The 70,488-nt window shown below is 35.5% G+C and overlaps 8 protein-coding genes and 2 pseudogenes across 10 annotated transcripts in view; 5 read left to right on the top strand and 5 right to left on the bottom strand.

The window, feature by feature from the left end:
• Positions 1-14,114: 14,114 nt before the first annotated feature.
• Positions 14,115-18,702, top strand: LOC143584530 (NADH dehydrogenase [ubiquinone] flavoprotein 1, mitochondrial-like). Of its 2 annotated transcripts, none has more exons than XM_077066561.1 (3): positions 14,115-14,220; positions 14,697-16,159; positions 18,013-18,702. In XM_077066561.1, the coding sequence occupies exon 2, from the start codon at positions 14,703-14,705 to the stop codon at positions 16,152-16,154; it is 1,452 nt and encodes a 483-aa protein (XP_076922676.1). In that variant the 5' UTR covers positions 14,115-14,220; positions 14,697-14,702; the 3' UTR covers positions 16,155-16,159; positions 18,013-18,702. The 2 variants fall into 2 exon arrangements, with proteins under 2 accessions (XP_076922676.1, XP_076922674.1); XM_077066559.1 differs by having other exon boundaries at positions 14,115-14,225; positions 18,013-18,701.
• A 2,479-nt stretch (positions 18,703-21,181) lies between these two features.
• On the bottom strand, positions 21,182-22,788 carry LOC143584535 (chaperone protein ClpB1 pseudogene; annotated as a pseudogene).
• An 800-nt stretch (positions 22,789-23,588) lies between these two features.
• On the top strand, positions 23,589-24,856 carry LOC143584539 (SAGA-associated factor 29 homolog A-like; annotated as a pseudogene).
• A 548-nt stretch (positions 24,857-25,404) lies between these two features.
• LOC143584540 (mitochondrial inner membrane protease ATP23-like) lies at positions 25,405-26,644 on the bottom strand. The gene is made up of 5 exons (XM_077066569.1): positions 26,533-26,644; positions 26,321-26,442; positions 25,944-26,081; positions 25,716-25,799; positions 25,405-25,581 (listed from the first exon to the last, which is right to left on the bottom strand). The coding sequence occupies exons 1-5, from the start codon at positions 26,642-26,644 to the stop codon at positions 25,447-25,449; spliced, it is 591 nt and encodes a 196-aa protein (XP_076922684.1). The 3' UTR covers positions 25,405-25,446.
• A 3,576-nt stretch (positions 26,645-30,220) lies between these two features.
• LOC143584541 (pentatricopeptide repeat-containing protein At4g35850, mitochondrial-like) lies at positions 30,221-33,671 on the top strand. The gene is made up of 13 exons (XM_077066570.1): positions 30,221-30,307; positions 30,399-30,534; positions 30,617-30,779; positions 31,108-31,173; positions 31,268-31,365; positions 31,445-31,562; positions 31,649-31,858; positions 31,943-32,019; positions 32,106-32,199; positions 32,294-32,359; positions 33,027-33,104; positions 33,214-33,315; positions 33,427-33,671. The coding sequence occupies exons 1-13, from the start codon at positions 30,283-30,285 to the stop codon at positions 33,535-33,537; spliced, it is 1,344 nt and encodes a 447-aa protein (XP_076922685.1). The 5' UTR covers positions 30,221-30,282; the 3' UTR covers positions 33,538-33,671.
• A 554-nt stretch (positions 33,672-34,225) lies between these two features.
• On the bottom strand, positions 34,226-37,866 carry LOC143584542 (ras-related protein RABB1b). Its single transcript, XM_077066571.1, has 6 exons — positions 37,717-37,866; positions 37,429-37,568; positions 35,804-35,886; positions 35,513-35,717; positions 34,583-34,651; positions 34,226-34,471 (listed from the first exon to the last, which is right to left on the bottom strand). Exons 1-6 carry the CDS (start codon positions 37,760-37,762, stop codon positions 34,382-34,384), a joined length of 633 nt encoding a protein of 210 aa, XP_076922686.1. The 5' UTR covers positions 37,763-37,866; the 3' UTR covers positions 34,226-34,381.
• Positions 37,867-40,799: 2,933 nt separating this feature from the next.
• On the top strand, positions 40,800-46,729 carry LOC143584537 (protein FAR1-RELATED SEQUENCE 5-like). The gene is made up of 3 exons (XM_077066566.1): positions 40,800-41,055; positions 44,353-45,051; positions 45,155-46,729. Exons 1-3 carry the CDS (start codon positions 40,800-40,802, stop codon positions 45,598-45,600), a joined length of 1,401 nt encoding a protein of 466 aa, XP_076922681.1. The 3' UTR covers positions 45,601-46,729.
• Positions 46,730-49,580: 2,851 nt separating this feature from the next.
• On the bottom strand, positions 49,581-52,035 carry LOC143584543 (uncharacterized). Its single transcript, XM_077066572.1, has 6 exons — positions 51,871-52,035; positions 51,519-51,833; positions 51,219-51,447; positions 51,046-51,141; positions 50,347-50,969; positions 49,581-49,770 (listed from the first exon to the last, which is right to left on the bottom strand). The coding sequence occupies exons 1-5, from the start codon at positions 51,910-51,912 to the stop codon at positions 50,818-50,820; spliced, it is 834 nt and encodes a 277-aa protein (XP_076922687.1). The 5' UTR covers positions 51,913-52,035; the 3' UTR covers positions 49,581-49,770; positions 50,347-50,817.
• A 7,978-nt stretch (positions 52,036-60,013) lies between these two features.
• Positions 60,014-62,327, bottom strand: LOC143584538 (mitochondrial inner membrane protease ATP23-like; the record flags this gene model as incomplete). Its single annotated transcript, XM_077066567.1, has 5 exons — positions 60,014-60,388; positions 60,483-60,566; positions 60,668-60,805; positions 61,989-62,110; positions 62,192-62,327. Coding segments are annotated over 5 exons (615 nt in total), but the record flags the coding sequence as incomplete, so codon positions are not given.
• A 1,411-nt stretch (positions 62,328-63,738) lies between these two features.
• Positions 63,739-70,488, top strand: part of LOC143584531 (protein BREAST CANCER SUSCEPTIBILITY 2 homolog B-like) — a 10,186-nt gene continuing 3,436 nt past the window's right edge. The window contains exons 1-15 of one of the 2 annotated variants that reach the window (XM_077066562.1): positions 63,739-63,942; positions 64,089-64,229; positions 64,947-65,102; positions 65,335-65,490; positions 65,574-65,732; positions 66,406-66,555; positions 66,832-66,981; positions 68,132-68,929; positions 69,007-69,131; positions 69,228-69,376; positions 69,525-69,647; positions 69,767-69,949; positions 70,013-70,094; positions 70,187-70,237; positions 70,314-70,392. In XM_077066562.1, coding sequence (XP_076922677.1) covers positions 63,807-63,942; positions 64,089-64,229; positions 64,947-65,102; positions 65,335-65,490; positions 65,574-65,732; positions 66,406-66,555; positions 66,832-66,981; positions 68,132-68,929; positions 69,007-69,131; positions 69,228-69,376; positions 69,525-69,647; positions 69,767-69,949; positions 70,013-70,094; positions 70,187-70,237; positions 70,314-70,392 — 2,638 coding nt within the window. In that variant the 5' untranslated portion in view covers positions 63,739-63,806. The remainder of the gene's footprint in view (positions 63,943-64,088; positions 64,230-64,946; positions 65,103-65,334; positions 65,491-65,573; positions 65,733-66,405; positions 66,556-66,831; positions 66,982-68,131; positions 68,930-69,006; positions 69,132-69,227; positions 69,377-69,524; positions 69,648-69,766; positions 69,950-70,012; positions 70,095-70,186; positions 70,238-70,313; positions 70,393-70,488) is intronic. The other variant, XM_077066563.1, reaches the window with a different exon arrangement.

Here is a 70,488-nt window from a genome sequence, read left to right on the forward strand (position 1 = left end):
TCGATGTAAATTAAATCTGTGATAGTGAACATTTTATACTTAAATTTTAAAAACTTGTATTGATGGAAGTTAAAATTTATAGCAGATCAATTTTAACTAACTATGACAAGCCCGAATTTGTGTCCGTTCTTTAACCTTTTCTTTACCATGTGGAAAATCGAAAAACGTTCACTAACAAAAAAAATGTGTTAACTGAAACAAGAGTTGCAAATATTAAGTATTGTATCGTTAGTTGAACACCCAAGTGTTAACTAAAACATGTAAACAAATAGTTGAATCTTGCATAAGTGTTGAAATGAGATGTGAGATATAGAGATCATGATCGCAAATAATCTTTTATCAATTTTGGGACGTTTGATTCGTAAGAATCCAATAAAAACTAATTCATTTTTTGTTTTTGTTTTGAATCTCCAATTAATTGATACAAGCCGTGACAAAAACAATGCATGTGATGAATACATTCAATCCATACTCTTTGGTTAATAGTTTAAACAACTTAACCACTTCACATATTATATGTCCCCCATATGGTTTATTATTCCATCACAATCCATGTTTACCTCAAATAGATGTGAATACATATACGTATCTACATGTGTGTGGACGGTTCCAGTATAATATAGATGTTAGCAAAGAAACTTAGAAAACGACTAGAATGCGTCATGTGTATGTTGTTGATTCTACATGTAAGGGTTTTTATGTCACTTAAAATACAACACATTTATATGATACAGATATGTTGGTCTATCAGTTATAATTGTGCTATATGGTATTGTTGGGTTCCAGTGGTGATCAGTCGACGGTTTAACTTTTAAACCCGGTTTAATAAAATTAGTTTCATAATTATTAATCACATTAATAACAGAATACGCAGCGGAATATAAAACGATAAATCACCATTTAACGGAACTGTACAGGATCCGGTTACATACGATACGAGTACGAGTCAAAACAACCAAAGTAAATACCGGAAATATTTAATTTTACCTCGGTTAATAGATAACCGGTTGAGGCACCGAGGTTCAACGAACGTTGCTAATTGACGAACTGTAACGAAACAGAGTTTGTGGCGGTGCACTATGGCAGCGACAGCGGAGGACGGCGTGGGATGGTACGACGTCCGTTAGTGGCAGTAACCGGCTAACGGTTATAGTGGTGCAACAGAAGATGTGGCGGCTCCTTTGGAGTATTCTCCAAGCCTTTTTCACGTACTGTTTTATTTTCCTCTTTTATTATTATGTCCCTCTAATGATTAACTCAAATCATATATATAATAATAATAATAACCTAAATACGTAAAATAGGGCTTAGGCCCATGTTGCATGAAAGCCACCATTTAGTTTAATTGAATAAACTATAAATATTATTAATTATTTATATTTAGTATAAATAATTAATCTTGTTAATTATTCGTCATTCACCGGTTAAACTGTTTAAGCGGATTTTGGTTCGTTGTTCAAGGTGTAACTCTCACGGGTCACAACCCGGTTGGCCACGTTGACTTACCCGAACCGGTCCATAATTCTAACAGTCTCCCACTTGGACGGTCTCTGGTTAAGTTGATCAACGCTGACAGCCAGCGGTGCTCTAGCTACACATAGCTACCCCCAACAGGTTATGACATTTTAAATTCATTAACCAAAAGATCTTGGAATACACTATTGCAAGATAATGAACTTATAGTAATCGTTGTCATCTATCCTTTCCGTATAAGACACCAATTGAACAATGAGACATGGATAAGATCAATCTCATATGGCGTTCAATCATTATCGTTTTCGTTCTCGAGTCAAAGCGGTCCAATCAAACACACAGTAAGTTTGGGTGAGGCCTCACACTTTACCAGTTTGAATCAACGAAGGCGCCAAGATGTCTAACTGTTACATATCATGTAAGAGTACAGAATCCCATCTTGATTACATACAACTCCCACTGAACTTCAGAATATTCCCAACCAATGCCTTTATTATTGGCAGTTACGCGACAGCGGTTGACATTGATCAAAGAATACCTTCAGTAAACGAAAGTTCTAATATGCATCTCAGGTCTAAGGATACTAAACGAGTATACCAATATCAAATGCATCTTATGACTAAGATCCATGAAGATGATTTGATGCGATTTACATCCAACGTCATTCATAATGAGGTCTGTGAGTTTGGAAGTCAACCACTTGAGTCCAAAGTTATAATATTCTTAATTCAGAATCACTCCCACGAGTCTGACCGACTACGGATAATTTAGAGTACAATATTCGTGGATTAAACGTATTAAAATGAACAAAGTTATAACATTCAATGTTTGCATTTAACCATTAAATCAAAAGTGAACTCAAAAGTATAACTGTTTAAATGTTCATACATCCAAATACTAAATCAAAAAAAATTACTAGCTAATCTAAGACCGATAGCATCCCTATGTTGGTCATGCTTGTCCTGAGTCATCGGCTTAGTGAACGGGTCTGCTAGGTTTTGATCTGTGTCTACTTTGCTTATTGTGATGTCACCTCGTTCCAGTATCTCCCGTATGAGGTGGAACTTCCTTAAAATGTGATTGGCTCTGTGATGAGATCTGGGCTCTTTGGCCTAAGCAATAACACCTGTGTTATCACAGAACACCTCGATTGGTTTGCGAATACTCAGAACCACATCGAGATCGGTGATGAACTTCTTCATCCAAGCAGCCTCTTTAGCAGCATCCGATGCAGCTATATATTCGGATTCGGTGGTAGAATCCACCACTACACTCTGCTTGGAGTTCTTCCAATAAATGGCTCCTCCATTTAGAGTGAAAACGAAACCTGACTGTGAGCGAGAATCATCTCGGTCAGTCTGGAAGCTAGCATTAGTGTAACATCTTACAGTGAGCTCCTCTTCCACTCCCCCCAAAAACCAAGAACATATCTTTGGTCCTATTCAAGTACCTTAGAATATTCTTTACAGCAGTCTAATGGGCCATGCCAGGACTCTGTTGAAAACGACTGGTCATGCTCAATGCATACGAGACGTCTGGTCTAGTACATAACATAGCATACATGATAGAACCAACCGTTGAAGCATATGGAATTGCTTGCATATGCTTAGATTCAATGTCCGTTGCCGGAGATTGCGATTTGCTCAACACGGTTCCTTTATTCATTGGAACAGCTCCTTTCTTGGAGTTTTCCATTGAGAAGCGTGCCATTACTTTGTCTATCTAAGTACTTTGACTTAGCCTTAGAATCTGCTTAGATATATCTCTATAGATCTTTATTCCCAGAATATATGCGGCTTCTCCAAGATCTTTCATTGCAAAACAAGATTCCAACCAGTGCTTAACTTCTTTAAGCATAAAAATGTTGTTTCCAATGATCAGTAGATCATCCACATACAAGATGAGGAATGATATAGTGCTCCCACTAGCCTTTCTGTAAACACAAGGCTCATCTTCATTTTTGACAAAACCAAACTCCTTGATTTTCTCAACAAAGTGAAGATTCCAGCTTCGAGATGCTTGCTTAAGTCCATAAATGGATTTATTCAATTTGCGAACCCTATTAGGATATTTAGGATCGACAAAAATTCAGGCTAAACCATATAGACATCTTCAGAAAGATGTCCATTAAGAAAAGTTGTTTTGACATCCATTTGTCATATCTCGTAGTCATAGTACGCGGTTATGGCAAGTAATATCCTTATTGACTTAGTCATAGCAACGGGAGAGAAGGTTTCATCATAGTCAACACCTTGAGTTTGAGTAAAACATTTCGCAACTAGCCGTGCCTCGGTTTTTCTCTTGAAAATCCATTTGCCCCCTACTGCCCGACTATCGGGGGGTAGCTCAACCAAGTTCCAAACTTGGTTATCCTGCATGGATTGCATCTCGGCCATGGCATCTTGCCATTTCTCGGATTCCGGATCCAAGATAGCAGATTTGTAGTTAGTAGGCTCGTCGCCAGACTCGGCTACTAATAAGACTTCGGGACCATCTAGATGCCATAAGTATCTAGAATTTGGTACGGGGGTCCTACTACTTCTGCGAATGCTCGTGTTCACGTCTGATGTATCAGCAACAACAACTTGTTGATCAGACGCTCCAACTTTCTCAGCGGTTGTTTGTGGTTCTTGAATTTCTTCAAGATCGACAATGTTATCTCCAGTTCCTCGATTGAGAAATTTCTTCTCAAGGAAGTGGCATTTCCTCTTGATAGAAATCGTATTTGTATCAGGATGAAAGAAATAATAACCGTTTTGGTTATAGTATCAGACGAAAACAACTTTTACCCCGCGGAGATCAAGTTTGTCATCAGACTCACTTGAGATGTAAGCATCAAATCCCCATACTCTAAGGTAAGATAATTTGGGCTTCTTTCCCTTATGTCATATCTCATATGGGGTTTTGTCTATCTTCTTAGTTGGAGCTAGATTGACAATGCGGGCGGAGGTCATAAGGGCATAACCTCAAAAGGAGTGAGACAAGTTAGTTCTACACATCATCGATCGAACCATGTTTAGCAAAGTTTGATTTCTCCCCTCGCTCACGCCATTATGTTGGGGTGTGCCAGGTGGAGTGAGCTGTGAAATAATTCCATGCTCTTTTAGATGAGTGATGAACTCTGAGCTGAGATATTCTCCACCTCGATCTGATCGAAGCATTTTAATGGTTTTACCAAGTTGTTTTTCCACTTCGTTTTGAAACTCTTTGAACCTTTCAAAAGTTTCGTGCTTGTGTTTCATAAGATACACATAAGCATATCGACTATAAAGTCGATAAAAGAAACGAAGTATCTTTCATGGTTTCTAGTCATGGTTCTGAAGGGTCCACATACATCAGTATGTATGAGTCCTAACAGATCCCTTGCTCGTTCACTTTTATGAGTGAAGGAGTCTTTGGCGAGTTTGCCAGCTAAGCAAGATTCACAATCATCAAATGAGTTGGGTCCTGTGGATTCAATAATCCCTTCGGATTTGAGTCTTTTAACTCTTGCCTTGCCTATGTGGCCAAGTCGGCAATGCCATAGAAAAGTATCATTGATGCTAGTCTTGATACGTTTTGAAAGATGATATACGTTATTATCAGTTTGAACATCGATTTCATAAATACCATTTCGATGTTTAGCCTCAAAATAAAAGATATCATTTAAGTAAGCAAAAATAGCCATGCCATTAAAAACGTACTTAAAACCTTCTTCAAGCAACAATGAAAATGAAATGATGTTTCTGGCCAAACCAGGAGCATACTAACAATTATTCAAAGGAAAAACTATGCCAGATGGACAAGTAAAATGAGAAACTCCAGTTGCCAGAACTGGTACTCTCTTCCCATCTCCAACGATGAGTTTCATGCTGCCTTTATTCAGTTTCTTCCACTTCTCAGGCTCCTGCAAGACATTAACAATGTGGAAACCACATCCGGTATCAAATACCCATGTGTTGCTAAAGACAGTGAAAAGTTCAATAACGTATATGGAAATACCTCGAGAAGAGCCTTCACCATTGGCCTTCCTCTTTGCTAGCTCAGCTAGATGCTCGGGGCAGTTACGCATCCAGTGCCCCATCCTGTTGCACTTGTAGCACTGGCGCTCCTCAAGAGGCGGCGGTGGTGCCTTTGCAACTTTCTTGTTAGTGTTGGTGGCAGATTTGGCAGCAACAGTAACTTTCTTCTTGCATTTTCCCTTATAACCCTGATTCTTGGGTTTAGGCTTCTTTATACCAGCAGATCGGATCATCAGAACTTGATTGGTCCTAGAAGGAATGTTCATCTCAGCCATTTTGAGCATGTTGTGCAGCTCCGGCACTGTCTTTACCCAGTCGTTCATGTTGAAATTCATTACGAACTGGTCGTAAGAGCTGGGGAGAGAGTTGAGGATGAAATCCGCTGTCATCTCATCGGACAGAGGATAATCAAGTTTCTTAAGCTGATCTATGTGTCCCTTCATCTTTAGGACATGCGCACTGACGGGAGACCCTTCTGCCATCTTGCAGCTAATGAGCTGTTTCATGGTGTCGAAGCGTTCCTGACGGGCTTGTTTCTGGAACATGCCCTTGAGTTGTTCCAGCATCTCATAGGCACCAAAGTCTTCTAAGCCTTTAGCAAGCTCAGAAGTCATGGTGGCTAGCATAATACAGGAGATCTCAGCCGAGTCATCCCTATGCTTGTCAAGAGTTTTTCGAGCAGCGGCTGCGTTGTTTTCAGGCTCAGTTGGAACAGGTCCATCGAGAACATACAGGCGCTTTGCCATTGTGAGAACAAGTTTCAAGTTGCGGTGCCATTCGATGAAGTTGGTACCGTTCAGTTTATCCTTCTCAAGGATAGTCTTAAGGGCCTAGGGTGTGATTTTATTTGACGACATCTGATTAAAAAAGCAAAAGTAAATTTAATTAGTATTTTCGATGTTGTAGTCCTATTATTAATGACCCAATAACATTAATGAAATAGGAGTATGAGAATCTGGCTTCCAGTTATTAAAGGCAGATGTAGCACACAACATTAATAAGTGGTTAGGCAGACTGACAACGATTGTCAATTGTGAATAGAGCACAACTCTCGGTTATGAGGCCTATAGAGACAACGATTGTCTATATAGATGCGTTTAGCCTCATCTTTTCCCACATTAAGTCTCCAGACAGCTTTAGCACGTAACAGGAGAGTAAAGTAATAGTTGTCCTAGTACAGTGACGTGTGAAAGGGCCAGATGTGTCAACGAAACGCTTTCACCTTGATGGGATAGGCTAGAAAAAAAGTGCGGTGCTCTAGCTCCAAACACTCGAAATTTCGCAGTATGCCTCAAGTGTGACTTGTAGTGGGATTGGCATAAACTATTGGTTTTAAATTGGGATTAATTTTATAATTACCGAATAGAGTAAAAGTCAAATTTTTCTGTATATGTAATCGGGACAAAATGATGAACTCTTTCATCTCTCAGGACACTCAGTTTTAAATAACATATTAAAACTAAGTTTGTCACGATATCACTAACCAATTTTAAGTTAATAGTTAAACTGTTAAGTTATAAGGTTTTGGAAAATCAAATTTAGTTTAATTTTGCAAAAACTCAATTGGTTGATTAAAAATTTATTATGATATATTTGGTATTAGGTTGGTGGTATTATAACCTATTATAATCAAGCAAGCAACCACAATAGCAAACAAGAATATGTAAATCTTAAATGGCCAAAAGGTGATTGGTCTTGCTTGATCCTATTAGCAAGACCAATCGGGTCAAGGGGTCACAACACAAATAACCACAAGGATGGACTCCTTGTGCATCCGGTCATCTTTGCTAACTCCCACTGACTTTAAGAACTCCACGAGCTCGTCCTCGGTTTTCCTTCGGGTCTTCTTCATTACAATACTAAAAATACATATAATGAAAAACCAAACCCTATCTATTACAATATTGAACCATCAAAGTGGCCAAAAACCATAAAATAAAACCGAAAAATAAATACAACTTTTGAACCATCCATATGGCCAAAACCAAAAACCATTCAACCAAACAAACAAGGTCGGACCAGATTTACAGATTCAATAAAAATAAAATTGAGCAATACTTTGGTCAAATAAAATAAATAAAATTTGACCAAACCAAGATTGCTCAAAAAAACATATCTAGATCAAAAACTTCAACTAGCTTGAAGTTTATGATGTAGATCCGGTGAAAAGACCGGATTCGACTCGTATGTTGTAACCTGGCTCTGATACCACTGTTGGGTTCTAGTGGTGATCAGTCGACGGTTTAACTTTTAAACCCGGTTTAATAAAATTAGTTTCATAATTATTAATCACATTAATAACAGAATACGCAGCGAAATATAAAAATGAGTAATCACCATTTAACAGAACCGTACAGGATCCGGTTACATACGATATGAGTACGAGTCAAAACAACCAAAGTAAATACCGGCAATATTTAATTTTACCTCGGTTAATAGATAACCGGTTGAGGCACCGAGGTTCAACGAACGTTGCTAATTGACGAACTGTAACGAAACAGAGTTGTGGCGGTGCACTATGGCAGCGACAGCGGAGGACGGCGTGGGATGGTACGACGTCCGTTAGTGGCAGTAACCGGCTAACGGTTATAGTGGTGCAACAGAAGATGTGGCGGCTCCTTTGGAGTATTCTCCAAGCCTTTTTCACGTACTGTTTTATTTTCCTCTTTTATTATTATGTCCCTCTAATGATTAACTCAAATCATATAATAATAATAATAATAATAATAATACGTAAAACAGGGCTTAGGCCCATGTTGCATGAAAGCCACCATTTAGTTTAATTGAATAAACTATAAATAATTAATCTCGTTAATTATTCGTCATTCGCCGGTTAAACTGTTTAAGCGGATTTTGATTCGTTGTTTAAGGTGTAACTCTCACGTGTCACAACCCGATTGACCACGTTGACTTACTCGACCCGGTCCATAATTCCAACAGGTATAACGTATAAGTGTGTTGTTTTATTATATAATTATATTGTTTTATTAGTGCAACTAACCATTGTAATTGCAAATAACATAGTTAAAACTATATAATATACAATTCCATTATTTGTATTTACTTTTTCTTTCTTTAGCATGTGACATGGTTAGTTATTGTTACCTATATGTTAATCTGATCTAATAATTGTCAGATTATGCTTAATAACGTTTTTCGTTAAAAAACTGTATAACAATCAAGTCGTAAGAAAAGGTCATGTCATGTCTTAATAAACTGGATACGAGGCCAGACCGGGAACTCGGCATTGGAGATGTTTGGTTAAGGGTGAACTGTCTTTTTTTTTTAAAAAACTAATTATTAGTTCATTTATTGTTTTAGCCTACACATTCATTTATTTATTCATTTCGTTAGGATTTACTAGAGATGCATAAACCGGATCTTTTTTTGTTTTTTTCTAGAATCGAAACTAGTTAGGAACCAGTTTTTGGTTTGGTCAACAAAGACAAGAATTGGGTCACGCAGAAACCAGTCTCGTGTATGTTTGGGTTTTTAACCATTTTTGCCAGGTTTTGACCGGGTAGAGGTCGAACCGATTTTGGTTTTCCTGAGAAACCGAAACTTGGTTCGTACCCACGGGTCATACACACCGGGTCCTCTGAAACCGAATTTTATACCCAAGTCTATGAGCTTAGATCACAAATGAAAAACGAACTTGTTCTACTTGGCCTAATCCTCAACACATTTTACAGCCCAACCCAACTAACTACAAGTACATAAGAAAAGTACTAACTAATGAGGGTAAAACCGTAAATACACAAATCCCAAAACCTCAACCGCGGGAAAGTGAGCCGTTACATAAATTTAGCGCGTAACCCCAATTTTTGACTCAAATTTCCATCCTGCCCCCCTGCCCGACACGAAACGGGCAGGGTCCTCAATGATTAACCAAAAAGAATCCAAAGCAAATTATTATAAATAAATCCACCATATTTCTCTCTCTTTCTATATATCTTTTACCGCCCCAATTCAAAGCACCAGTTATACGAATATCCCATTATACCAAACCCTTTCAAAAGCTCATCACCTGAGAATGAGAATCTCGAAGAAGAATCAAGCAGACGAAGGAGATTCTAAAGAAGGAAAGCGGTGGATGATTTCCGGAATCAGCTTACGTGCTCCTCTCAAACCTCTAACAACAAAACACTCAAAAGATGATGATAATAATATTGATGAAGAAGAAGAAGAAAAGTATGAGTCTGCTTCAATTACTCCGACGTCGAGTCAGTTGAGGGTGGCGGTGTGTCCGCCGGCGCCGAGGAAGCGGCGGCCGGAGAGTACGTGTTGTAATAATGAAAGAGAGTTTTATAGGTCACCGGAGATTGATTCGTTTTTTAAACTTGTTTTGAATAGTGGTAGAGCTAAATGTTAACTCATGGATTAATTAATATCTGTATTTCTATTATTTTGTTGTTATTTAGGTTTTGGGATATTAATACCTTAGGTTAGACATGTATAAATGCGTATATGATTGATTAATCAACAAGTGCCTATGTTAGATTATTGGTGTTCTTATTGTTGTGTGTTTAATAATGCATTTGTTACGAGCTCAACTGTTGTGTTTAGGTAAATTTACCTGGCAAGTCAAGAATGAATACCAAATAACATAAATCAGTTTATGTATCATAGTTAAGTATTATGGGATCAAGATTTAAGTTTAGGAAATGAAGATTATTATTATTATTATTATTATTATTATTATTATTATTATTATTATTATTATTATTATTATTATTATTTTTTGAATAAGATACATATTTACAAACAAATTTTGTGTTACTACCAAAAGAAGTGTTGCTTTCAAATATACAGTAATATTTTGTTTTTATATTCTTTCATATTTTACTTTTAAATTATTTAAAAATATTCTTTATAAATCTCTCTCCCTCTATCTCATTTTTTTGTTTTAATAAAACTCGAGAACACACTTAAGGGGTGTTTGGATAAGCTTTTGAGAATTGCTTGTTTGCTTAGTGAAAAACAAAAAATTGTTTGGTAACATAACTTGACGTGTGTTGAAAAGTTTCAAAATGTAGTTTTTTCAAACTGCTTTTGCTTTTCAGAAAGCAATTAAGTAGTTTTTAAAAGTTCACCAAAATACCCTCTTATTATTTTTTTATTTTTTTTTCTTACTATCATTAGATGAAACTTGGGAACACAACCATCTCAATCTTTCAATCCATTTCCTTTTCATCTCTAACTTAAGTGAAACTTTGGAACATAGTGTTCAAGTTGGAAAGAAAGTATGGGAAAAAAGGAAAGGAAAAACCTTCATTTCCGTTCCTTTCTCTTATTGATGAGACTTGGAAATAAAGCGTAACTGAAGTTGAATCCAGGACTTCTACAAAAGAAAAACAATCTTACAACCTCTTATATTTGATTTTATTGTTTACAAATTATTTATGAGTCAATGACCGAAAATATATTTGCATTATAAGTAACAAAAATCCTTTTAATAAGTGACCCTGATACTATATGTATGGGCAGGGCCGTCCCCGAGAATGTATCGGTCTTCATGGGCCCCGTGCGTTTAAAAAAAATGGGCCCTCATATAAACTTCTATACACACACAATCAGTGATTGAATGTTAAGAGTAATACCATTAACAAAACAATACTATTGTAGATTTATAAACGAATAACCCTAATTAATCAATTTCAACTTTCAAGACATAATCTCATACCAATAACTCATGATTGACCTTCACGGAATCAAAGTTTGATACAATTTCAATTGACCAGAGTTCATATAACAGCCAATTTCGTGTGCGTAGTTCGGTATAATATATAAAATGGGAGTAATGGAAACTGTTAATAATTTAATAGTTTTGATCAAGATTCAACAAGACTTAATCAAACGGGGTGTTTTGGAAATTTTATTTTTATAGTTTGGAAACAAATAAATTAGGAAGCAAATTAGAAGGACCAATTGAAACTTTGTCAATTAATTCCACCCTTTCCACCCTAGTCGTAACCACCTTCTCCATTCTCCATTTTTGTCGACCTGCAAGGTTTTAGGCGAGGTTGTTCGCAGCTTGTACCGACTCGACGATTTCAAAGCCTTTCTCCGTCAATCTTCGTCCACATTAGTTCTAATTAATCTACTGTACATGCTAAAACCATTTTGGGCCCCCAGGTTCACGGGGCCCGTGCGGCTGCACGGCTTGCACAGTCCTAGTCATCCGGCCCTGTGTATGGGTGGTAGACATAACATAAATATTTTAGATTTTTTTTCATAACAAAATATTATTTACTAATTCATTTACTCGGACTTCATATACTTATTTTTTTTAAAAAAATTAAAACTCCAACCATCACTAATAGATGGTGTTTTGTGGGTGTTTTTGAGTGCCTACATGGCATTTCTCTCACAAAAACTGTCTTTCTCCTCTCTTCTCTCTCCTCATTCATCTCTCTCACAAACATATATTTAATACATCCTTTAAAAGAATCTCTAACACTATTTTAAAAGAATCTCTCAACACTATGTCTCCTCCAACATGAAAGATTTAAGAACCACATGAACATTTTACATGACTTGAAGACTTGTAAAAAGCTTAAAATCATTTATTTAATTACTAAAATGCCTCATTTGATATCTATCATCGATTAATCAAGATCAAATGCCAAGATGTGTTTCTTGGTTTTTTTTATAAATAAAAACTTACTCATAAACCATCTTTAACTCACACACACACATGTAAATGTTTTTTAAATTTATTATAACATTTGGCTTGTAATTTAGTAAGAACTTGGAAGTATCTTAAGAGTAATGATTGATTTGTAGAAAAAAAGTGAACTTGTAACTTGGACATTGTCGTTTTGCTATCTTAGCTTCAGCCGTGTAAATTATTTTTCCTTACAAAATGTTAAAAGTTAAGAATTTTAAACACAAAAGATATATAACGGGACCTACACAACCACTTGGTGTGCGATGAAACAGTGAAAGAAAAGAAGTTCCTTTGATTGCATATGTAATTTAAGGTCACAAAAAAGGACAAAACGCAATTAGGATTAAGGATAAGATAAGAATCATGATCACAACTATTTTTGTTTTTAGCCCATTCTTAATTTATTAGTTTTATTTTTTTTTTTGGAACAATTTTAAGGTTATGCTATTCCTAAACCATCAAAAATCTTAAATATATCATCTTTTTTTCAAACGGTCGGTTGTAAACTAGAAAGCTATGATTTTACATCCTACCTTTCAACCGACCATTTATGTCATTTGAAATGTAAAGGGCTATAATTAGACATCCTACATTCCTACCTTTCAAATAGTCATTAGAAATATACTCAAATGTCGTTTGGAAACGTATTTTACAATGAAACCAAGGTCTGGAATTGCTATGTTTCGTGACCATGAAGGTTCTCATGGATGTTGTGGTGGCGCGAGGTCTTCTAAGGAGGTCAACAAGGAAGCAATGGCAGTGCTTGCGGTTTTCAGTAGGGGTGTGCACTATTCGATTTGGGTTGGTTTTGGGCTAAAATTGAATAAAAAAACAAAATTTCGGTTTTTGAACCTTTTAAAACCGTTCGGTTTTTTAGTTTCTGGTTAGGGTTAGGGTTAGGTTCGGTTTTGAATTTTTCAGCTTTGCTATTTGAACTTTAAATTTTTAGCCGAAAAAAATATGGGCCAAAATAATGAATTTGGTCCTAAATGCCTCAAAGGCCAAGAACAAGAGTGGATATTTTTGTTTAATTATATTAAAAATAGTTCCAATTACAATAAAGAGGCAGGTAAGCGGGCAACAAGCTGCGCCGTCACCCCTTTTTGAATGGCAAAATCGATCCTACTGAAAACAAAGTTATCGTTCTTCGGCGTCGATGAGTTACTGTGCACGACCCGCTGAACTCTTTTTTGAAACGCAACAGTATCGGGGGCAAGAGACCCAAATGTGTCAAAAGCAAAAGGAATGAAAGCGTGTTGATTCTCCACACACGCCTTCTCGTGCCTAGCAATTTTTCCTGCTTCTGCCTTTAGCACGGCATGCCTAGCAACAAACCTGGTGTCCCTAAGCCCGACAAGAGGGGACACCCCAGTAAGGTCCACACAAGCATGTTCCCCCCCCCCCCCCCCCCGCCCATCCAAACACAAGAATGTCCGCTGGTCGGAGAGTAGACCTTCCTTCACGTGGATCCGACAAGAGTGTTTTTACCCTTATGAGTGTTTTTAACGGCTATATAGCCGCTTCTAGCCATTAGATATTGACCATTTAAACCCCCCGAACATAGCATAAATAGGCATTGCCGTATTAAATGTTTAGGTTTAATTGCAACACTTGTATAGGCTAACATGTTAGGTTTGTAACCGAAACCGATTAGATAGCATAGTGTTTGCCCATAAACTAATTAGTAACCGTAACCGGTTATGACCAATAACTGATTTTAACCATTTTATCAATAACCAGTTACTGTTAGTAACCGAAATTTAAATAACCGGATCACGAGAGACACACCCAAACATCACAGATAAGTCCACGTTGCAGTCCTATTGGGCCGGTTGGTCAACTAAAACTCACGGCCCATTCGCCATCCACGCGTCCTGTAAAACCAACACAAACCAAACCAAACCAAACCGTTCCATCTGAACCGTTCACTCTCCCGGTTCATATAAAAGCCATTTGACGCCGTTGGATTCGACCCATCGGGAGTCAAGTTCATTCTCACTGTAGTAGTTGAAAATCATCAGTCCTCACCAAACTTGAAACTCAATTAAGAAGCTTTTGATTACTACATTTCGTGTGGTATGGTACCAATTTGTTTCCTTATTATTATTATTATTATTATTATTATTATTATTATTATTATTATTATTATTATTATTATTATTATCCTTTGATTAAGCTCCAGTTAATACCACCTAGGCATTTGATTGATTCGATTTGAGCTTGTTGGTTATGGATCCAATTTAGTTTAGTTATTACTGTATTCCGATTAGATTCGACTTTAATTCTATGATCTACGAATTAATTGGATAAGTTGAAGTAATAGAGGTAAGATTTTTGGAAACCCTAGAGTTGTGCGTAATTTGGGTATTTTTCATGCTTTTGTGTTTTGTTGAGTGTGATGGATGCATTTGATATATCATGCAACTGTTTTTAACAACTTTTATAATTTGATGGTTAAATTTGTGTCTTATTATTATCAGTTGTTCTAGTTATTATTTATAATGTTGATAGTCGGTAATTATTAATAGCATTACACTGCAACTTTGTGTTAGGTACCCATGAAGGGCATTCTATCTATTCACCGGGCTGCTTTATTGAGGCACCGAAATGTGAACCAGGGGCTTGTTTCTAGATTATTCAGCACCCAATCTGCAACAACCGCTAACACTCCACAGCCGCCACCACCGCCCCCTCCACCCGAGAAAACTCACTTTGGTGGCTTGAAAGACGAAGACCGGATATTCACCAATCTTTATGGTATCCATGACCCCTTTCTTAAAGGCGCCATGAAGCGTGGTGATTGGCACAGAACCAAAGATTTAGTGATCAAGGGATCTGATTGGATAGTAAACGAAATGAAAAAGTCAGGCCTACGTGGACGCGGTGGTGCTGGATTTCCATCTGGTCTCAAATGGTCATTTATGCCGAAAGTATCTGATGGCCGTCCATCTTATCTTGTTGTTAATGCTGATGAGAGTGAACCCGGAACATGTAAAGATAGAGAGATTATGAGAAACGACCCACATAAACTTCTAGAAGGATGCTTGATTGCTGGAGTGGGTATGCGGGCAACTGCTGCTTATATTTACATTAGAGGCGAGTATGTGAACGAGCGGCTTAACCTTGAAAAAGCTAGAAAAGAAGCCTATGCAGCTGGGTTACTTGGGAAAAACGCGTGTGGTTCAGGTTATGATTTTGATGTGCATATACACTTTGGTGCCGGTGCTTACATATGTGGTGAAGAAACCGCACTTTTGGAGAGCCTTGAGGGTAAGCAAGGAAAACCTAGATTGAAACCTCCTTTCCCAGCTAACGCGGGTCTATACGGGTGTCCAACAACTGTTACAAATGTGGAAACAGTAGCTGTCTCACCTACTATTCTAAGACGTGGGCCCGAGTGGTTTTCTAGTTTCGGGAGAAAGAACAATTCTGGGACGAAACTGTTTTGCATATCAGGTCATGTGAACAAGCCATGCACGGTTGAAGAGGAGATGAGTATATCATTGAAGGAGTTGCTAGAGCGGCATTGTGGTGGTGTTAGAGGTGGATGGGACAATTTACTAGCGGTGATTCCTGGTGGTTCGTCTGTACCGTTGCTGCCTAAACACATATGTGAGGATGTTCTGATGGATTTTGATGCACTCAAGGCTGTCCAGTCTGGATTAGGTACTGCTGCTGTTATTGTGATGGATAAGTCAACGGATGTTGTGGATGCGATTGCACGTCTCTCTTATTTTTATAAGCATGAGAGCTGTGGTCAGTGTACACCATGTAGAGAGGGTACTGGATGGCTTTGGATGATAATGGAAAGGATGAAAACTGGGAATGCAAAGTTGGAGGAAATTGATATGCTTCAAGAAGTGACTAAGCAGATTGAAGGACATACAATTTGTGCATTGGGTGATGCAGCTGCGTGGCCCGTTCAAGGGCTTATTAGGCATTTTAGGCCCGAGCTTGAGAGGAGGATCAAGGAACATGCTGAAAGAGAGTTGCTTCAGGCAGCTGCTTGAATAAGGTTTGCATATGCAACATGCTTATTGTTTGAATAGTTTGACTTTTACACACACGTTATTTAAAATACAATGGGGTCATTATATTGTAATGTCGCCTAGAATGTACTTAAAAGTGCTTACAGCTTTTTAAATTGTGTTTTTTATTCAATAAAATTGGATTATCATCAGCCTTCTCTGCCTCAGCTTGTCTCGTATCTTAGAGCCAATAAGCTACACATCACTAGCCAAGTAGGCTAAATGCAATCATTTCTTGTGGTTTTCCCTCTGTAATTTCATGTACACCTGTGTCCTGAAATGTAGATCAATGGACAGGTTTTATAAGAAACCAAGAGGAATAGAAGTCAAGCAATTTTAGAATTAAGGATCAGATATAATTCTTTTAAGTAAGAATGATCTCAAAAAGATCCAATTCATACGTGGATTGAAATGAAGATAGTTGATATAATAAATAAACTATCATAATAGCTAATAAATAAGTAAACTCAATATGTTGCCATATTGGTATATATGATGGAAGTAAAAGCTGGTGTATAGCATAAGATCTGTAGAACTGAAAGGATAGTTGACTTTCATGTCTTTAGGTTAGTCTATTATTGAATGGCAAAGGATCATTCTCCCTATAGGATTTGACAAGAGTATAAGACATCCTCTTTTCATGACATAAAGCCATACTCGATGAACAGAAATGCTTAAAATAATGTTCTCTTGTTCCAAGTTTCGAACATTCCCATCAATCTCATCAATAAACCATACAAGGGCTCAAGGAAATAAATAAGATCATTGGTTACTAGGATTTTCGAAAATATCTGCTGTAGACTGTAGTTGTATAAGATAGGGATCAAATAACGTTCTCTTTGGTTGATAAGGCAATACGATAGTTGCCAGAAAAATCTGATAGCAATCAGACAAAATAGAGGGTTGGCCAGGTTGGGTAACTGGTTAAAAATTTTAAAGCTCATCATCATCGTCCTCGTCCTCGTCCTCGTCCTCCTCGTCGGTGGCGGCGGCGGTAAATCCCATCAATAGCAAAGCTATGGTAGGTTCTGAGGAGGGTAAGATGTAGACAGCCTTACCTCTACCTCCTAGGAATAGAGAGGCTGCTTCCGGTGAGACCCCCGGCTCGATAGTAGTTTTGCATCAAGCCTTGGACATAAGGCACATAACACGCAATCATTCGGACACCAGCTGATTGGTGCATGTACCTTTGTTAAAAATAAATCGGGTCAAGTCAAAACGATCAGACAAGGTCAACTTGTAGCACATTTTATCTATTTTTTCTATTTATTTATAATTAATTAGCATGTCTAAATGGTTACGGGAGTTTATGTTATTTTAATAATAATATAACTTTCTAAAAAGGATTTAAGAGGTTTATGCATTAAAGTACATTTTAGGTGACTTTTGATATTTGACCTTCGTTTAAATCTGTTCTTTTAAATCTACCATTTTGACCCTTTAGAAATTAAAAAAAAAACCCTGATTAAAAACGTTTCTAACTAAAGGGATCAAAGTTTCCACCTCAAATGACAATCTATATTAAAAAATAGGCCAACAATAATACCAGAAACTTAAATCTTCAGCTGATATATCTTTTCAGTTTTCACCATGTAACAAGGTTGATCATTATTAGATTCATGTTAAAACGAGTCAATTTTGGTTGTATACTTGTACTATATGGTTAGAGCATGGAACAAGTAAAACTTAAAAAGATTAGCTAAAACTGAAACGGGTCAAATGGTTTGACCGTTTTTTATACGAAAAGGTAGGTTTTTTGTTTGATGAGTTTGTAGAAAATATGATGTTTACAAACTCTTAATCTCTATCAATTCTGTTAGACTTTACATTTGTTTTGTAGGCCAAAGAATCCAGCACTGCAGTTGGTTGAATCGAATCATCAATATGCAGAGATAGTTGTGGACTAAATAACGTTATTAGTATCTCGGTTCCATTTTAAGGTTTGTGTTGAATCACAATGCGATTAAAAATAGTACCCTTAAAAACCGGGGTAGATTTTGTTGTTTTGGTGTGCTTAAGGATAGAAAGACATCCTTAACTTCAGTTGGCCATGTTTTTGGACATGTTTATTTTATGTTAATAAGCTGAACGCAATGTTGTAATGGTACAATATCAAGCTTTTGAAAGCTCAAGTCTTTCTCGTTACAAGCATACAAATTATAATGGTTTTACTTTTTAGACAGTTCATCTTCATTTGTTTTATTGTTGCATCAAAAGCTGGTTCTTTTAGCATTCATCAAATGTATCTTTAATGTCAGACTTGTTATGCGAGCTTCATGAAGTCCTTAATCCTTGTAATTGTGGATTATGGCTTCGTATGGACTCGTTATGGAGTTTGGCAACTGTTTGGTTGACCATCAAAGGGTATACAACTTTCATTGATACGTTTTAAAGCACGATTTTGAGTAAATATGATATTCAAACATTTGGAGTGTTAAAAGTTTTTCACCACCAACGGATGCATGTCATCATGTGTCATTGCTCTTCTGTGATAGCACCTATAATTTTGGCATCACACTGGCTCAAGGAACGCACGGCAAACACTTGCTTCCAACGTGCAATGACCAGTTTCTCTCTCGTAGCTCAAATACCCTTTTTGGGTGAACCTCACTTCAACCACCACATTCGAACAGGAGCCCTCCTTTGTGTTACTCTGGCACCCTTTTTTGGCTATCCTTTCCCGGAAGGAATAGATCTTGAGTGTGCTATAGATCTCGAGTGAGCACACGACTCCCTACAACTTAATATTATCTTTGCCCACAATCTTGACTCAACGAGTCAACGCAATGGGTCTCAAGTGATCTTCTCTCACCATCAATGCTTGATCACCGTTCTAAGAACCTTTTGAAGAGGTAGGCTTCATACATTTGGAAGTTGGGATTTTGAAGGAGGTTTTCAAGGGAAGACTTTTTCAATGCCCCTCACTCTTAGAATGCCGTCCATTTTATAGCCAACGCTAAACCCGTTGATGATTGTAAAGATAGGTAGGGGTGTTCTTCAGGTAATTTTCTTAGGTTTCGGGTTATTCGGAGTCTGAGTTTAAAGGAAACTGACTCAAGAACCAACCCGAGTGAGATTGGGTTGTTTGGGTTTCGGGTTAACAAGAACAAAACAAGTAGTTAAAACTCCGACTAATTTAGACTTATCGTGTTGTCAATCAACTCTAGAATACATGTTAAACTCAACGAACTATTAGTTCGGGTTATTGGGATCTACCCGAATTTGGGGATTTCAACCCAAATACCGACCCAAATGTTGTGAATAATTAACATCATACTGAACATGTTAAAACACACACACACCCCCCCCGAAGATAGGGTACTGAACATGCCACCATGTGCTACCTAAAGATTTAACATATTCCACGATGAATGACAACTGTTTGGATCCTTCTTATGATGGCATTGAAATAATAAATAACTAGTAGTTAAGACCTGCGCTTTGCAGCAGGTCATTAGATTACGATAGCCCTAATTTTTTTAAGTTGTGGATAATTAACATGATACCATAGTTGCAGGATTGATATTATCATGCCATTCATAAGTATGTCATTCACATTACATAACCATGTACCTTTTTTCAGACTAATTAATATATATTGTCAAGATTGCATTCTACCCATCTAATATGCTTGTTTGCAGCATATGTTGCATGTTACAAAATGCTATCAATATGTGCATGTCTACCATATAACAAACTGCTCTCGTCTAGTCTGGATTCTACCAAAATGTTGTGGTTAGCAAGTGGTCTCCATAGAGGTTCAAAAAAACCTAACTGGATATTAGTAGTTGTATTTTATAAGAGACGTTATATACTTATATGGCATGTACCTGCGATTAGCAATAACTAAAGTAGGCTAATTTTTGATATGTTCAAATTTTAGTATAGTTCATGTAAAACTTGGTGCAATACCAACTTGAAGGACCTGAACGGTTAATGTGGAAAGTATAAGGGTGGTTCGGTTGTGGTCTCTTGAGGTGGCTTGGAGGAGATCAAGATAATAGTTAAATTAATTATCATTATCTTTTATTTGAAGTTTGAGTTATGTTTTGTTTATTTATTTGTTTACTATTTTAGTTGGAGTCAAATTAGTATTTTGAGTTTGAGTAGGATGCACTTTGTGAGGCCTATATAAGCCATTAGTTTTCTTTTGTTTTTGCGGCATGAGTTATGTTTTTGTTTCTTATTAATAAAAAAGAGCTGCATAAACGTTTTATGCAATATTTGGTTTGGTGTACATGATTCACTTGTCTAAGGTTTAACAGTTGAGGTATTACCTTCATATTATATTTTACCAAAAAAAAGGGTGGCTGCCATACACGTATTTGCTGCCTTATTCCTTGAGCTTTTTGTTGGTAACATATGTTGTTTGTAAATTAATCGGTTATTTACTTGTTAAATGTTGATATGTTAATACGGTTACCTGGTGACAGTTCTTGGGGGCCTCTTTGAAGTACCTGACTTCGGATCTGAAGTCTCGGGGTATGTGACTTGTTATGCATCAGTGTTGACAGCCTGTGTTGGAGCTGTCATAGCCGTGCTCGTAGTGTTGCTGACATTGATAGATATGGCATGTCTATTTGTCAGCTCGAAGGTGTATGGTACATATATCTTTGAGAGCATCTCTGATGGTATTACTTTGGGGTCGGTGTACCTCGTGTAACAACCAAACGTTCCTTCCTCTGGGTACATTTGTTTGTGTGCAGCTAGAGCACCATACATAGAACCATTTGCGATAACCATATATTTCTTTGATGCATGACAGGTTTGGCTGTGGACAATCAATTATATGTTATTTGTAACAAGTAACATGATCCCTACCGAACAATCACAATGGTTCGTTAGTAACTATTATTTGAATCAACATGTTCCTATGAATAAACAGTACTCATGATAGTTCGATCTAACCAAAAGGTCACAACGTCCCTTTAAACCTTCACCATTTAATAATCATGACTCTCCATGAAACCAATTCAGTCAGTAAGATGCATGTACATATATCATAATAATTAACAAGATTTTTTGATGCTTACCGGATCATAACTCTCATTTAGTATAACACTTAAAGCTGATTCTGTAACACCTAAAGCAACGCCCCTGTCAGCGAGACGAGCAGCCACGTCTTTTAATTGAAGTCTGGCCACTTTTCTTACCTGATCCTTTGATAGTGGATGGAACACCACTAGCTGATCAAGCCTGTTCAACAGCTCGGGTTTAAAGTGCTTCTTCACCTCCTGCATCACCATTTCACGAGCATCGACCATTGTGGTCTTCCCTGACAGCCCGTTTAACATATGTTGAGCACCGAGATTGGAAGTCATGATAATTACCGTGTTAGTGAAGTCAACGGTGTGGCCTTGACCGTCGGTCAACCTTCCATCATCCAACATTTGAAGTAAAATGTCGAGAACCGATTCATGAGCTTTCTCTACATCGAATAATATTACACTATAAGGTTTTCTCCTCACGGCTTCTGTAAGTTGGCCCCCTTGATGATAACCAACATACCCGGGTGGAGAACCAATTAGCCGGGACACAGAGTATTGCAGCATGTATTCAGACATATCAATCCTGATCAAAAGTTTCTCATCGTCAAATAATTGCTCTGCAAGAGCCTTAGCAAGCTCGGTTTTCCCGACACCAGTGGGGCCCAAGAAGAGAAACGAACCATTTGGTTGTTGTGCCCGACCCAAACCAGCACCTGACCTTAAAATTGCCTCGGCTACAACATTTACAGCTTGATCTTGGCCTACAACTCGTTGATGCAACCGATCGGCTAGACCAATAAGCCTATTTTTCTCATTGGTCCCCAGCTTGGTGACTGGTATACCAGTCCACCTACTCACCACCTCAGCAATCTGGTCTGGTCCCACAGTCTCTGTCAGCATTACATTTTCAAGGTTATCGATTTCTGCAGGCTGACTATCTAATTGCACCCTCACATTTGCACATGCTTCATCCATAAGGTCAATAGCCTTATCCGGCAAGAAACGTGCTGCATACAATTTTCAACAAGTTTATGTAAATGACTACATCTTGACTAAATTTTGTAATTACGAGAGAGCGGGAACCCTCAATATATAAGAAACTTGAAACCTGAATAATCTCATATTTTTTTTAATTATTAAAGCCTACATTTAACAACTACTAAATATTTTTTTTAGAAATTAGTTATACCAGTTATGTAACGGCTTGAAAGTTGAGCTGCAGCCACAAGAGCAGAATCATGAATCCGAACACCATGGTGGCCTTCATATCTCACTTTCAAGCCTCTAAGAATGCTTATGGTGTCGGGAACAGTCGGTTCAGCCACCAAGACCTTTTGAAAACGTCTCTCAAAGGCTGCATCCTTCTCCACATGTTTCATGTACTCTTCCAAAGTTGTTGCTCCAATGCACCTAAGCTGACCCCTGGCCAGCATAGGCTTGAAAAGATTTGCCGCATCCATGGACCCACTGCACCGACCCGCTCCAAGAACAAGATGCATCTCGTCAATGAATAATATCACCTTCCCTTTTGATTCTTCCGCTTCTTTCAAAACCCTCGTAAACCTCTCCTCAAAGTCACCTCTGTGTCTGGTTCCAGCAACCAACGCCCCCATATCTAACGCCACAACACGTACATTGTTGAGATTATTTGGCACGTCACCTGTTAGAATCCTCCGTGCTAATCCCTCAACAACAGCAGTCTTGCCTACACCGGGCTCTCCGATAAGAACAGGGTTGTTCTTTGTTCTTCTTGATAGAACACTAATCACTCTCCTAACTTCCTCATCTCTCCCAATAACAGGATCAAACTTTCCAGCTTGCTCGGCAAGATCACGACCGTAGGTTTTAAGAGCCTGGAAACTATTACTTTCCAGTGCTTTCTTATTGCCATTATTAATATGAACTTTCAACATTTAATTTGAATCTTATCTGGTCATCTGTTTATAATATAATATGACAACCGTGAGGGATCATTCTAATACAAGTTTTTTTACAAACATCCTAATTATATCTAATGAACTTTACACGCCAAGACTTGAATTTTGAGTATTCAGATGTTGGTCATCATCAAATCTTCAATGACTCATTTATTATTATGTTCTTGGGCTATATTTGAGTTAGGATTAAGAAATTGATGGCTGCTTAAGCAAATGACTCACATGATGAGTTTAGTTTAAACTTGGATATTATAATTACTACCCAGGTGTCAACTGTTAATGTTGGCTCCAAATTGATAACCTTTTTTTCTACAAATTATAACTTTTTGCATGCCCTCTATCCATTTTCTTTGCAGTTCCTAAAATTATGAAATTTTACCCTTTGCACGTCCAATCACTTTTCCTATGATAGTTGTACCTTTTAATCAGCATCTAATTTATTACTTGTATTGTTTGTAAAACAATTGCTTCGTTGTTTCAGCAAATTAAGAAAAGCTCTGTAATTTTTTGAAACTAGAAGAAAAAATGTCCTCTCCAGATCTTTCCGGAATCTTAGATCAGTCAAATGAGCTCGATCGTTTAAGGAAATATCAGGAAGAAATACTCCTTGAAATAACAAGATGCATAAAAACCTTTTTTAGTATATTTTATACTGCAGAAGGTAATGAACAGAAGAAGAAAAGAATGAAAGCTGATCCAGATGTACCGGGGCTTTCTGCTTCTCTTCGTAACCACCTTGATCTTCTTGCAAACTTAAAGGGCGAACAGGTAATTTCACATGTTTTGCATTCTATCTTTCCAGTTTATTAATAATGAGTAAATACTCAAGTGCGATCGATGTAACATGTTAATGTAACTTTGTCAGGTTGCTGCTAGGGTAACAAATTAACTCAAGAGGATGCTGACAAAGATGAGTGGTTTATTGTTAAAGTAATTCACTTTGATCGGGAAACACGAGAGTAAGTATTATGTGATTATTGATGTTTTCTATAATCTATAGTATTTGTTTATATGACTTGTGAGTTTAAGTATATTTGAAGTTCTTGATGAGGAACCAGGTGATTATGAAGAACCAGCTAGCCAGATATGCCTTCAACTAGAGCTAGCATAAATTGATTCAATATTTCAGTTGGTAATTACTTTACTCTTTTTATGTTATTAGAAAATACAAGCTGCCAATGTCACATATTATACCATTTCCAAAGCGCAATGATCCGTCTACTGCTCAAGATTTTGCTCCTGGAAAAACACGTGTTGGCGGTTTATCCTGGAACAACTGCTTTGTATAAAGCAACCGTTGTGAATACTCGCAAGGTATTTGTTTTTTTAATATACGTTTTGTGTTGACAGCTGACACTTAGAATTTGAGCTTTATTCAGTATGCCAATTAACATGTAACTAATATCTTTAATATGTTTGCTGCGGTTTTTTGTGGGCCCAATGCAAAAATCTACAGAGGAAAACTGATGAGTAAGTTTAACTAAATCCCGGATGACACTGGAATCGCCAACCAGACATGACTTGTTTTTAATGTTAAGTTGACTCTTAATTTTTTTTTGTTTTTTATTTGGCAGTTATGTTCTTGAATTTTCTGATGACGAGGAAGACGGATCCTTGCCTCAGAGGCACGTGCCCTTACACAAAGTTGTTACCCTTCCTGAAGGGCATCGCCAGTGAATTAAGCAAAATGTTTGATCCCCTAAGCATGAAGTTATCACACGGTTGTATTTAAACTCTTGTGTCTTGTAATATAATCTATAACCAAATTAGTTTCATTTCTTTATGTATTTAAGAATGAAATAATCTGCTTTAGGTTTATAGTTAAAACTTTTGTTTCAAAAGAAATCAAAGTGAGTTTCTTGTGGAAAACAAGTTGGCGTGTCCCGTAACTCATTTATTAAACAAATCGTGTCAACTCTTGCAAACGATGATCATTAGTATGATTTATTTTGTTTTGTACAAAGTTTATCAAGAAATTGAAGACTCTGAGTTTCATTTTTAAACTGATGTGAATAATACTTTTAACATGTAAAAGTAAAACTAAGATCAGAGCCATGATGGAGATAAATGGTACTCGTTGTAAGTCTGGCAAATGCTTGGCAGACATATTTATTGATTTAAAAGTCATATTATGATAGAAGGTTATCGAGATTAATATTAAAAGAAAGATTTGTATAACAGTATTATTGATCATATCTCTATGCAGATCAAAGATAAATATTTCACATTAATGAAACCATTCCGGAGATACAGTTACACTTCTTGTAAAAGAACTCGAATACCATCAGATAGGTTGGGGGTTACTTAGAAGAACTAAGTTGTTAATAGTGAATAGTGAAAAGCGTAACGTTAAGGGGCTCTGTCGAATGGTTTTGTATCGTTATAACACGTGTCCCAAACGACTTCCATTGCATCTTTAGCTGCTGCTTTTGAACAGTAAGGATTGCTTGCCAATGCCTTCATTACTCTTCTTCTCACACACTCCTTTATAAAGAAATAACACAAGTAGTGAGAACTTAAAAAGATAACACTGATTATCATCATCATCATTATTATTATTATTATTATTATTATTATTATTATTATTATTATTATGCCTTAAAAACAAACAAACTTACTTGTTCATGGCCTCTTATTTTGAAATAACCTCGCAGCAGTTCCCTCTTATAATGGCAGTCGCCACTAAGATGGTTAGCACGAATCTGTTTCAGACATAAACTGCCACGAAATATCAATTTAGACTGTCCTTTATATGTGCATGAGTAGTTTTGTATATTTGTATAAGTGTTTGTGATGGAGTTTGTTTGAGAGTTTATTAGTGATATTGTTAAATAATTCAGACAGACCTCACTACAAGCGTGATGAGCACAATCCGCCCAATCCAGGTTTGCAGCTCGACAGTCATCGTATGCCTTAATCAGTGCTTGGATAACCACTTGAGTCACCTCATCTTGAATGGTCAAATGATTACTGCATACTACAATCTACAATTCAAACAATTCTGATAAATACAAACAGAAAATATGTTATTTTTATATGTCATAATGAATTAAATGTGACAAATTCAAATAATATAAGATAGCTATTAAATAAAAAAATATTAGTAGAATTAAACACATACAACTTATTAACATTATCAACTAAAGATAATTTTTTTATCTTAATCAACAACTTATGAATAGGTAGGAACAATCAAAAGATCCATTAGCTAACAAGAAATCACCCCTTTTCCACGAACATAGCCACCAGATATCTGCTGCTTGCAATTAATGGCCTTGATGAAATTGGGCGCAATTTTGCATCCACTTTTCTCCAAATGTTCACGTAAAAACTTCACGGTTGGATCTGATTTTAAATAATATAATCATTAAGGTGAAAGTTTATAAACATATAAACTATAAACTCTATGTACATTAAAAGGTTGAAGGCAGTAACTCCTAAGGCTTCGCTGGATCATATTTTCACACTCCTCCACCGTCATGCCACGCTTAGTGGCGGACCAGAAGTTATTGCCTTGGGCAGGTACAGAATCGGATCCGGCTGACATTTTGTTAATTGCTTCTTGGCCCTTCTCTCCCTTAAAAAGGATACAAAAAGAGAATGTACATGCTCTAACAAACTATTAAACATACAATGTATCAAGGGCAAAAATATTCCATGTATAACAAACTATGTAACAACCACATGTATAAAAGGCCAAAATACCCTTTGCATACATATAGATATAATAGTTGTCTAAGAGTAGGTGAGTAGTAGGTTTAGAAACTATGTGAAGAATTAAAGTAGGTGTTTGATAATTGAGTATGTGTAGTAATATGGAATAGTAGCACCATCAAAGGTAGCCGAAACCGATATGCCTTCGGCTACACATTCGATCAAGGTTGCCGCCTGCATAGATATGCCCTCGAATTCTCATTGCATCCTTTAAACACACATTTTTTGAACTAAACACACACCCTGTTTATTATATCACCTTGCTCCGGTTTAAACCTAGGTCTCCACCAAAGAAGCTTTGCTTCTTACCACTAGGCTACAACCCAAGTGGCGAACACACATTTTTTGATTTATTATCTAACTTGCTTCCAACAACATGAATGTGCATAGGCAATGCATCCAAATGTTATTGTGTAATGTTGGGTTTCTATCCCAAGAAATCTTACAAAATGTAACAATCAAAAGAGTGAATCTTTGAGCATTATAATGGATTAGGAATAACAATTCAAATCCTTTAAAATCTTACAAAATGTAACAATCAAAACTTGACAAATACTTACAATATGTACAAATTAAAACACGACTCCTCCTTATGCAGCACACCCTAGGGGTATGTTTGGTTGAAAGGAATGGAATGAACAGGGAATGGAATGGGAGAAGGAATGGAAGGGACAAAGTAATGAAATGGATCATTACCATTCCTTTATCTTGTTTGGTTAACATATGAGAATGAAATGAATAATTAATTTATGTTGTTTGGTATCCGAAAAAATTTAGGAATGAAATAAAAATAATAAAAATATTCATATCCCAAAATATATATGTTTTTACAAAAAAAAAAACAACTGATATGGTGACGGTGGTGGTAGCTCTGGAGATGAAAATGGTGGTGGCGGCGGTGGCGACGGTAGTGGTGGTGGCGGTCAGGCCACGGGGGGTGGTGGTTGTGGTGGTGGTGGTCAAGTGAGGGTAGCATTAGTAGTGATGGCGGTGGTAGGGTGGTGATGATAGTGGTGGTGGCCTGGCAGTGATTGTGGTGGTGGCGGTTATGGTCGGGTGGCGACGGTGACAATGGTTGTCGTGGTTATGGGGCCGATGGTGGCGGTGGTAGCTTTGGTGGTAAGGTGGTGGTGGTGGAGGTGTTGATGGCGACAGTGGCGGTCAGGTGGTGGCAGCGGCGACGATGGTGGCGACGGAGGTGGTGGTGGTGACGGTGGCGGTGGTGGTCAGATGATGGTGGTGGCTATGGTAGTGGTGGTGGTGGTGGTAGTGGTGGTGGTGGTGGTGGTGGTGGTTGTTAGATGATGGTGTTGTTGAGAAAGTAGGTTGATGGAGGAATGCAATGAAAAAAAAGAAGGGGGTGGGAATGAATGGTTTTGATGGAATGGGATTCTTTATGTAATGGATGATTCCATTCAATTGTGCAACCAAACATCTCTTATTTCATTCCCACGTAATGAATCATTCCATTCCGCCTGTCATTACTGCATAACAAACGCTACCTAGATCTCTAGTGTAGTAAAAAACGAACTACGAGGGTGTTTGGGTGAGCTTTTCAAACTTGCTTATTTGCTTATTTGATTTTTGAAAAACAATATGTGTTTGGCAAAGCAAAGATCATCCTGAAGCTTTTCAAAAGTGTTTTTGTTTTTCAAAAATCAAATAAGCAAAATCTAAAAGCTCACCTATACACCCCCTAAGTACAAATTATGGTAGAATGGAGCACAAATGCAAAGTGTCCTATTGAAGCAAAATTATTACCATAGAATAATTTGAAAGTTTGGTGCCGCTAGACCTTTTATTGGTCCAAGTGGCACCAAATCGTTGGCTACATCTATTTTTATGTTTTTTATTATTATTTAGTTCCAATATCGTAACGAACGTTACCGAAATCGATCAAATTCACGACGACTTGCTGCTACAACGTCTGGGACCGAAAACGCTCGGGTTTTATTGATATTTTTTACGTAACGAACGTAATCTAAACCAACTGAATGTACATCGACTTACTGCTGCGACGTCTAGAACTGACAACGTTTGTGTTATCCAACGCCCGCCTTTTACCAACTCATCGTCGCAACACCCGGGGCTGCAACGCTGTGGTTTTAGCAACCGAATAAAGTTATTTTAATTATTTTTTATATGTTAATTTGACGAATTTATTTTTTTATATGTTCACGATTGAGTTTTACCAAGGTTGTTTATACTGTAATTAACAAACGCAACCGATAGTAACCGAATTCGCGTAGACTCGCCATCATGACGCTCGGGTTTTACCAACCCTGGTGTTTTATTGACCAAACAAACATCATTATAAATATTTTTATTTTTTATATGTTTATTTGACAAGTTTATTTTTTTGTTTTTAATTCTGGTATCGTTATGAACGTAATCGATGCCTGCCAAACTTTTTAACATCTTAATTATTAGTTATACGAGCGTCGCTACTGTTTCTGTGCTAACGTGCACATTTTTTTTTAATTTAGTGTCGGTATCTTAACGAACCTAACCCATACGAACCAAATCCGCATTTCAAAACGCGACAGGACGGGATGGGTATATAAGCATATCCCAATTGCTCCGACGCATTGCGTCGGATAAAAACTAGTTATTCTACAATTGAAGACCATACTTTCGCGATTTGCATTGGGTTCTCACGAATGGTTGAAGGTGAGTCAGCATTCACGTAAATGAGCGCAATAGGTGACAGGTGTCTCCTATGTTGTGTTCTCGAGCTGTCCTTCTAACCGTTTATATCATAAGCTTAAAACGGCAATCCTCTAACCATAGCCTTAATTTACCATTAAAAAATCTCAGTAAAGTAATTCATATAAATTATTAACGAAGTAATATTTTATAATAAAGATAAAAAAACATCTTTGAAATTGAACTTTTAAGTAATAACTAGGAATAAGTTGGTTGTGGTTCAATGGTAGAGCACTTACTTTACAAGTGAGAGGTATGAGGATCAAACCTCACTACCACCAATTTATATGGGAGATATGAGGGATAACCATGGCTTGCCAGGGTTCGAGTCCTGATCTCACCCGGTTTTACCGGCTCCTCGCTGTCGTGCCGTTTTGGCGGGCGTGGGGTCGGGTTTTATCCGGTGAATCCTTCAACAGGTGGACCGCTAGGGGCTCCGTCCGTCCGGACTGGTGGCCGGCTCGAGCTACCTTTAGCTAATGGGGGCCGCGTACGAGGTACCCGGCGTTACTTAGTTGGCCGTTCAAAAAAAGTAATAACTAGGAATTAAACATTTTGGAGGTAGCTTGGTGTTGTTGTAGGTGTTTTTTGTTTGTTTATAAAAGTTCACAGTTCGGAAAAAAAAAACTAGAAATTAAATATCATAAGTATGAAAATCCAACACAAAATAATAATAGTAATAATATTGTTATTTACTTTGTCCAACAAATTAATTTCTCCTCTTAATATTTTGAGTTGTTACTTCCCAAACCTCCCAAGAACCCTATGAAGCTCCTCCGTTCAATCTCCGGTAGGTTTCCGTCAGTCTATTTTCATTTACTATATTATATTCATTACATTGATCCAATCCAATAAACATTCATTTTCATTTTGATTATCAGCCAATCGGCAGTCACTGCTGGCAGCAGTCGGCCGTCGTCAGTTCGCCGTATCCGCGGACGATTACGCGAAGAGAAACTACGCCAACAATGTCTCCGAATACAACACTGTTATAGGATCCATCACCTCTCAACGAAGGTATATCCTATTTCAATGCTTATTATTATTATTATTATTATTGGAATTGGTAATTGCAAACCCTAATTAATTAATTACGTAGGAACTGGTTGTTGAGAGATGTTTATGATGATATGATGCTCGATGGAGTTCAACCCGAAAAGGATACCTTTCGGGCCTTGATTGCTGGTGCTATGAAAGGCGTCCGCCTGCAGGACTGTTTCTTTTTTCGTGATCAGATGAAATCTATGGGTCTCATACCTGATGTAAGTAACCTTACATGTCATGGTTTCGTTTGGGTCGGCTTTGAGATAAAACCGGAACTTTGGTTTTTAAGTTTTTAAAAAGCGTTTGTTTCGGTTTTGCCATTTGAGCATGCAAAAAAATGGCTCAAAGTTATGATTTGGGTCTAAATTCTTCATTTTGACAATTAATAACTAAATGATAATTATACTTGGGCTGAAATATTTGAGTTACATATTTATTAATTTCTTTTAAATTACTTGATTTTTGTACATAGTTTGTGATTCATCTTTTGGGCTTTAGGTTATTTATTATTCATCTGTATTGCTCATATCTGTTAATCTGCTATAGGTTGTTTTGTACAACTTCATGATCTCAACATGCGGGAAGTGTAAGAACTCTGCTGAGGCAACACGGGTAGCGTCTTCTTGTATCTATATCATATTTTGGTATGTAATAGCATATGTTACTGTTATGCACTTTTAATCATTTGTTGTTTTTATAAGTGAAGATTTTTGAAGAAATGAAGAAGCTTGAAGTAAAGCCTAATGGACAGACATTCATCTGTTTGATTAATGCATGTGCAGCCTCTGGTCGAGTAGATCAAGTGTATGCATCTCAGTGTCCCTTTTCTTGTTAATTTGGTTAGTTGATAACTTAGTATTGGACTATTGGTTTGTCATTTCAGATACGCTATTATTCGTGACATGACTGCCGCCGGTCTTGGTTTAAACAAGTTTTGCTATGCGGGGCTCATAGCTGCACATAAAAACAAGACACCATTGGCTAATGACACATCTGCAAAGGTAAAGTTAAAGAAACTACGTGTTATATTCTGTGTGTTTAAAATTTACAATTTAATAAAGTTGAGTGTTTTCATTTGTTTGAAAAGATTCTGGAGCTTGTGGAACAGTCGAAAGGGTGGTCTTCAATAGAACAAACAAGGGACAGTGCTGAAAATGTCATGATGGGCATTACTGAGGAAGAGTTGTATAATATCCCGACCGCTAATTATGTTCACAGAAGGGGTGGTTTTGTGCAAAGGTTCTTCACAGTATATCATGTTGCTTTTCACGCTTGTGCTGACCTTAAAGATGTTCAGGTACTGTAAAAAAAACTTAAAATTTGTGATGATCGTCGATTGCGACATTGTGACTATTAATCTTTGTCATTTTTAATGTTGCAGGCGGTGGATACTCTTCAGGAGATGCTAAAGAATGAGAATAAGAGTCCTGATGTCTTCATATTGATGCAAATTATGAGGTAATAAGTTACAGAATAAACTGCTTAATTAGTTTCATATCTTACCTGAACTGTTTAATTAGTTTTCCGTTGTAATTAACATTTAGGTGTTACTTAAATTCTGGAGATATTGATCGCGGGCTTAAAGTATTTGAAGATTACATGAGCTCAAACAGCCCACCTATGCCAGAGCTATATACTGTAAGTTTAGAATAATGTTATGTAGTGACGTGTAAACAACATATACAATTAGTTTGCTGCTATTTTTAACCAATCGAGTACTTTCTTACCGTAGACGCTTATAGAGGGAGCAATGACTGGATACACTCCCAAGGGTATGGAAATAGCTCTAGAAAAAGTGGTAAGCTACTGATTCATCTATCTATACACATACACACATTTATATTTTAGGGTTCGATGCAGAACACAGTTTTTTGCGAGAACAGAAAGAAGAAACCATTTTTCAATCTTAAAAGCTTTTAAAATACAAGAAAAAGGCTGATTTACAATGTTTATTTATGTATCCTAAAATTAAAAACAGAATATGAATAAGTTTGTATATTTATAAAACCTACACATGTGTAGTTAACATTTAAAAATTAGAAAAACGTGAAAACTTAGTTTTATGGTTTTTTTGTGTACATAACATAGACATTTGTATGTAAGAAATAAAAATTTTTAAAATATATGAACCATTAATAGAAAAAATAAGTGACTTAGGTTTGTTCTTTTTGTTCTTGCATTTATTTACTGTTTGTAATGAACCTCTGTTTGTATATGTGTGTGTGTAAAATCAGGACCACTTCAGAACTTCCAAATAATTTAAAAACTTCAAGAACTATATGTAATCACAAAATTGCACATTGTTAATGACAAAAGTATCCTCAAATAATATTAAATTCATAAAATAAATAACTAAACTGATTGGTTATTAAGAGTTCTTGAGTTTTCTGGAAGTTCTGAAATAATCCTGGCACACACACACATGTATGTGTATTATGTAATTGATGTCTGTTTTGTTGATTCAGAAAGAGATGAATGATAGGCGTTTTAACCTGCTTCCCTCAACGGGGAATGCCCTCCTCCTTAAAGCTTCTGGTGAAAAGGTAGCAGGCTTCTAATTTATTATTATCATTATTATTTTGCCAACTTTTTTTAATCTATTGGTAAGTGTTAAAACTATTTTTTTTATTAAATTTAATTCTTTCTTTGCAGACTGGTGGCTACACAATCGCTAATATGGTATGGGATCTAATGCAAGCACGTAATATTGTCCCATCGCTTCCTGCTGTTCAAGCATATTACAATGGCTTAAAGGTGAACCTCAATTCTTTTAATCTCGGTGATGGTTAGTTTGTTAATGGGCAAAATGGTAGCTGGCAATTTCAAAAGTTATAGTCATTGAGTTTTTCTTTAATCGCGATTTAGGATCGAGAGATACCTGAAGACGATCCAAGATTGTTGGTGGTGGCTCGTACTGTGGACAATTTGCATGGAAGATTTGGAAGGAGTCTGGGACAATCTGGAGACAGAAGATAATGATTATGTGGTTTATCGAAGTATTTGGTTTTGTTGTACTCTAGGCAGAAGTTTTGATTTTTTTTTTGTTTTCTCATATGATTTTGACACAAAACAATTTCCGTTTTGCTAATAAGTGGTAATAGAAGTCTTCGTTGCCGTTCTAAAGTTTGTGCTTCTGATAGTAGAATTTTGGATTCAGTGTCGTTTCTTTTTTCCATCATGGAGATATGAATTTTTTCATCTTATATCTTATTATTATTACCATAAGTTGCTAATGTTTCACCCCCTCTTCAAATAGCAGCAGTTTGACTTATGAGCTCAATATTGTGACTTTTCAAGCTTACAAGTTACAACTCTCTTGGACTTTACAAACAAATGATCACCAAATATCAGTTGTGTTTGGATTTATAAAGGCTTGAATTCATTATGCATAAGATTCCAATGAAATAATAGCAGTTCGGAAATAAAACCAAGCAAGTTTAATTATTACAGTTATAACCATCAACGGAAAATTAACACTGAATCAAACGATTTAATTCATTTCCATTTTGACCAGGGTGTAAAATTTTGCATTAGTCAGGTGTCTGTATCAAAGGCGGATATTATCAGTCAACAAATACATGATCACAAAACCGGGATGGCTAGGTTTTACGGGGGACCTATCAATTGTCTTTCAAGGTAACACAAAATGCGATTAGTAGGTTGGCAAACCTTATGTAGTTATGTACACATGAAAACCATTTTCATGTCATTCACACATCATAACCGAGCCCATCCACAATAGCAAGAAACCAGTTATACTAGTATATTACATGTTCCAACATTCGGAAACGATAACATGTTAATATTTTACCATCTAAAATCAACCACAACACCCGCCACTCTGAGCAACTGTCCCCTCTCTTGCCCCAGTGCCTTGAGGACGCCCATATCCCACCTTGATCCCAGATGACTAATCATTTCATATCACCCAAAAACAAATTAAATTAATAAAAAGGTCCCATTAAATTATAACCCAAAGTATATCAAATCAAGCTGAAAAATGAACAGTTTATAGATTTACCTCATTGGACACATCAAACACACCTTCCTGAATCTTCTGAAGTATCTTCTCAGCCGTCTTCAGAAAAGCCTGCATATAATCCAATTTGCTTTAGTTATAAATGGGTTGATTCGGGTTGTGTTTTTATCTTAAACGGGTTTAACAGAAAATGTTGATAACTTTCCAAGTCTTTTATTGGAAGACTTAATTAACGTCGTAGTTAACTATTTACAACTTGTTTTAGAAAATGGAGAAAAGTGTTTGTAGATCAACCGAACCCTGATATATTTAAACCCATACCAAAAACAAAAATGACCTGTTTTAAACCGACCCGATTACACACGTTACTAGGCATGTAAATGAACCGAATGTTCAGTAAACCGTTGCGAGGAAGTTCGTTTATGTTTCCTTTAATTCAATAAACGAAGAACGATGAATAGAAACTTTGTTCATTAGTTAAGCGAACTAACATGAACACATGTCTCATTCGTTCACTTATGTTCGTTTATGTCTGTTCGCTTATGTTTGTCCGCTAATGTTTGTTTAAGCTTGTCCGTTGACGTTCGTTAATAATATATTCATTTAACTATTTTTTGGTCCATTACAGCTTGGTTTAGTTTTATTAGCGTTCTAGGGCTCTAGGCCGCCCAACACACTGTTCTTCGCATTACTTTAGTTGTTTTTTAGTTCAGTTATGCTCATTCATCTGTGTTAAGTTATGTTCGTTAAATTGTTAACGAATGAACATAAATGAGCGTGAGCAAGTTCATTTTCTTAAGAACAAATACGAACAAGAAAACCCCATTTGTTTATATGTTTGTGTTCAGTCATTTGTCCAGTTAAAGTTAAAAGAACGAACGGACACGAACATACTCTGTTCATGCTCCTTCAGTTTGTTTACAAGCCTAGTAGTTACCAAACCAGCCCAACTCATATCTTTGTTTTCAGTACCTCTTCAACGTTTTGTGATGTTCTCGCCGATGCTTCTAGAAACAAAAGCCCGTTTTCCTTTGCAAACTGTTCTCCTTCCTCTTTGCTGACAGCCCTTCGGTGAGAAAGATCACTTTTATTCCCGACAAGCATGATTGTCATGTTGGGATTGGCGTGCTGGCGTGCATCTTCAAGCCATCCAGCTAGATGGTTGAATGTTTCTCTCCTAAAAAGTCGACCATAGTCAAACAACACTCGTTATGGATCATGAATGATATCCTAATAAAAATTACCTATGATAGTTATATGTACCTGGTAATGTCATAAACCAGAAGTGCCCCAGCTGCTCCTCTGTAATATGATCTAGTGATTGATCTAAATGATTCTTGTCCAGCCTAACAGTTAATAAAAACAGATGATGTAACAATCATGTATTCTGTAAGTAAATACAATGATATATCTTTTGGTCTAAAATTTAAGATAAATCACATCAGAAACAAGTGATATATGAACAATAATTTCAAGCTTCAAACTTCTATTCTTGAACTTTGCCCCAACAATCAAAGTATAGAATCAAGCTTCAAATTTCTTAACCCTTTTCAACCATGATCTATAATATTCTATTAGTAGTATTTTCATGGTTGACCTTCTGTCACTTTTTGCAATACATTTTCCATTTTTATCATTTGTCATATCTTCACTTTTCTGTGTCTAATTTTTTTTTTAAGTCATCAATATCTTTTCTCTGTTTTCCACTTGACTCAAACATAGCCAACCATCGGCTAGCTGTAGCATCATACATTATACAGTATCAAAATTACTAATATCACCAAACGCCCTGACACGAGTGACGAATACACTTTACATTTACAGTTTCTAATGTTCAAGGGTATCGAATCAATGATGAATATATAATGTATAACCAGTTACAATATAGATATTTTTTTAATCAATATAAACACTTAGCACCAGATGAATAGTCGTTAACTAGGTTAATCACATTGTCATTCAAGTCAGCATTAAGCTTTCTTCATTCATGTCTTACATTTGTAGTCCGACTTTCCTTCTATCAAGAAAGTACTAACACACTCAACTTTCTTCATTCATGTCTTGTATTCCTTCACTTTTACGTATAATATTATCTTGAAACCATCGGGTGCATTATCACCCTTGGTCATTCTTCAATATAACTAATGTCATCTAGTCACCTATGACCTATCTCTTAGTTTGTCAGATCAGTTTGTTACTATTGAGTCTATTCAGTATTCACAAACAGAACCAAAATCTTTTACAGTTTTTAACCATTACTTCAGTACATAAAAGAACAGAAAATCCCTAGTGATATCCATTTTAAAATAATTATAAAACATATTGCCTGCTAAAGGTAATATTCTACTCTATGATAACAACAATGAAACAATATTATACCTTAAAAAAGTTACTAATGCTATTTACAAAGTAATACAGTTCAAAACCCTAGATATCATCAAAAGCAATCATCACCAACATTTTGCACTAATCCATTAATTAACAGATTCCTATGCAGTCAATATCGGTGCTCTAGCAGTGCTATAGCGTTTATCGGACCTCTAGCAGAATATCGGTACCGATAATATCAATATTGACCGACATATCACCGATTTTCCTGATATCAGTTTTTTAAGTCTTAATTGTCAATTTTTAGTGTTTAATGTTAGTGTTTTAAGTCTTAATCAGTTCCTACTTGCAACAATTGTTAGTATTTTGCAAGTTAGAAAAGGTTACTTTGTTAATGATAGGAGAGTATAGTGAATTGCCAATGTTTAGTTGCTATACATATAAATTCTGCATGATATTAAAATTACCGATATCTCAAATAATTTTTCGGCATTAACTGCATAGACAAATTCACAGCAAAAGGAGTGCTAGCAACGGAATCGGTGGCGTAAAACACTTACAGTATCCCAAATCTGAAGCTTGACAGGCCTGCCATCAATGGAGACCATACGAGCACCGAATTCGACTCCAATAGTCAAATCATGAACCGGTTGAAACCTCTTGTCAGTGAATTGCAACAACAAACACGATTTGCCTACACCTGAGTAGAAAATAACCAGTAATCATTAACTTAGATCGGTTTGATTTAAAATTAGGTTTGTTAACGTGAAAACTGAACGTAAGTGTGTTAGGGTTTACATGCTGATGAATAATAATAATAATAATAATAATAATAATAATTTTAGTACCTGTATCACCGATGATTATGTATTTGTAGAGGTAATCGTACGACATTGTATTGTATTGTATGATTGTTTAACCCTAACAGTAAGTAAGTAACAAATGAAGAAAGAAGAAGAAGAAGATGAATGCTTCTTGTGTTGGGGGTTTATGATGGTTTGGTTTGGCGATGAAAACTTGACGTGGCGGACACCCTTTAATTTGATAAGATCAAGTTTAGAATCAACTTTACACGTGATTATTATCAAAAATTAATCAACTAATTGTTATTATTATTATTATTATTAAAAATAATAAACAATTGAATAAACTTTAATCTTTTTCTATTATTGTTATATTTATGATTAAGATGTCCAATTATTAATTATACTCTTAAATAATAAACATTTGCTCCATTCTCTAGAGAATTCCATTCAAGGTGCAAGGTTACAAGCAGGTAACCCTGCTTTGGAGCTAAACCTTTTAAATAATCTTTTAAACATTTTTGGTGCATGATTCTAACTTTGGAGCTAAACCTTTTAAATGGTTTAACTCTTGGTTAGAGAGGGATGGGTTTGAGCAGGTGGTTATTGGTGCCTTACAGGGCTCTTATGGTAATGGTCCAGTGGATACTATGCTTCATAGGAAGTTGGGTGCGGTTAGAAGTGGGTTGAGAGATTGGTGGAAAAAGGTGTCTAATAAAGAAGAAGAACATTTGGAGCTGATTAAAAAAAGATATTCAAGATTTAGAGCGCTTAATGGAGACTCGGGAGTTAGAGGAGGAGGAAGTTTGGGTTCGGGAGGAAGGAAAAAAGGAAATGGAGAATATGTTGATTTTAAAAATTCGGGATCTTCAGCAGAAATCTAGAGTCAAATGGGCTTCTTTAGGGGATGAGAACTCGGGGTTTTTTCGGTGCATCAAAGGGAGGTGGGCTGCCAATGCTATTCCGGGGTTGGTAGTAGATGGTTCCTGGATCTCTAAACCGCCTCTAGTTAAAAGGGAGGTTTTGAGATTTTTCAGGAATCATTTTAAGGAGTATTGCTTTCACAGACCCGTTTTTTGTTGTGATTATTTGAAACAGGTCTCGGAGGGAGGTATTGGGGAGCTTACAAAGCCGTTCTCTAAGGAAGAAGTTAAGGCGGCGGGCTTTGATTGTGGTGCAGATAAAGCGCCTGGGCCGGACGGCTTTAACTTTAGGTTTATTATGCACTTCTGGGCTTATTTGGAGGAAGATTTTATGAAGGTGTTTGAAGAATTTTATCATTATGGGGAATAATCAAGGAGTGCAGCTCTTCTTTTATTACTCTTATTGCAAAAACTAAGACGCCTATGGGATTGAAGGACTACAGACCTATCAATCTTATTGGGGTTATTAGTAAGATTATTTCTAAAGTGGTTGCAGCTAGACTGAAGAAAGTTATTGGGGAGGTGATCTCGAATTCGCAATCGGCTTTTGTGAAGGAGAGATACATTCTTGATGGCCCTTTGGTGCTTAATGAGGTTATTGGGTGGGTCAAGAAAAATAGAAGACAAGTATCCCTGTTGAAATTGGATTTTGAAAAGGCTTACGACAACGTGAGTTCGGAATTTCTGTTAGATGTCTTGTCTCGTATGGGTTTTCCCCCGAGGTGGTGTATGTGGGTGAAAGGGATTTTGCATTCTGCTCGGTCTGCGGTCTTGGTAAATGGTTCGCCTACGTTTGAGTTCCAATGTCAAAAGTGACTTAGACAAAGAGACCCATTATCGTCGTTTCTTTTCCTTGTTGTCATGGAGGCTTTGGCTTGCTTGTTTGCTAAAGCTAGCGATTTGGGTATGTTGGAAGGGGTGAAGCTCCCAAATGGCGGTCCGGTTGTGTCCCATATGTTTTATGCTGATGACGCGCTAATTTTGGGTAAGTGGAATGCAAACAATTTGTGTGTGACAAATCGCATTCTGCGGATTTTCTACTTATGTTCCGGCTTGAGAATTAACATTCACAAGTCGGTGTTATGTGCATTAGGGGTGGTGGAAGAGGAGATTAGTTATATGGCGAATTTTTTGGGATGTAAGATTGGGAGATTGCCTTTTATGTACTTAGGCGTTAAAGTGGGAGCGAATATGAACCGAATTTCAAATTGGGATCCGGTGGTGGAAACGATTCAAAATAGATTATCTTCTTGGAAGTCTAAACTTCTTTCCATAGGTGGACGGCTTACTTTGTTGAAGGAAGTTTTAGCTAGTTTACCGGTGTACTACCTCTCTATTTACAAGGCCCCGGTTACCGTGGTTGAAAAGATTGAGAAAATGATGCGGAAATTCCTTTGGGTGGGGTGTAAGGAGGGTAAGGGTATGCATTGGGTGTGTTGGGACATTGTTACAAAGCCTAAGAAGGAGGGAGGCTTGGGTATCACTAAACTTGTTGAGGTAAATACGGCTTTGCTTGCTAAGTGGGCGTTTAGATTTAAATCCGATGTTGAAAGTATGTGGAGGAGGGTTATTGAGTGCATTCGTGGAGGAGGGTTATTGAGTGCATTCATGGAGGTAGGAATCGGTGGGTGTTTCTTCCGATTAAAAACTCTATCCCTGGATGTTTGAAGAATATTGTTAGTCATTTGGATAAGGTGGTTATAAACGGGATTTCGCTGAAATCCCAAATTCGGGGCAAGCTTGGGAATGGGGATTCTCTTCGTTTCTGGTTGGATTTATGGCTGGGCCCGGTGCCGTTAAAAGACAGATGGCCAGGGCTGTTTGAATCGGACAAGAAGAAAAATGATAAAGTGGGCATGCGATTGATGCAGGTCGATACTAAAGCTGTGCTGGCAGACTCGTGGGTGATGGAAACGAACACTGTACAGACCATTTCTGAAGCGCAAGAGGCTGTCTTCTTGCTCTCTCAGGTTAGATTCGCTGGGGGAAAAGATAAGTGGGTTTGGAAACCTGATAAAGATGGGTTGTTTAGTGTTGCGGCTGTTAAAAAATGGTTGGGAGAGGGCGGTTTTGCGGCTGTTAAAAAATGGTTTGAAGTGGGAGTCTTGGGTCCCGATTAAATTTAATGTCTTTGTTTGGAGAATGATCCTGGATCGTTTGCCGACCCGTGATGCGCTGGCTAGAAGGATGATTAACATTTCGGACATGTCTTGTCCCTTATGCGACACAGGCTACGAAACATTGCAGCATCTGTTAGTTGATTGCGGTGATTCTTTTGGAGGTTGGAGCTTTAGTTGGAAATGGTGTAGGATAAATGGAGGCATGTTTCGAACAGTTAAGGATATTATGAATATGGACTTTGTGGCTAAGGGTACTAAGTGGAAGATGAAGACTTTAAGAGGTATCTTGATGGTTTCTTATTGGGTTATTTGGAACGAGCGAAATAAGAAGGTGTTTCAAGGTTCGTCCTCCTGGGTTGTGGACATGGTGGCGAGGGTGAAAGTGTTATCCTTTTTTTGGTTTAAACATCGAACTAGGTACAAAAATGTGGTTTGGATCGATTGGGTTAAATACCCTTTGTATGGTTTGTAAGTTCTGGTTCGGTCCTTGATTTGAGGTCCGGCCTTTGTGTTTAATGAAATTTTCTGTTCAAAAAAAAAAATTATACTCTTAAAAGTTAAAGCTAAATTTATTGAAGATGGACTGTTCACGTGATATAGTGGACAAACATATATACTCTCACACTTGTGAAGATGATTTTTCATTGTCTTTTTTATTTTCTCTCTTTCACATAGGGATAAGCAAATTTGGTACTGGTACCACTTCGTACCGGTATCAGTGCCGGAATCGGTACCAATTACCAAAGTTTTGAGTTTTCGGTATTGATACCGCACCGCACATTTCAATACCGGTAAAAAAAATAAACGATTTTTGAATCGGGATTTTCAGCACCGCCACCGATCGGTCTCATAATCTCATCCTTACTTTCACATTGGTTCAAGATATTTTGGATAGATATGCGCATTACATGGTTAAAAAAATTAAAAAAAAAAGTTGAGATGATTAAATTATAAAATGTAATAATGCCACAATTGTATTCATTACATCATACATTTATACAATGGAAACCTTAAAGCCCATGAAATGAATATTATTATCATATTAATAGATTACATAATAGTGACTTTTAATCCTGGTCGACCAATGTAAATTTAAGATTAACTCTCAGCTGTTTGATAAGGATTAAAAATCAACCTTTGCCTAACGTGATGGTTTCATAATAATAGTTACATAACCCATGTAACTATCCATTACACCTATTCACATAGGTAACTACCCACTACTAGACATATAATATAACATTTGAAGCATTCTTATGCATACATCAACCATTGCACAAAAGATGGATGAAAACCAAAATAATAAACATGTCCATGTAAGGTGCAATACATACAAAACCCACCGTAGAAGAAATACACCTTTTGTGTGATCTAAAGTCCAAACTATCTGCCTCACAAATATCTTGAACATTAAGCAATACGGTTCTCAATCAAGATCAACCCAATTTTATAATTGGGTTGTCATGTATTTCATTCGAGTTGTTAGAGGCTTTGGCAACGCAGTTGTTTCTTTTATGGTCGTGTTATGTTTTCTTTTGTTTCTTATGTTCTAAATACAAAGATCTTTATTCAAATTCCTTTTATGTTTTGCAAGGAGACGATGAAGGTGTTTGTTAGTAACTTTTAATGGTGGTCGTGAACTTCATTATCAACTATAAATAAAAAAATGATAAATATTATAAATGTGTTTGTTTAACGGGAACTTGTAAAAGCATTTGGTTTTGTTGTTTTGTGTATGTATGTTTAAACAATCTATGACTTAATGTTTTCTAAATATGTATTATGTATGTTTTGGGTGACTAGATGTTATATGTACGGATTCGATCTTAAAGTTTGTTCGTATACATCTACTTAAATTATTATTAGTTAGTTGTAATAGTAATAAGAATGTATCCTTATGATGTAGATACTATATGTAAAATTGTGTTGATAACATTGTATGAAAGACTACATAACGTTAATGATTTAGCAATTCAAAAGTCCCACAATTTGAGAAAAAATTAAAACCTACATAAACTAAACTTTCATTATTTGCATTATGAAAATATAGACAGGGAATTTAAACCCTAACGGTTAGTAAGATACATAATGTGGACATGGGTAGTGGCAAGTTAACACTAAGTTCATGCCCTTTTTTAGGTGGTAGAGTGTGGTTTAATTTTTAAGGGTTACTCAATTTTATAAGTGGCAATTAATTTACATTTCTCTCTCTACCTTTGAAAAAAAACATTTATAAGACTTTGAACACTTGTATTTAAAGAACATAAAGAGGAAGTCACAGCTCAGGTAATAGCTACTTCAATTGTATTTGAATAACATCCTTCGTCTTCGTGTTCAGCTGTTGGCTTCAACTTTGGTTAAACACTAAACTGCTTTCTCTTTACCCTGTACTCTCGGTGTTATAACTTATTCAAATAATAAATGACATAAATCCTTTACATTATGTTTTAGTTTCGTCAATTAACATAGTCCGTTTGTTTAGCTATGTTTACAATCCCCGATGTCCAGGTAATTATAGAATCCTTTATGCGTGACATATAAATTAGAGGTAAAGGATTTCCAGAATTACAATGGGTATGATTTAAAAAGGAAAATTGGTTTTAAATACTCCCAACTATCATGTGTTGGCAAATAACGGGTCCAACTTTGCATTTGGCTGGTGATGGTTCCAACTAAAGACCTATTTGTTTTTAACGGTCCGCGACTAACGGATGACTAACTCCGTTAGTCGGTTGCTGAGTTGGCACACCTAGTTGTCAAATTTTGCATATGTGGCAGCTTATGTGGCAATCAAAGTAATATATAATATATAATAAGTAATATATATATATATATATAGGGAATAGATCAAATACAAATTAAAAAACCATACTAAACGTACAAATCAAAGAATTGGGCGGTGGCAATTTCGTAATTAATCAAACACCTATTTCTTCAGCGCTGATCATCTGTTAGTTATACTACGATCTCCATCAATTCAAAAACAGATTACAATGCCATTGCTGAGTAGCTAGGGTTTATGTTAGCGATATAACTACATCAAGTGCTTAATTTCTCAAATCTTATAGTGTATTCGATTAATTGACTTCTTCAATGGCTGAAGACATGGACACTAAAATTGAAGGTATGTAGTTCTTCATTCGGTTTCAATCAACTTCGATTATTTTGTGTAATAGTTTATTGATTTGTCGAGCTACCTAATTCATTGAATGATTCAGTTAATTTATCAATTAGTTTTTGAATTTATCTAAAAATTGCATTCGTGAAGCTATAGTAGTTGCATTTATACTTAGCGTATTTTTGTTCTTTTATTACTTATGTCCAAGTTTTTACTCTAGAGTAATTATTTTCACAAGTAGAGTAATTATTAGATCATAAGTAAAATATGTATTTGCATAAGTAGTGTAATTGTTTAATTCTAAATAGAGTAATTATTTAATCATATGTAGTGTAATTATATGTTTGATCTTTTTGTAGATATTTTAACTTTGTAGAATAGTTATCTGCATAAGTAGTGCAATTGTTTAATTCTAAATAGAGTAATTATTTAATCATATGTAGTGTAACTATATGTTTGATCTTTTTGTAGATATTTTAACTTTGTAGAGTAATTATACGTTTGATTGATCTTAATGTAGATAACATAACAGAAGATATAACTGTTGGAATAAAGTTCAAACCTGTTGTATCTTCTTCATTAAAACCAGTTGAAGGCATGATTTTTCCATCTTTGGATGCTTCATATCAGTTTTATGTAGAATATGCTAATAAAGGCAGGTTTTCAGTACGTAAAGGTACTCAAACTGAAAAGAATGGTTTTATACAATATAAGTATTTTATATGTTCAAAAGAGGGATCTAAACCACAAAAGAAATTTGATTCTCTTGAAGAAGTTCATCAAGGAAAAAAACAAAAGAAATGTAGGAATATGCCTTCTATTCGAACCGGTTGTCTAGCACAAATTGCATTATGTACTGTTGATGGTGGCAAATCATATAAGATAAACAAGTTTATTGAAGAACATAATCACATTTTAGTTTCCCAAGAAGATATGCACTTTCTCCCTTCATCACGAAATTTGACAGTTATGCAACAAAAGAGGTTATATTCTTTATCCACGCTAAATCTAGGTCCTGTTAAATCATTTAATATTTTGAGGACAGAATACGGTGGTTTTGATGATGTTGGTGTAACTGCTGCGGACTGCAAGAATTTTAAAAGAACTATAAATTGCTATATTGGAGAATTTGATGCCGAAATGATTGTTCAACGGTTATTAAACAAGAAAGAGTATTTTCATGATTTTTCTTTTGACTATACCGTGGATGAGAGTGGCTGTCTAACTGGATTATTTTGGGCAGACGAAGTTTGTAAAAAAGAATTATTTGACTTTTAGTGATGTAATATCCTTCGATGCAACAGTCAATACCAATAAGTAAGGTTTTCTTCCTTTTTATTTATTTATTTTTTTAATTGTCAAACATTTTACATTTCCTTTTATTTTGATTCTTTTTGTCCACAGATACAAGATGGTTTTCGTTCCATTCACCGGAATTGATAACCATTTTCGCAATGTTAATCTTGGAGCTGGTCTTATTGCAAAGGAGACGATTGAATCCTATACGTGGTTACTAACATGTTTTTTGAAAGCATTTGGGCGTCAACCAAAGGTTGTTGTTACTGATCAAGATCCCGCCATGAAGCAAGCAATTGAATCCGTTTTTACTGAGAGCAGGCACAGATTATGCATGTGGCATATAATGAAGAAAATAGCTGATAAGGTTAGTATTATTGTTAAATTTCTAAATAGAGTAATTATTTTTTTAAGCAGAGTAATTATATTTTTGTTTTTAGTTAGTGAGATTGCTCATAAATTTATATTGTGATTAAAACTCAAGTTGAGTAATTATTTTAATTGTAGGTTGTAGAGTTTAGATTTAGTGTGAAGATTTTAAAATAAAACTACAATGTTTTAAGTAGAGTAATTAGATTTTTAAGCATTTTTTTACTTTCATATTACAAACTATATTCTGTCATGATCTTAAATCTTTCTTTTGTTTTTCAGGTTGGGCCCACATTGTGTAACAATGAGAACTTTAAGCGTCGTATTTGTAATATTGTTTGGACAGATTCCATTGAACCTGATGAGTTTGAGATGACATGGCACGAAATAGTGAATGAATTTGGTCTTATTGATAATTCTTGGATATCTACTATGTTTGGTTTAAGATCAATGTGGATTCCAGCATATTACCGCGATAAGCCTTTATCGGGTCTTATGCGTACTACATCAAGGTCTGAGAGTGAAAACCAATTCTTTGGTCTTGTTTCGAACTCACAACTAACTCTTGTCGAGTTTTTTTAGTCATTTTGATATGGCGCTTGAAACTCAAAGATATGCTCATCGAAAAAATGATCATGACACGATGAATACGAAACCCGGTGAATGTACTGAATCAGACCTTGAGGTTGATGCTCTTAAGAGATACACCCAGACAATTTTTGGGATGTTCAAGAAGAAATATATTGTGGTATTAACAGATGTCATCCCATTGGCATTGTTGAAGATGGATCGAATGCAAAAATCTATGTTAAAGATAAAGAAGCTTTTAGAAAAGGTTTCCTTCAGGTACATTTTAGTGTATTTTTTATGAATAATGTTTTTGTTGCCTTTATTGTAGACAAATTAAATATAGAAGTAGAGAAATTATGATGTTAATTGTGACAGAGAAGATATTTTTATTTTTTTAGTTGTAGAGTAATTATGAGTATAATTAGAGTAATTATGTTATTGAGGCTTTTTTAACTAACTAACTGTGACAGAGAAGATATTTTTATTTTTTAGTTGTAGAGTAATTATGAGTATAATTAGAGTAATTATGTTATTGAGGCTTTTTTAACTAATTGTTTATTATTAGAGTAATTAGAGTATAAGAAATTTCTTTTGGTAGTGTACATATTCTTGAAATAAAACCATAAATTTTGTAAGTAGAGTAATTATTTCTAAAATTAGAGTAATTAGGTTATTGAAGATTTTTTAACTAACTGCTTATTATTTCACAGGTATCCGTCAATGTTGCTGATAATGATTTTTCTGCTTCATGTAGCTGCAAAAGGTTTGAGCAATATGATTTGTTATGCGGGCATGTTTTTGTTGCGTTTAGCGTTTTTGAGATTGATGAGATTCCAAAGTAGTATATTTTGAGGCGTTGGATGAGGGATGCAGTTTCAAATAAAAGCAAGTGTTCGATTTTCGGTAAAGATGTTGCTAATGGCAACATTGATAAGGCTAATGAGATTGTCCGTGACATAATGTTCGCAACTGAAAATATATGTAATATGTTATTCACGGACATAGAAGCATTAAGCAAAGTTAGAGATCAAATTAATGGCATGAGGGAAAAGGCAGAAGAGGGTTCTCAAGCTAAACCGATTTTGAAGAAAAATGATATGTTGGCTTCTCTTCTTGGATATGATCAACCGTCAACGTCTACTATTCGAGTTCCAACTTGTATTAGAAATAAAGGGCGCGGTTCTCACAAAAGATTTAAATCATTAAAAGAAATAGCAGCCAGTCGTGCTGGGAAACGATCAAGAGTTTGCTCGGTGTGCGGTGAGGGAGGTCATGATATTCGAACATGCAAAAAAATGCCTGTTTATCCTCCTAATCATCCGCCTGGACCATAGTTTTATACTGGATATATACTGTATTGTTTTTAAGATTTTACAAAGTGTAATAAAAGGTATAATGAATGCTTGAAAGAATAAAAAAAAATACTGCAATTATAGGTTTTTTTATAACACGGTAATTGTTTGCAATATAACTTTCTTTTGATAACTAGAGTAATTGTTGTGATGACTAGTGGAATAAACATTTTAACCTGTGTTGTTATTGTTATAACATAATTTGATATTTGGACAAACAATTTTATAAGTCAACAATCACATGCAATCTCATAACTAGAGTAATAAAAGCAACCAACTAGAGTAATTTTACATGCTTCAAATTCTAGTATAATAAAAGAGTAATAAAAGCATACAACTAGAGTAATTTTACCTGCTTCAAATTCTAGAGTAATAAAAGCATTACATGCTTCAAGACAATGTCATCACATCTAAATTCAACCTGCCACATCTAAATTTTTCCAGAAAAACACAAAAGAACAGTATTCTTCAAATTCATACAAGCTGTCAAATTCATACAAACTTTCCTTGCCTATCCAATATCTTTTCCAAGCAATTCTCATTCAATTTCTCACGTTCCGTTGGATCAACGCCTTCAAATTTTAATGCTTTACTCACGAGTTCGTCCTTTGCTTTGTTTATGTCGGATAAGAGCATCTTTGACAAAAACTTATGCCTCAATTCATTGATTTGCTTTTGTTGAGCTTTTTCATCATTTGAGAACCCACAAACCCATGCATCTTCACCTTTATATGTCTCCATATGCCGCATTAAATAAACACCACAGTCGATCTTGTTTATTTCGGTCCTCCACGGCATCTCCTTTATTTTGATTTCTGCAACTCTTAACTTGGTATGAAGTTTGTTTCTCTTAGATTGTAAGTAGTTGCAGAATGTATTTCTCTACAATATTTTCAAAATATATTAGACTTTAGCTTTGGTAATCAATATAATTTAAAATATATGTAATAAGTATTACCATGATGTTTGGTATATCCTTGAAGTTTTCACCCATTTTACTGTAATCAATCAGTTCAATCTTTCCTACGATCATGTGGAAAACCAATACATAATAGTGATCAGATATCACCATTGGTATAAACAGCATGTCCATTCCATTTAAGCTTGCCACTTTATTTTTTCGAATAAATTCATCCATATTGCTTTTAAAGAACTTCAGTCTACTTTCATCCTTAATCTGCTCATCATAATGATCGGCAGGCTGCCATTTTAAATAGAATAATTGTTGATATAAATAGAGTAATTATTGATATAAATAGAGTAATTATTTTTGCACTTCAAATTGTTTCAATTGTAGTAGTAGTTTGATCACATACCAACATTGATGTTGTGCAAAAAAGCCTTTTTGCTGAGAATCTGCCTCGTTTACTTTCTTCATTGTTGAGTAATTCTATCCAGACATCTATAAGGTTTGTAGCAACTTTAACACCTCCATGTAAGCTCTCAAACATCACTTTCATTCCAACTGATAGATACTCAGACTTATAGACCAATGCACTGTGTTTTTAAAATATTAGATAGATGAACAAAATAAAAGGCCAAAATTAATTAATTTGTAGAGAGTACTTACTTTTCTTCTATAGGAGCAGATATATAGTTTGATATAAGTATTTCATCTTCTGAAAGCTTTGGCCCCAATTCAACATGACGTTTAACATACGGCGATTTAAATGCTGAGGTTAGTTTCGGTATTCTTTTCTGAATTGCTTTTCCCTCTGGAGTCGTCTCTGATTCAATGTTTGTTGTTTGAAGAAATAGCATATTTGTTAACATCGACTCTACATCAGCTTCCAATTTTTTGTCACCTAATAACATAATTCAGTAGTAGAGTAATTAGTTTATAGAGTAGAGTAATAATCAGTTGTATAGTGATGCATACAAGGGGATTTTTTGGCTACTAGATTCCATGGATCCTTTTCAGCAGCCCATTTAATAAACCCGGAATTTTTATCCTCTGGATTTTAAAGTCACAGATTAATTACATATTATAAAAGTAGAGTAATAATTTTATACCTGTCTTTGCACAATCATCAACACTTTTCCTTTCCTTGCTAGCACCATCTTGAACATTCCTACCTTCGACTTTATTAATTACATATATTTTAGTTTGATATATTAATTACATATATTTTAGTTTGATAAAAGTTATTGATATTAAACTAGAGTAATTATCTTAACATACCTGTTTTTCCTCATGCATTTTCGTTACTCCCACCACCATCTTCACCGTTTGCTCCCACATTCCCGGCATCTTTTTTTATTAAGCTTTAGATTCCGCCTCAGATATTGTTTAAATTTACCACCATCTTTAACAGTTCCCGCCTCCTCGGGAGGATCTTGAACATTTGTACCTTCGACTAGAGATGTAAAAAAAAACTGATTATGTAACTGAAACCGAAAAAAAAAAAACCGGAACCGGTTATGGTGGAAAACCGGTTTTTTTGTAACCGGTTCGGTCAGAAACCAGTTAGACCGGTTTTATACCGGTTTTGAGTTTATATGACTGGTTCAGTTATATAATCGGTTTTTTCCTAAACCGGTTTGTTCCCATCTTTTATATTTTGTTCATCGAGTAGGAGTCCACTTATATATTAACGAGCTAAATTGGGTAGTTTTTGAGATATGTTTATAAAAACTACATTTTCTTAAAAAAAACAGCAAAAAAGTTTTAAAAAAACAGCAGCAGCTGCACAGCAAGTAACAAACTGGTTTTTAGACCGGTTCTTTAAACCGGTTTCTCAGACCGGTTTTTTAAAACCAGTTACAAACCGGTTCTAACCGGTTTGTATCGGTTATGGTTTTTATGCTTCCGAAACCGGTTTAAACCGGCCCCGGTTAAAAAAACCGGTTTTTTTGTTTAAAGAAAAAACCAAATAGGTTAAAAACCGAAACCGGTTTTCAAGAAAAACCGATTTGTACACCTCTACCTTCGACATTATCAAAATCATGTATTTTTTATTTTGTAGAGTAATTATTTCGTAGAGTAATTATGCGGATCAAAATATATTAGTTGTTTCATACCTTCCAATGCTCCACCATTCTCAACATTCAAAGCAACAATATTGATGTTCCCGCCTACATCTCCGCTTCCATCATTAACAGTTCCCGCCTCCTCGGGAGGATCTTGAACATTTGTACCTTCAACATTATCAAAATCGTGTATTTTTTATTTTGTAGAGTAATTATTTCGTAGAGTAATTATGCGAATCAAAATATATTAGTTGTTTCATACCTTCCAATGCTCCACCATGCTCAACATTCAAAGCAACAATATTGATGTTCCCGCCTACATCTCCGCTGCCATCATTAACAGTTCCTGCCTCCTCGGGAGGATCTTGAACATTTGTACCTTCGACATTATCAAAATCGTGTATTTTTTATTTTGTAGAGTAATTATTTTAATCAAAACACATTAGTAGCAACAGTATCAATGTTTTCATACCTTCCAATGCTCCACCATGCTTAACATTCATAGTAACAATATCAATGTTTCCGCCACCATCTTTAACAGTTCTAGCCTCCTTGGAAGGATCTTGAACATTTGTTCCTTCTACATTATCAAAATTGTATAGGTTAAATTTTGTAGAGTAATTATGCGAATCAACACATATTAGTTGTTTTCATACCTTCCAACGCTCCACCATGCTCAACATTCATACCTTCCAATGCTTCGCCATCATTAACAGTTCCCGCCTCCTCGGGAGGATCATGAACATTTGTACCTTCAACATTATCAAATGGTTTGTTTTTAATTTTGTGGAGTAATTATGTGAATCAAAACATATTAGTTTTTTCATACCTTCCACTGCTCCACCATCATCATTCAAACTAATCACATTCATATCATCTTCAACATTCTCAGTTTCAAAAACTTCTTTCCAAACAATTTCATTCTTCCAGTTGTTGCACATTTCTTTGATCTCATTATTCCCCAAATAGTTAGATTCTCCATGTTTGACCATTTCATTTATGTCACCAACTATCTTCTTGAATTCTCCAAGATTTTTGTTCAGTTTCTTTATCCATGTCTACAAAATTAAATGTAATTAGAAATATATTTTTCACTCGTAATTATAAAATTAGTTAGTGTAACTATTACCTTTTCTTCTTTTGTACAACTCTGATTGCACCGCTTTCTGTAGTTTGAGCCCAAGTAGGCTGAGACACTTGTTAATTTTAATTCCATTGGTGTAGTAATCCAGCCATCGATATATTCTTGGGTGCTTGTTCCAACTTGAAATCCCAGGTTTAAGGAGTGGCAATCATCATCTACAAAATTAACTTTTTGTTTATTAAGTGAAACAACACTCATTAACATGTTAAATGATGGTGTAGTTATGTACAAATAACGTACCTTCATTTTCATTATAAGTTCCATCTTCAATCTCATTTTCCACTTCATTCTCATGTTCCACTTCATTCTCGTTTTCCACTTCAATCTCATTTTCCACCTTATTCCTCGTTTTCCACTTCATTTCCGTCCTTTCCTTCATCTTGAAAAAGTGTTTCTTCTATTGCATTCACATTTGTTGTTGTGATATACTTTATTGCAGGTGTCTGAACTTTAATCTCCTGCCCTTTTTGATACTCATATGCAAACAATAACTGTCATACATAAATAAACATTTTTAATGAAAAGAAAGTTTGTATTAAAAATAAACATTATGTATATTAGTAGTTACTTCTAGTATAATATTGATCATTAACACCATTCCATGCTCTTTTTGTTCTATTTAGCAATTCAATCATGTATTCACACCAATTCATATCGCATATATCTGAATCATTTTCAATCCACCTAATGATTCCTTGATTAACGGTTGAAGACTGGGTTATTAATCCCAACATAGTTGTAAATATGACAAGAAAATTTGTATTGAAAAGACGTCCACTTTCTGAAGTTTTTTCAACTATCTTCATCACTTTATAAACACTTATCCTAGTTTCTTCAAATTGGTTTTTGAACTCATCCGTTCTAACATCAACACCTTTTCTTGGTTTGTTCTTTTCAAAAACTGTTAAACACCCCATCGGAATCCCCATGCAATCCTTTACAAGAGAATGTGCTATTTTGATTATACGATTTCCTATATTGAGCTCATTTCTGTCTTCATCATAATTCACGAGTAGCCAATATGCTAAACGTGTAGGGGTAGCAACTATGTTGAAGGATAGTATGCTCTCAAATCCCATTTTTTTGACTGCTTCAATTTGTTTTTCAGATAATGACTTTATTACATCAACAAACTTGCCCGGGTTGCAACGCAACTTAAGTCTCTTGTTTTCAAAAATTATAAATGGCTTCCTAGGGATTGGCTTTGGAATATTTCTCTTAGACCGTTTGTTAGGTGATTCAAGATCATCACCTAAGTCAACCTCAACCTGCTTCCGTTTCTTCCCCACATCCTCCTCTTTCTTTTGCTTCTGTTTCTTAATCACTACATCCTTCTCAACCTTCTTTTCTTTATCAACAACCTTTTTTGGCACTATAATCTTTGCATTTGTGCTTCTTCTCCATCATTAACTAAAACAATAGGTGACAATTTATCATTGGAAAACCTACAAGCCATTTTCACGGATATTCTTTCACTCCTCCTCCCTTTCACTATTTAATTAACACCAAAAACAGCCAATTAGAACACATGTTAATAATTACTCTACTCAAGGATACTAAATACACTATATACGCAACAACTACAAACAACTATGAAAATTACTCTATTCATGAAAAATAATTATACTACAGCCTAACACCATATTCCAAAAGCCTTAAACAGACAAGTTGCACACCAAAAACAGCCAATTAGAACACATGTTAATAATTACTCTACTCATGGATACTAAATACACTATATACGCAACAACTACAAACAACTATGAAAATTACCCTATTCATGAAAAATAATTACACTACAGCCTAAGACAAAAAAAACAACTAATTACTCTATGTAATTACACTATAACCAGTTTTGTTATTACTACTATGAAAATTAATTACTCTATGTAATTACACTATAACTAATTACTCTATGTAACTACTATGAAAATTACTCTATTCATAACTAATTACTCTGTAATTATTCTATGTAATTACACTATAACCAGTTTTGATGGTTACAGTATGATAATTACATTACTTGAAAAAGTTATTAAAGAAACACATAGAGTAATTACCTGGTGGTCTATCATGGAATTTTTTGCTTCTTCGTTCACTATAACCCAGTGCTTTAGCATCAGAATCTGTTTGAATGTGTAGAAAATGCATTAACTCATTAGAAATATATTAATAATTACTCTATTTATACATACTAATTACACTATATACGAAACAACTACTATAGCTTTGATAATTACTCTAGCTGTGAAAATAATTACACTATAAACATACAAATTAACATTGCAAACTACTTAGAAACATGTTGATAATTACTCTACTTATATAAACTAATTACACTATGTACGAAACAACTATTATAACTTGGATAATTACTCTAGTTGTGAAAATAACTACACTACAACCTTAGAACAGATTACAAAATCTATAAATAAGGAAATTAACATTACAAACAACTTATTATAAACATATGAATAATTACTCTACTTATTCACACTAATTACACTATATACGAAACAACTACTATAGCTTTGATAATTACTCTAATTGTCAAGATAATTACACTACAGTCTTAGAACATATTACAAAAGCATAAACATACATATTATACACATACAAAGTTAATTACTCTATTTAATTACACTATAACCAGTAAACAAAGTAACAAAGAAATTAAGCAATAAACATACTAGTTATCTATTTTGGTTCGAAGCAAGGACTATAAACTAGTGTTTCATCATTTGTATTTGTATGTATATGTTGAAATTACATTAAACATGAGATATTTGAAATCAATTTTTCTCGATCCAAGCCCTAGGTATACGAGCACGCACACAAGTGATCTGAATAATGAAATTTACCTTCAATTGCCATTGTTAGCAGATGATTTAGCGTATGAATGGTGAAATTGATTGATGATTGTAGGTTTTGAGAGAATCGTTTGGGGGTTTGATGAAATGGATTTTGGATGTAGACAATGAATTTGGGGGTTTGTGTGAAAAAAGAGATTTCAACTTATTTACATAATTGCCACCATGAAATTCTTTAATTCGCACGTTTAGTATGGATTTTGTATTTGTACAATAACGGCCCCCTATATATATGTATGTATGTATGTATGTATATATACATGTGTTGTCTACTTGTCTTCCTCATCCCTGTTTAATTCTCTAGCAGCCACCACCATCGCCACTAGCAGCCACCACCTGCAACAATCGCCGGAAAACAAATCACCACTGCATCACGTTTTTCCGGCTCCTCCCTCCCACTGCATATACCTACCTGCACCCACGTTTTTCCGGCGAATAAACTAATCACCACCACCACCAGTGGGTAGTTAGAATCCAAAAAATCAAAAATCATTTTTCCGGTGGGTTGTTTGTATTCCGGCAAGGCTCTTCGGGATATCAATTCGAACACATTCGAGGTAATAAATATATCATTCAACTCGTTTTTATCAACCAAATAAAAGCCCTAAGATTTTAATTGCAATCTGTAATCAACTAACACGAATTATGGATTCGAATTGGAGCCCGTTTCTAGACTTCTAATGAAAAAACCTACCATTGAAAACCTAGAACTAAAATTGACCTGAATTTTAGTCATCCGTTAGTCGCAGAACATGTTAGGGTTTTTCTTCCAACGAGATGAAGAAGACGACTGTGAGCTCAATTCCATCAATTTGGTATTTTAGGGTTCTTCAGTTTGCTCAATTGGGTATTTAGGGTTATGATTTTGGTCAACTACGTCACCTGATGTTTATAAAGAGATCACAGCCACGTAATCGTTCCACGTCAGATGATTTTTAACAACTGGATGGCCAACTCAGCATAATACTAACGGAGTTATGAATCGTTAGTCGCAGACTGTTAAAAACAAATAGACCTTTAGTTGGGACTATCACCAGCCAAATGTAAAGTTGGGACCGTTATTTGCCAACACATGATAGTTAAGAGTATTTAAAACCAATTTTCCATTTAAAAAACTTAACAAAAAGACAACTTTATTCCACCGGAATCGGATGTATTAAACACAATACATTACAGCCAAAATGACCAGTTGCTCGTCACGACTAAATAAGTTTCATGCCTCGCAATCAACGCCCACGAGTAATTTATAAGTCCTTTAGTCGCGACGACTAGTTTACCTGGTTTACATTCCCTACACGAGTAGTTTATTAGTAGTTAACTCGCCGCGACTAGTTTAACTTTACAATCTACTCGTCGCGACTAAAGAACTTATGAATTACTCGTGGGAGTTGATTACGAGGCATAAAACTTATTTAGTCGTGACGAGTAAATGGTTAGTAAATCTACTTGTTACGGTTAGTTTAAAGACACGTGTTAAGTTTTAATTGTTTATACAACCTACTCGTCACGACTAGATTATAATACTTATTTTTAGAATTTCTTGCAAATGACACCTAAGACCTGAAAAACGTTTTCATAAACGTTTATTTTGGGAATTTTCCCTTTTTATTTTTATTATTTATTAGTTATGGAAATATCATTATTTAAAAATAAAAAAAAATAGTATTAAAAAGATTTTTTTTATTAAAAACACTACATGAATTTTAATTTTTAATATTTGATGAACATCCGCCATTTAAAACGAAAGCATATGGAGCTAAGTATGTCTATTTAATATCTTTTAATACTTGTTATTAGCTAATTATATGTGTATTCAATATGGAGTTAAGGTATACGGACGTGGTCTTACACTCGGTGAGTGCCCAACGATCTCAACTGTCTATGCTACGAGATGCCGGTGTATGTAATGTATTATAATGTATACACTGTTTTTAAAAACGGAGTAAAAAATATTAAAATTAAAATTACACATATAGTGTTTTTAATAAAAAAATCTTTTTAATATTAAATTTTTTATTTTTTAAATAACGATATTTCGAAAACTAATAAATAATAAAAATAGAAAACGTATTTTATCAAAATTATGTATATTAGTGTTTAATGTTAAAAAAACTTGTTATTTTTTTAATAAGAGTTATTAAGGAAAATAAAAATTAATAGAAAAAAGGTAGTGTGTGGTCAAATCAGCCAGAAATTACACTATTCACATCCGCCATTTGAAATGACGGATGTCAAGCTGACATCTTCCATTTCAGATGACGGATGTCTATCAAAATACACTTTTACATATACGGGTAACATACGTTGGGAATTGTGACATGCAAGTCAAACTGGCAGATCACCAAAATTGACATCTGCCATTTCAAATGGCGGACACGAATAAAAATCCGTGTTCCGCCATTTAAAATGGCAGAACACCCGGTCGTCGTCCACCTCAACAGACAAGATCTGACAAGGCCTGCATTTTTGTTGACATCCGTCATTTCAAATGGCGTATCTCTTGGTTTCATAATACAACTTTTCTCTCTCCTATAAACCATTTTATCTATAAATTTTTTTCCTATTTTCAAAAATTTTTCGTTACAACAGAGTTTGAAGAGCAATGGGCCAATGACAAAGCAGATGAGGCGCAAGAAAGCACATTAGTTAATCTAGACGACTACAGCAGCACGGTCGATGAATTGGTTCAACTTGGTCCTAAAAAGTTGAAGCCTGAAGGAAGTAAGAGCATGTAGTTTATTTTATTTAGTTACTTTGTTGAGTGGTTATATCAATGCTTTGTTATCTCAACTAAATTCAAATATGTATGAACATAAATACATAATTGATTGTTAATTTATCATTTCTTGCATGGTAAGCATTAGGAGCGTTTGGATTAAAAGTAGGAGGTACTGCTCAACAACGTGCATAAAGGCTTTTTCATGCCAAGGTATCTCTTTATTTACTGTTCTATTACTCGTATTAGTGTTTGAACCAAATCTCATACTTATATTTTTTAACCCGTGCACATACTCCCCTTAAAAAGCTAGATAAGAAACATTATGCAAAGGCCCCAACATAAAAAACAGATTGCCCTCAAAATATCATTGTGCATGGACAAGTGTCCCAACATACCCAAGGTGCAATTGCTTTCTTTCTCATATCTTTTAGACACAAGTATTCCGTTTAATGTCAGCGTGCTTATTATGCAGTGGTGTATTGGACTTATATTGTCTTCAAATTTATTAGTAGTTTTGGTGTGTATTCATGACATGGCGGGCCGGATCTTCCAAAAACGTTGTGGGTCGTCGGTAGAGTGGGTCAAAGTGATTGCCTCCGACTCATTGGCCAACCAAACACGGTAGATGGAATTGGGATTCCAATTCCAGCAAATTCCATTCATATGGGAATGTTTAAATTCCAATTCCAATTCCTTTAAATTTCAATTCCAATTTCAATTCCATTTCATTCCGTGAAACGAACGCGCACAGATTGTATAGCATTAGCTTACTAAATATATTTTGTAAAAAGGACGTGCATTATAATAATGCTATGCTTCAAAGTCGCTTCATAATAAGCTAGATACATGTCAACTATTGTAACCACTGATCATATGTTAATTAGCATAAGTAGTTTTGTATTCCTTTTTGAATCTAAAGAAGTCTTGAAGACTACACAAATGCATCAAACTTCAAATAAGAATAAAAATGGGGACAAAACAGAGACAAAATTTTTTTCGTATGGGACGGTCTTTTTAATCTCGAAATGTTTTAAAGTTTTAAATGTGGTATAGTAACGAAGATAAATAAGACCATCCGCTATGGTGGGGGGGCTTCGAAGCCCCTCCACCATGCCACGTCAGCGCCAAGTAAGCACCGAGGGCATCGAAGCCCCACCCCAAAGATGTCCTGGTATGGTTTAATGCCCCAAGGGCGCCCCTATTATACATATATATGCATATGTATGTATGTGTGTGAGAGAGAGATGGAGAGAGCTGCTGAGAGGGGCCCCACCAAATTCTTTCATCCGCGCCTGCCAACACAACGATCGGATTGTTGGCGCCCACCCTCCAACCGCGCCCCACTGCGGTGTTTGCCCCCCTCGGCGCCCAAAAAATCGCCCCCACCAAGCCCCATAGCGGATGGTTTAAAAGATATTCGTTTTAATAACCTTCGAGCTTTTATTAATAAAATAAATAGAATATTTCATTAAAAACAGTTTTGCTACTTCAAGCATTTCTCTGTTTTGCTAATCTTGTATGTTACTTGTAAATTGTAAAGAAAAGATAACTAGGCTTCATTACTTAAGTGAGTCAAAATTAACCATTCTGACAATCTTGAAAGCATTCTTCATGAAGGTAAACAACTTTATATACTTTGCTGACCCAATTACAAATTTTGTCCTTTAAAAAAAGCCAAATTACGGTTCGTGTCCTTTCCTTGCAGGCGGTGTCCTTTAAACTTTTTTTTTCTACACGTTATGTCCTTTACGCTAACTGGGTTAGAAAAACTCAGTTAAATGCCCTCACGTGAGACGCATGTGAGGGCATTTTTGTCTTTTTGCCTACCCTTCTTCTTCTTCTTCTTCTTCTTCTTCTTCTTCTTCTTCTTCTTCTGTTTCTGTGCTGCCTCATCTCACTTCTCTCTCTATGTTCCTCAAACACCATCACCACCGCCACCATAGCTCCGCCACCAGCCACCGCTCCATCTCCGATTCCCTCATCCACATCAACATCACTTCAAACCAACAATCCCAGTGAAATTATGCCGGAACACCTTCGCATCGAAATCAGCGCCTCCTTCTTATGTCCGAATCCTTTCCGTATCCTGTAACATTTCAACAAAAATCAACTTAATCTTATATCACTTACTCGTATACTCCTGATTCATGAGCTCCAGAGTCTCCTTCTTATGTCCGAATCCTTTCCGGTTATAATTATCACTCCTAGTCAAATTATGCCGGAACACCTTCGCATCGAAATCAGCGCCTCCGGTAACCGTAGAGTCTCCGGCGGAGCACCGGACGGATACTGGCTTCCGGCAGCGGAACAGTTTGACGTCCGGTGAACATCGGTCCGTACAGGTTGAGAACGGAGTGAATCGGAGTGACGCCATTGGCAGTTCGAGTTCCGGTAAGAAGTTTGTTAGGGTTTGAGTTTATATAATAACAATAACAAACGATAATATTATTATTATTATCGGAAGTGGATGCCGGAGCTCCGACGAGTTTTCCGGCGGGATGTTTCTGCCCTTGTGATGAAGAAGAAGCAGGGTAGGCAAAAAGACAAAAATGCCCTCACATGCGTCTCACGTGAGGGCATTTAACTGAGTTTTTCTAACCCGGTTAGCGTAAAGGACATAACGTGTAGAAAAAAAAAATTTAAAGTACACCGCCTGCAAGGAAACTTAGAAAAGGACACGAACCGGTTTTTGGCTTTTTTTAAAGGACAAAATTTGTAATTCTGTCTACTTTGCTAGTTTGTTTAACTCATTCGACTCTTTCTTTTTTTAGCCAAATCAACTCATTTGCAAAGTGTAGTGTAATAATGTTTACGTACACTAAAAATATATAAATATGGGCCCGTATACAAGAATGATACATACAGGTTATCAGCTGAACAAAACCCGGAAAGAGCATCATCAACTACAGATAAAATGATACGTAAAGTTGAAAAATATATTATTACAGAATTGCATACATTATAAAGATACAAAGTTCAGATGAAAAGAATTAAAGTTGAATATCATCATATAAGTTGACACCGACTTGGGTGCTGATGCTTTAGTCTACTTAAAAACTAACTTGTTTAGAACAAAAATGAGGAATTAATGAACCGATAAATATCGCCCTTAAAAGCATATAATTATATCATCAAGGAGCTCGGTCAAATGGTTTTGTATCATTATAGCACGTGTCCCAAACGGCTTCCATTGCATCTTTAGCTGCTGTTTTTGAACAGTAAGGATTGGCTGCCAATGACTTCATTACTCTCCTTCTCACACAATCCTTCATAAAGAAAAAAAACACACGCAGTAAGAACTTTAAAAGATAAAACTGATTACTATTATAAATATTATGTGTTTAAAACAAACAAACTTACTTGTTCATGGCCTCTTATTTTGACAAAACCTCGCAACAGTTCCCTCTTATAATGACAGTCACCACTAAGATGGCCAGCACGGATCTGTTCAGATATAAACAACAAAAACCCGAGGCCATTTGAAGATCAGGATCTTAAATGCACAAATTTAGAAAGAATATAAGAAGGTAGATGAGAATTCAGACCTCACTACAGGCATGATGAGCACAATTAGTCCAGTCCAAATTTGCAGCTCGACAATCATCAAATGCATGGATCAACTCATGGATAACCACTTGAGTCACCTCATCTTGAATGGTCAAATGATTACTGCATACTACAATCTACAACATTCAAACAACATAAAAAAATTGAAAGAATTCAAACAAATACAAGCATGTAGAAAGATATGAATGACTGTCAAGTGTCAAGTTAAGGGCTGTAGAGTGTAAACCAACCAAACTGAACAAAGCCTAGTTCATGTTCGTCTGTCAAGCTTTTATCAGACGAGTAAAGGGTTCACTGATACCTAACCGAACATAATTCTTGTTCGTGAACGGTTCACGAACACAAATGAACAAATTCAACGTTTTATTTGGTTTAGCTGACCAAGAATGGTCAGTGCCAATGGTTTGGCCCGGCTACCAAGTTTGTGTTGGTTTTCTTTTTTAACATTTATATCCATATGTTAATATACCTATACACTAATCACATAATGCTCATATACATTTTTGTTTTATAGTTAATAATTTTGCTTAAATCTATATGACTAGAAAAGTCATTAATAAATAGTAAAAACCTTTGATGAAAAAACATTAACGAACACATTATTGAACGTTTACAAGCATGGCCTATGTTCATGTTCGTTCATTTAGCTATTTGAACGCAATTCCTTGCTCATGTCCATTTGCTTATTAAACAAATGACCATAAACGGACTTTCCGCCATACAGTTCACTGAACACATTCAGTTCCTTTACAATCTAACTTTATAATCCAATCCTTTATCAAGAATTAACATTTGCCACTTTCTTTAATATTGATCAACACAAAGCATATTTAACTAGGCCTGCAAACGAACGGAACGTTCGGTGAACTATTCGCCGGGAAGTTTGTTTATTTAATAAACGAACGAACAAAAACATAAAATTTGTGTTCATTAAACTAAACGAACGAACATGAGCACATGTTCCGTTTGTGTTTATTTAGGTGTGTTCATTTATGTTTGTTTACATTTGGTCATATATGTTTGTTTATCTTTGTTCAATTATGTTCATTTAGGTTCGCTTATATTTTAAACGAACGAATAGGGACACAAATATTTGTTCGATTAAGAGTTCGTGTTCGTTTAAAGTTAAATGAATGAACACAAACATGCCCTAAATAAACGGACACAAACATGCCCTTGTTCGTGTTAGTAACGAGTAATAAACTATCATTTAGTTATTTATCAAGCATTAACATTTCGATAAAAGCGAAGCATAGTTAAGCTGACAGTAATAATGAGTAATAAAGAATGAATTGGTACCCCTTCTCCACGAACATAGCCACCACTCATTCGCTGGTCGCAGTTGACGGCCTTGATGAAATTGGGGGCGATACTGCATCCACTTTTCTCCAAATGCTCCCGTAAAAACTTCACCGTTGGATCTGGATTCAAATTACGTCATTAATAAATAAACCCTAACTAAACCCTAGAACACAGGAAATTATTATTATTATTATTATTACTTCTAAGGCTTCCTTGGATCATCTCCTCGCATTCCTTCAACGGCATGCCGCGGGCTGCCGCCGCAGAATCGGATCCGCCTGCACCTGACATTTTGTTAGATGGAGCTGCCAACACCGGTGTGACTGGTTGCTTGTGTTATTATTGGTTAGACTACTTAAAAAAATAACAACAATACTAACGATAACAAAAGGTGGATAAAACTAAACTATAAAAAAATGGTATAAACAATTACCCAACGACACGGATTTGGGTTCTTCAAATGATTAAGTTCGAATCTTACTTGTGTATGGATATTGAAAATGAATTATTTGAGCTAGACCTATTGTAAAGGTTATCGGTTTGGACCCCGAGCCCACCTGGTTTTCGTTTCACCGTTTGTTACACCAGAGAGCTCTGCTCTTGTGGTAGCAAAACGAGAATCAAACTCGCGATCAAGTTTGTTATCACATATCTTTGTAAGGCTGTCCTCTATCAAGTATAGGGAATATTGGAATATATATAAAAAAGAAAACTCAGGTCTTCTTCTAACAATACCCATACATTTTGATAATGATGGTTTCTCATTAGACGAAACCAATTTATATCCTCTTATCACCCTATAACAAGAGATGAAATTCGAAAGACATACTCAACTAAAGGTTCATGCCAATCAATATCAACTTTTCACAACAAGTGACTCGTCATACTTCGATAAAAATTATGGTTAAAGTAGAATGTAAAACAAACATAGTTGTTTGCTAGTGTGGATACTTGTTCAGGGGTTACTATGTATATCATGAAGATGCGTTTGTTAACGAAGAGATTCATGGTTGTAACAAATTAAATTTGCTTGTTCCTGAAGTGAGTGATGCTGACAATTTACACAACAATTCATGTAATAAATGTAAAGATTCGCCTAGACAAGTTACATTAATACATGTCTCGAATAGACAATTTGATAAGCAAAATAAAAAAATATCAAAGCGGATTAAGTCATTGTGCATATAGTGCAATGACAAAAACGTGTTGTCGTGTTGAGAAACATGATGTAAGAGCACCCACAATAAAGAGGTGCAAAAAGTCAAAAACACCCAAAAACATATATCGTCAACTTTTACGCCATAAAAACACAATTATTTAAAAACACCAAAAATTCGCCCAATAAAGAATCATAAATACACCTAAAAACATTGTCACATAATCACCATATTTTACTATAATAAATTATTTATTATTGTTTAATCCACTACCTAACCTTTCACACGTCCCCATCATCTGCAAAAAGGCTAACTCCAACACATTATTTCTAGTCATTGGTCAAGAACTTTTTTGAAAAACGTCTTCTAAAAATAACTCACAATAAAAAAACGGATAACATGTAAAAACTCTAAAAAGAAAAACTCAAGAACGCCTTATCGTGAACGCTTAAGATGATTAAAAATAATGGTCGCATTTGAAACTTTACCAAATGATAATTTCATAACTCCCGCCTTTTGTATAAAAAAAGGAGCAAATTCTCGCTCCATTTTCAGCTCAAAACAATAACAACAATAATAATAATAATAATAATAATAATCCCAAAAACAAATACATTCGTCTTCTCCGATTATTAACATATTATCCGTTCGCCGATAAATGTCTACGTGGCAAGTCTTCTCCGACGCCGGAAACGATTACACGTGGCAACGTTCTCACACCAATGAATCACATAAACCACCTCTAATTGAGAACCCTCACAATCTTCCTTCAATAGCCGATCTATTGTTTCAAGGTATTATTATCTTCCTAATTCTCAACTTCACTTACATATAGTTCTGTCAATTGGTGTGTTTCAGTTCAAGTTGTGTAGTTAATGGAATGAATATAGACATTAAGCTAGGGTTTTGACGGTTGAAATATTGTTTGTTTCGATTGCAGGTTATGCTAACCTATATGTGGATCAAGGTGTTGAAATTGAGACTCCTTCAGCGATTAGAACTGGATTGGGGAAACCTGTTGTTGTGAAGCCGTCTTCGTGTATAGCTGGAAATAACGACACTGGAGCTAATGCGGATACAGGTTTGCATTTGAGAGAGCTTTACTTGTAACGTTTTTTTTGTAGGAGTACGATGATTGCGAAACACCTAATTTGTTAGGCTTGTAAACGTACTGAAGGAATACGAACCAGGGCATGTTTATGTTTGTTCATTTAACTTTAAACGAACACAAACACTTAATTGGACAAATATTTTTCTTCTTGTTCGTTCGTTTAAAAAATAAACATGTTCGTGTTTGCTTGCTTAAAATCTGAACCAACAGTTCACAAACATATATGAACAGACATAAATGAACACAAACAAACACACTTAAATAAACACAAACGAACAAATATAAAACCATTAAGTAAGATGACTCATCTTTATAATATTTAACGAACATAAATAAGTGAACAAAATTTAACGTTCACAAACATAAATGAACGAAAAAACATGTGTTCATGTTTGTTCGTTTAATTAAACGAACACAAATTTTTAGTTCATGTTTGTTCGTTTTTTGAATAAACGAACATAAATAAACTTCATGCCAAATGGTTCACGGACAGTTCACTAAGCGTTTGGCTGTTTACAAGCCTACACTTAATTGATGCATTTGAAAGTTGAAACTGAATAAACACATACACATATTAGGTCAATTGGTGTGTTCGAGTTCAAGCTGTGTAGTTAATGGTGTAAAACAATAGAATAAGCATAGATATTAGGGTTTTGACAGTTGAAGTGTTGCCTGTTTTCAAAGCAGGATATGCAAACTTGTATGAGGATCAATGTGTTAAAATTGAGACTCCTCCTGCATTTAGAACTGGATTGGGGGAACCAGTTGTTGTGCGGCCATCTTCCTTAGTGAAAGCATCGTGTATAATTGGAAATCAGGACACTGGAGCTAATGCTGATTCAGGTTTGCATTTGAGAGAGCTTTATTTGTAACATTTTTGTACGAGTATGATGATTGAGAAACACCATATTGATGCATTTGAAAGTTGGAAGTTGGAACTGAATAAACACATATACATATTAGGACAATTGGTGTGTTTGAGTTCAAGTTGTGTAGTTGTGTAGAATAATGGAATGGATATAGATAGTAGGGTTTTGAAGTTGAAGACTTGAAGTACTTTTTGTTTCAATTGCAGGATATGCCAGCCTATATGAGGATAAAAGTGTTAAATGTGAGACTCCTCCAGCATTTAGAACTGGATTGGGAAAAATGGCTGTTGTGAAGCAGTCTTCCTTAGCGAAAGCATCATGTATACCTGTAAATCAAGACATTGGAGCTAATGCTGATACAGGTTTGCTTATGATCTCAGTATGGGTTCTTCATTTTATGATTTTTCAGCATTGATTGATGGAGTATTTACTTGTTTTTAAGCAGAATATTTGAAGGTAGAGAATGATTCAAAAGGAATTGGCACACCTTTCACATTTCGGACTGGATCAGGGAAACATGTTGCTATAAAGCAGTCATCCATGGCAAAAGCACTATCTATGTTTGGAGGTGAAGATGGTGATGATAATGCCTTTGTAGAAACAGGTCTATCATCCACTTATTTTTATAATGTTTAGAGTTTAGATAAAAATTGACATATAGATTGCTTTAACAATGTAATTGTCATACTTGTTGATTGCTAACCATCCAAGAAAGAGAGATAAAGTGGCATTATGGTTATGCCATGTTATCATATAAAATACTCATTGTCTGAGACCATAGTATATTATATTTGATTCATTATTACGCATTTCTTCCTTTATATAATGCTGTACTTATTTCATCTAAAGGATACTTAATAGCCTCTATTGAGATAGGAAAACATGCTATATATGTTGCCTCGGTTCAAGAGGTATTGGATTAAAAGTAGGAGAATTTGGTTTTAAAGTGTACTATTGTTTATATGAAAGCTTTTATGATGGAGATGACATTGAAGTTTTGAATATACATACATCTTATTAGTTTGAACATTACAATTAAAATGAGATCACTTGCTTCAATTAGTAGGTATAAACTTAGATATATGTCTTACTATATACAAATTAAAATGAGATCCAAGTACTTGTTTATTGCTACTTGTGGGGTTAGTTGAAGGTGTAATCAGATTGAGCTAACTAAAGTGTTTTAATTTCAAACAAAATAGAGTTATTGTTTGCTAATCATGAATGCTTATAACAGCATACTGATTGTTGGAGTCTTGTTTTTTCGCCTAAAACAGGACGCTTTAAGTTATGTGAAGGTAACAATGATAAAGTTGAGACTCTTTTGACATTTCAAACTGGATCTGGGAAACTGGTTGCAGCAAGAAAGTCTTCTATCGAAAAGGCATTCTCTATTCTTGGAGACCTAGACGATGAGGATTTTTCAGGTAATGCATCACATTCTTTGAAAGTTAATACTATTTCATGAATATAATTAAAAAAAGCTATTATAATTAGCAACTAAGATCATTTAGGTAATACCAATAGTTCAAAACTAGTAGTGTAGTTCCAAAAGTTGAATACCAAAAGTTGAAGGTATAATCAGACTGTACTAACTAAAGCGTTTTGAGTTAAAACAAAATAGAATTATTTTTCACTAATCATGAATGTTCATAACAACATACTGATCGGGTGAATCTTGTTTTTTTGACTTTTCAAAACAGGGCGCTTTAAGGTACGTGAAGATAACAATGATAAAGTTGAGACTCCTTTGACATTTCAAACTGGCTCAGGGAAATTGGTTGCAGCAAGAAAGTCTTCTATCGAACAAGCATGTTCTATTTTTGGAGACCAAGAATATGAGGTTTTTTCAGGTAGCGGGTCACTTCTCTTTGAAATTTTAGACTATTCCACAAATTTAATATAAAAAGCTATTGCAATTAGCAATTAAGATATTCTAGTTAATACCAAAACTTCAAAAGTACTAAAGATAACACTCATAGGTCAAAAATAGCACCAAACTTTATGCCGGAATTCTTTCTTTTTACTCACTCATATGAGCAATAACACTCAAACGAGCTGACTTGGTAGTGGCAGCGCAACTCATAAATACACGGTCAATGACTTGTGAGTCTATGCCCGGCTCGGTCGTGACCTGTCTGCATCAGAAAATATAGCAATCACTAAAGCATAGTTTTTAAAAGCCCTCAATTATTGCACATATGCCCATTTTCCAGACGAGGCTCAATATATGTGCTTCTAGTTCCTAGGCCCTCGCTTCTAGAAGTTGACAATACCACTATTGGAGTTGATGACAAATAAAGAACAATGATCATTTGAACCATTACCATTTATTAATTTTTTTGCTTTTGGTTTTCATGTTTTGAACATTTTGGTACTATATTTTGAACATTTTGTTATTCCAGTTTTGAAATAACAAAATGTTGCCCGGGTTGCGGCGCAGCTTGTTGCCCGTTTGCCTGCCACTTTATTGTAATCGTTTTATAGTATATTTGAAATTATTGTTCTAACAAAAAAAAATAAATTTAATATTATAGTTTTGAAATTACATTTGAATCTTGACTCTTTTAGAACTTTATGTTCTAATCGAATGATATTAAATGTTATATAATAGTTTTTTGTTTATTTTATATGAAGAATGATATTTTTCTAATACATAATATTATATTTTTTTTATTTTTATTTAAGTGGGCTTTTTTTTTCTTAGGCCTTCATTTTTTGTGCCTTGCGCCTAGGCCCCAGGTGAGTCCTATATGGCTTGAGTGCACCTAGCGCCTTTGATAACTATGCACTAAAGTTTGGCTTATTAATCGTATACTGAAGAAAATGTACCAAATGTATGCTTAAAGAAGCAGAATAACTACCCCAGATGTTTCATTTCAGTAATTCAGTTATGCTTATGCATTTACACCCTTACATACTTGACACTGGTGATCTGCCATTCTGATAATATTTGCATTTATATTTTATATTTCTGTAATACATAATGTTTTAATATGATAGATTGCACAGTTGGTCCAGATAATGGAATCGGCTGCATGTTCACAACAGGGTCAGGAAAAGCCGTAAAAATATGTTCTACAGGTCTCATTAAAGCCAGAAAACTGTTAGGATTTGAAGAAAATTCTGTTCTTGATAATGCTTCCAAAGACCTCGAACAATCAAGAATTGCAAATGCTGGAACTAGTTTAGGGTTTCAAGAACCAAATTCAAGCTCTAAGTTTCATTCTGGAGGTGAAATCAAGGATAGAAAACCACCACGACGACCAGTTATGAGATTTCAGACAGCTGGCGGCAGATCTGTAAACGTTTCTGGTCATGCATTAAAACAAGCAAGGAGTCTTCTAGGCGATCCTGATTTGGGGAACTTTTTTAAGGAAGGAGATATGCTATTTTCATCTGATATGAACAAAGAAAATAATGTGCATACACCTTTTAGTGATATAATATCAAAATCAAAAGCTAAAACAAAGCAAATGCATAACAACTTTATATCCCCATTAAGATCAGTTTTATCTGATAATAAGACGATAGGCCTGAAAAATAATTTGATCAAAGAATTTGATGCAGTGGGACATGAATCACATGATATCAAGCAGTATAATGATAACACTTTAAGTGTGCACAAGGCTTTGAATAGGCCATTGGTAGATATTTCAAATACTTTTGGTGCCGACAGTAAACAAGTTACAGGAGAAAAAAGGAAGTTATCAAGTCGAAGGTATCCTTCTCCGTTCAAGAAGCCACGGAATTCCAAATTTATCCCTCCGTTGACCAAAAACTCAACACTAGTTTCTAGTGGTAAGTTCAAATACATTTGTTCAAATTTGCTTCTTGTATTAAGTTATTTATAAACATTTGTTATTTAATTATATTAGGTACAATGCCTAAAATCTCTGAAGGTTCATGCTGCAAAAGAAGGGTTTCCACTCGATACCCTTTTCAGTTTGCTGGCAAATATATCGATGAGTATCTTGGAGAGCCTCCTTTTTTTCAGTACAGGGTTAGTGGACTATAAACATACATTCTCATTGTTTGGATATTTTATTTCATTTGGCTCGACTGAGTTTGTAATGAATTAATCTCAATTTGTCAATAGTTTGAGAACTTTCCTGAATGGTTAAGAAAGATAAACTCAGAGAATGCTGGCGAACACATGTTTGAGGATGAATCTGGTATAAAATGCATTGGCCTGGATTCTCTTTTTCACATGTTGGCTCAATCAGGATGTTCAATTCTTTCAAAGGAGTAAGTAGCATAATATTTCGTAATAATTCCTTATCTCTTACTATATTCTTTATTTAATTGTGGGGATTATCCATTAATCTATTTGTCTATCTAATTAAGATATGAATGCTATAACTATCATTATGGATATTTATATTTGTAACTGTAGGTGGGTTGCAAATCACTACAGAGGGATAGTCTGGAAACTTGCATGCTATGAAAGATCATATCCTGCTAAATTTTCTGGGAAACTTTTAACTATTTCCAATGTGCTCGAGGAACTGAAATACAGGTACTTGCAGTTGCACGTTCTCTAATCTGGGTTTCTTGTTTTCTTAACTGACTTATTGAATACAGACATGCTTATGTAAGTTAGTTATTATATTTATGACTAGTCTATGTTTTTTATAGATACGAGAGAGAAGTTAACAATGCTCACAGATCAGCTTTGAAGAGAATTCTTGAAGGAGATGCTCCACCTTCTTCTCCTTTGATACTTTGCATTGCATCTATACAGTTGAAGTGTGATGCAGAACCAGATATAGAGCCATCAAATGCCACTGAAAGTTTAAGCATAGAATTAACAGACGGATGGTAAAAAGTAATTAAGTCTGTAAATTGATTTTTGTGAACGGATGTGAATTCTTTGTCTTTTAGGTACTCAGTAAAAGCCATGTTGGATGAATTACTTTTAAAGCAACTTGTTTCTGGAAAATTGTTTGTGGGACAAAAACTTAGGGTACTTAAAAACATTTCACTTAGTTTGTTGAATGACACTTGTTTTCTTAATTCTTATTTTTTTTTTTACTAAATTGTAATTATCTTTTGAAGATCTGCGGAGCTAGTTTATCTGGTTGGAATGCACCTGTTTCACCCCTTGAGGTAATTCTCATTATTAATATCTATTGTTTTACTTTTTACCAATTATAGCTTTCATAAAAGTACCTTTTTTCACTAGGCATCATCAAAGATGGTTAGCTTATGCTTACACATCAATGGGACATATAGAGCTCATTGGGCTGACCGTTTGGGATTCTGTAAGAATTATTTACATATATATGTGCATTATTTGTTTCCATTTAAAAGTATATGCTGTCTCTTCTTCTGTTCTCATTTGAGGTGTTAGCGAAATG

This window comes from Bidens hawaiensis, unplaced genomic scaffold (assembly GCF_021521415.1).
Source record: "Bidens hawaiensis isolate Kalapana, Puna unplaced genomic scaffold, B.hawaiensis_p1.1 tig00033154_1, whole genome shotgun sequence".
NCBI lineage: Eukaryota > Viridiplantae > Streptophyta > Magnoliopsida > Asterales > Asteraceae > Bidens > Bidens hawaiensis.

Coding starts and splice junctions, on each gene's coding strand:
- LOC143584540 (XM_077066569.1), bottom strand. CDS start 26,644: ATGTCAGCCGGATCCGATTCTGTACCTGCCCAAGGCAATAACTTCTGG. Junction 25,800..25,943: donor CTCATCACGCTTGTAGTGAG/GTCTGTCTGAAT, acceptor TGTCTGAAACAG/ATTCGTGCTAACCATCTTAG. Junction 25,582..25,715: donor AAATAAGAGGCCATGAACAA/GTAAGTTTGTTT, acceptor TTCTTTATAAAG/GAGTGTGTGAGAAGAAGAGT.
- LOC143584541 (XM_077066570.1), top strand. CDS start 30,283: ATGAAGCTCCTCCGTTCAATCTCCG. Junction 31,366..31,444: donor TCTGGTCGAGTAGATCAAGT/GTATGCATCTCA, acceptor TTGTCATTTCAG/ATACGCTATTATTCGTGACA. Junction 32,200..32,293: donor CTATGCCAGAGCTATATACT/GTAAGTTTAGAA, acceptor TTCTTACCGTAG/ACGCTTATAGAGGGAGCAAT.
- LOC143584542 (XM_077066571.1), bottom strand. CDS start 37,762: ATGTCGTACGATTACCTCTACAAATACATAATCATCGGTGATACAG. Junction 35,718..35,803: donor CTGGTTTATGACATTACCAG/GTACATATAACT, acceptor TCGACTTTTTAG/GAGAGAAACATTCAACCATC. Junction 34,472..34,582: donor TGTTTGATGTGTCCAATGAG/GTAAATCTATAA, acceptor TGAAATGATTAG/TCATCTGGGATCAAGGTGGG.
- LOC143584537 (XM_077066566.1), top strand. CDS start 40,800: ATGTCTTGTCCCTTATGCGACACAGGCTACGAAACATTGCAGCATCTG. Junction 41,056..44,352: donor AAATAAGAAGGTGTTTCAAG/GTTCGTCCTCCT, acceptor ATCTTAATGTAG/ATAACATAACAGAAGATATA. Junction 45,052..45,154: donor TACCGTGGATGAGAGTGGCT/GTCTAACTGGAT, acceptor CCAATAAGTAAG/GTTTTCTTCCTTTTTATTTA.
- LOC143584543 (XM_077066572.1), bottom strand. CDS start 51,912: ATGAAGGAAAGGACGGAAATGAAGTGGAAAACGAGGAATAAG. Junction 51,834..51,870: donor AGTGGAAAACGAGGAATAAG/GTGGAAAATGAG, acceptor ACGAGAATGAAG/TGGAACATGAGAATGAAGTG. Junction 51,448..51,518: donor GTTGTACAAAAGAAGAAAAG/GTAATAGTTACA, acceptor TTAATTTTGTAG/ACATGGATAAAGAAACTGAA.